The following is a 72,089-nucleotide window of genomic DNA, read 5'->3' as shown; positions in this document are numbered from 1 at the left end:
CGGACTTGGGGTGCATGGGGCGCCGAGGCGCTGAGCTGCTGCTGTTCGATGCAGAGAAAGGAAGCCAGGCGACACGGAGGAGGCCGGGAAGACGGGGAGGCAGCATGGCTCAGCGATGCTGATGACCTCGTGGCCATGCCGGGTGACGGGTGCGGCTTGGGGAGGCGCAGTTGACAACAGCGACAGGGCACCAGCAGGGCGAGGAAGAGGTCGGGCATCAGGGAGGCAGGCACTTCGGCGATGCGGCGATCTCCTGGCAAGGCGGCGGCGTGCCTGCTGGCCCTTGGAGAGGCGGAGCGACGGGGAGGAGAGCTTGGGGTCGAGCGTGGTGCAGGGATCCGGCGGCAGGAGCAGGGAGCTTGGTGCAGCGACGGCAGAGGCGCGGCGCTTCAGTTGAGACTTGGCACGCAGCAGCGTCGGGTGAAGCAGGACACAGCAGTGGGGCGACGAACGGGTGGCGTAAGGCGGTGGCTTGGCGGCCATGGAGGTGGGTCGGCACAAAGGAGGAGGACGAGGGGGAACGAGCGGGACTCCTCCCTGGTGGCGGGTCGAGGAGGGGGGTAGCAGGCCAGGGTGGTGGAGGAAGGCCATGGAGGAGGTGCATGGTGCGCGCTAGGAGACGAGAGGGAGAGGGTCGACGGGAGGAGGAAAGGGATCGGGCACGGGGCTCTCCTGGCGGCGCAGCGAGGGGAAACGGGAGAGAGAGGTAGCGATCGGTTAGGGTTAGAGTAGTGGGCTGCGGGAGATGGGCCTAGGAGGTCGGCCGAGTGGAGAGGCGAAAAGGCCAGGGCCTTAGAGAGGGATTAGGAGGGGGGTCGGCTGGACCTGCAGATGGGCCGGCCAGTTGCAGCTTCGGTTCAAAAAGCCAACCTTTTGCTATTTCCCATTTACAAAGAAGTAGACAGGAGGAAAAAGGAAGGAAAGAAAAAGGTAGGGGTTTTAGAAAATGCTGAAACTTCTCCTACTGAGTCTAAGAATTATACTTAGTCCAAGAAAATAAGTTTCACGCGAAATAGAAGAGTTTAAGACAAACTCAGTTAAATATAATACAAAAGATTTGAACTAGGACGAGGTTTTAGGAGTATCCAAAAATGTTCAGATTTTTGGAGGAACCTCGGAATATGATGAAAGAATAAATAGCAAAGTTAGAGGCCAAGAGTTGTGATAACAAAGGCATCGAGATTTATTTTGCAAGTGTGTTCCGGTGAATTCCAACAAATGGAATATTTAATATAGCTCCCTACTATCAGGAGGGTATGTTATAAAGAGAAGTCACCAGGTGAATTCCCTCAATTTAAATGGATCAAAGATCCATGCCATTTGTTTAGTTGAGTTGCAAAAGACTTATGACATGATGACATGATGACATAATGCAAAGCACATGATACAACGAACCAAAACGAAATACCCGACAACACTCGGAAACATGGAAGGCATCTGAAGCTCCGGTCTTGGGGCGTCACAACACTCCACCACTACAAGAGGATCTCGTCCCGAGATCTAGAATGGCACCGGAGGGAAAACGGACGAGAAAAAAGAAGAGGTAAAACTAAGTTGCTTCCTTGACAAACGAGTGAAACCAAAGAACCTTGAGAGGTTGAACAACTTGAAAGAAAGAATACAACGAAGATGAACAAAGTTGAAAAAACTCCGTTATAAAAGAGAAACAAGGAAGAACAAATTCAGGCAGCACTCTGGTTGAAAAATGATAAGCAACTTGATAAGATGAAAAGAACTAGAAGAGATGACACAACACTCCGATTAAGTGGATAAGCAAAGGAAAGAACATGATCTTTGATAAAACGATATGATGGTTGAAGAAAGCAATATCACAATGCCTCCGGAATGAAAGAATAGAAGTTGGACGTCGGAACAAAAGAACGGAGAAGAAAACAACATCTTCTACCTCCAATGAGCTTGAAAAGCATCTTTAGGAGAAGGGTCGAATAGAATTGTTGGAAAACCAACAACGATAAGAGTAATCTTGTTGTGGGCTTATAGAAAACATCTTAAAATTATGAGGTGAAATTCCGCCACTAACGGAAACAATAGATTGGATTGAAATGAACAAGGAGACGAGGAACTTATTTCATCGAGAGGATAAATGAAGAACTTGGATCATTTATAAACACCATAAATAGCAACAATCCTTACGGAAGGCTTTAGGTGAAACAAGACACAAGATAACTCCAACGAAGAGATTGATGGATTTAAAATGCCACATTCTTGATAACTTGTGAAACATGAAACACGAAGGAAAATTATCAAGAATGACATAACACCACCTTAAAAGATAAAATAGGAAGAACTGCACTTAGAAATGGAAGATGAAGAATGTTTGAGCTCCTCTGAAAAGTATCTCGATGAACACTTTGAGAAGGAGTTGAATCTTTGATGAGCCATCATGTAGATCCTCCATGAAGAACTCCAGTAACAAAAGGATGATCAACGAAAGGAAAGAGAAGTTGAAAACACAAGGTGATGCCTTGCGATAATTTAGATGGAGCTTTGCGATGAGATAAGTGAAAATTTGGAACTCTGGATTAAAGATGAGCAAAAGAAACCAAGAATTTTTCAATGAACCTCTGGAATAAGGAATAGAATTTACTCGATGAAACAAGAATAAGAATTACATTATGTGTATCCTTCACTAGTTAAATTGATGCCAAGCAACAGATTTGGCATACTACTTATTCTCGTAGAAAAGATTAAGATAGATATAGTGCAAACTTGAGAAGGTCTTCAATGAATCACCAGTCGGGATTGGAAAGAACGAATGAATTGATACGATAACAAAGGAAGAGAAAATCTTGAACGAACCACCGGTAAGAATTGAAAATGAATGAAATAAAGGGGTGAATCACCGGTAAGAATTAGAGAACGAATGAAGATACTTGAGGGAATTTGATACAAGAGAACAAAGAGATGACGAGCTGATTAGAGAACAGTTGAACGATGCACCGGTAAGATTTAGAGAAAGAGAGCTGAAAGTTGAGAATAAATACTTCTGAGGTGATGGGCTCTGGAGAACCAAACTGAAAAATACTCCTGAATTGTTCCGGTAGGGTGAAAAGAATTCTCACAATCAAAACAATTATGAGAGTATGGCATCAAACTAGAATCACGAATCTTGAAGAGAATGTAGCAAGAATGAGAGAAGACTCTTCTTCGGTCTTCAAAATCCAAGAATGACGATGAGAAACACCACCATGAATCGTTGAGATACTCCGGAATGAAGAATAGAAAGGTTGAGCCAACGGTGAAAAGAATTTGAAATATCTTGGAGAAACCATCTGACTGATGACAATTCATTCCTACGTCAAACTTGGAAAAGAATTTGAGAGGCTCCGATAAAATTAGAAGAGTCAGGTAAGATCCTGGGAAAAGACCTGTGGGTTAGGCCCACTCAAGAGAAACACTGTTGATGATTTAAAAGATAGATTGCACCGGCTAAATTAAATGGCTTGAATGAGATTACAACCTCGAAATAGGTTGATCGAATGCGTAGTGGAAACATGAATCTTCGAGATATCTTCAGCACTCCGGAACAATTGAATAGCAAGCGGGGAATGATTATGAGGAGCACCGGTCATACAAAAAGCATTGGGCAAAATGAAAAGACTATGCTCAATACAAAGCTTGAATTGAATCCACCGGAGAAGATAAAAGAAATGAAGAATGATGAACTTGAAGCTCCGTTAGCATCTTCTTGAGAATCACTGGATAAGAATATTGACGGAAAAGAATGGAGAGACTTCATATGAACAAAATGGATACTTGATTAAGACATCTGAGTCCTTGAATAAAAAGGGATGGGAGGGTGGGGAAAAACAAAGTCAACTTGGAACGGATGAAGGTAACACCGTTGAGAAGAACTGAAATTGGATCTTGCTGATGTTGAAAATGATCGGATCCACTTGAATAGAGACACACCGGTTGAGAAGAAATTTAGATGACAAGGTCGGTGATCAAGAAGGATTGATATTCCATAGGAGTGTGAGAACATAGCTTAGGAAAGGGATGGAATCCACATTTGACTTCGAAGCAACTCGAATACCACAACTGAAAACAAAACAAATGATTGGCTTGCAGAATAAGCCAGAACAAACATATGATAGAGATTTCGTCCAAAGTTTTCGTGGTGGGGCCTACATGGGCTCAATCGTACAACACCATTGTAACATGCCAAATTTTCAATTTGGAATGTTATACATTAGATCATCAATGCATATCATATTTTATTTTGCTTTTGGTTTGATCCTAGGAATTTCTACGCAACTCAAGGACCCACAGAGAGAGTTGGGAAATTCTTTATTTTCATATTTGAGTTTTCTCAAATTTTGAGAATAGGATCATTTGATTTTTATTATTTTATCATCAATTATTTCTATTACAAAAATATGAGAGAGGGAATAAAATGACTTTCCCAAAATAAATAAATATTGAGGATTTAATAATAAAATCAAATAAGATTTTATTTCGGAGTTTTTCGTTATTTTATTTGAATTTAGGAAAATGTGCGTTTTTCAAAATTGCATTTAGGCCCCAAATAAATGTTCACCTTGTGCGGCTTAATTTTATAAGCCCGGGAAATTTATTTCGGGATTTTTGGAGTCCGTTTAGTATTTCTTTTTTTTTCTTCTGCGCGTAATTATTAAAAAAATCGCACCGACCTACGGGCCGTGTCCGACCGGGACTCCGGCCCGCGTAGGCTTTATAAGCCGGGGGGAGCCCAGCCGAAGCCAGCCCGCCTGCGCCCCTGAAACCCTAGCGCGCCACGCCGCCGCCGCCACCTGCCGTCGCCAGAGCCGCCGACCCGCCACCCGAGGTCGCCTCGAAATCCGTGCCGCCGTTTTTTTTAAAACCGTTCGGTTTTTCGTCGGTTTTTTTGTTTCGGTTTTTTAAAATAGATCGGTTTTTCCGATTTATTTAATTAGCGAGCGTTCGTCCGTTCGTTCGTTCTAGCGAACGTTCGTCGTTTTTCTTTTTCTCGGATTAAATCCGCAATTTTTCTGATCGCGATTTCTTATCCGATTTTCGTTTTAGTATAACTTTTCGCTCGTTTACCGGAATCAGGCGATTCAAGCGCCTGGAGTTTCGTCTCGAAACCCTCTATCCGTTTAACCAACTTAAACAAGTTTTTCCTACTGTACAATTTGACTTAGATCCAGATTAGTAGAACGAAGTTGTTTTCTTTCGCCATTTGACTTTCGTTGCTTCGTTCGATTTGATTCTTTTCGCAAACCGGAGTTCTTAAGTTGAACCTTCTGGTTAGATCTCTGATTCGAGTTTTACCTATGCATTAGATGAGTACTTATTGTGTGTTTGTTTGTCTGTGATAGAATACCCGGAGTGCGTCGCTTGTTACTTCGAATCGCTAGGTTTCGCGGATCATCAGCAAGGCAAGTAACACTTTGATCATACATTTTCTACTACCCGGTTTTAATGCATTAGATCAAATCCTCAAACATTGCATGATTAGGATCTAATTAAATTGTGGGATGGGAAGTAGTTGAGGTAGTACCTATTACCTGTTTATTTTCAAACCTTTGGGAGTTACTTCTACGTTTGCTTATTATGCCATGCTATGCTAGTAGACGTGGATTGGGTGAGTGATATCGATGACAGATGTGAGTTTGTTAATTAATGGTTTATCTAAGGTGGCAACTTAAACACACATCTGGGTGGATTGAGGCACCTGGGTAATCCAGGATTTGCCTGTTTTCTTTTGGACCGCCACCCAGGCTCAAAGGGATCATGAGATTATTCATACTAAAAACTTCCGTGTGCGGCCACAAGCTATTATGGGCTCTAGCATAGTTGACTAAGTCATGCGAACTCTTACAGTGGTAGACTAGCAGATGTAGGGGATGTAGGTGGTACGGTCTACCCGATCGTAAGGTGCTAGCGCTTCTGAAAGACTATGTCTCGGTCATCCATTTCTCAAACACCATGTAGTGCGAGAAACCAAACGGAGGCGATCGAGTCTTGTGGGGAAAAGTGCGCAAACCTCTGCAGAGTGTATAAACTAATCATGGTTAGCCGTGTGCCGGTTAGGGACATCTTGAGTATCTAGTACTTGGATTATCATGTGAATCTCAACATGTTACTTTAAATTAATTTTGTTGGGTTTTTGTTAACGATGATGTTTAATTGGGATTGAGGATGCTGTCAACCATTCTCAATGTTTAACAACTACCATGATAGTTAAATTAATTTTATTCCTTTGTAGTAGGGAAAAAATTGGCTTTACACAAAACTATAACCATAGAGCTTTCCACCAGCCAAATATGCATATAGTATAGCTGTTTCATTCCATTACTCTCTATGTGTTACCTTGCCAGCATATTCCATGTGTTGACCCGTTTCGGGCTGCAACGTTAATGTTGCAAACTTTTCAGACGACAATTAAGGAGTTTTAGGTCGTGGTCCTATACTCAGTGATGCCGTTGGAGTTGATGGACTCACTTATCTTCCAAGCCTTCCGCTGTTATCGTTATTAGATGGCCTTAAGCCATATTTATTGTAATAAATTCTCTATTGAGACACTCGATGTAATAAGTGTGTGATTGCTACTCTGTTATAAATCCTCCGAGTACTGTGTGGTGTCAGCATTACTGATCCAGGGATGACATCGGAGCACAGAGATCAAACCGTTTGAGGTCTGGTCGCTACAGAGATGGTATCAGAGCACGCGCTGACTGTAGGAAATGACCACTAAGCTAAAGACCTAGATCACTATTCATTCTCTTCTTTTCTGACCTCTCATCTTTTCTACTCTTTAGGATGGCGGATGCAAGGAACAAGTTCACGGAACCGGATGATGATACACCCTTTGGACTTCACTTGAAGGAAGTCACTAGATACCTGAACATAGGAGTACCAAGCTTCACCGGAGCCTACAACGCCACTTTACCTGAAGAAGAGCGCTGGACGATTCAAGTTCAAGTTCTAGGAAGGACGTTCATGCCAGTCACTGAGCCCATAGAGTTTTATTTTGATGCACCAACTTGGAGTCTAGGAAAGAGCATGGCAGCTCACATCGCCATGGGACGCATTGGAGAAGTCTACCGCGATGATCTCAAGGATACTATCTACCAGATTTGTGGACGCCGAGATGCGCACTGGGAGATGATCAGCACCGGAAAGGATAGATCCATTGCAGCTTTTATCCAGGAATTAAACCAGCACATTCGACGTCAGGAGAATCAGATGTGCACCGACATGATAGATCTGAAGAAGGCGAGGACAAGATTCAAGGAACCGGAGGAAGAACTCAAGGCTACACGTGAAGATTATGAATAGGAAATTGAAGTATTGGTGGAGAAGAATGACGATCTGATCAAGAAGATCGGGATATTTATGGGAGGCCCTACACCAGTAGATGAAGACGAAGAATCCAAGGAGATTCCCCCGGAAGACTACATCCTCATGGACGACACCGACTCAGACCCAGATGATAGCGAGGATGACTATGTTGATGAAGCCGGACAGATATCATGGAGTCTGCAACCGAAGAATATTTCTAGTAGACCACCTCATCAGTAGTAGTAGTCCACCATGTAAATACAGTAGTCCGAGCACTTTTGCGATAGTTAGATCGATTGTATGCCCTTGTTTGATTGAATGAAGTGAATTGTTTGCTTTTGCCTCATGTGCATATGGGTAGTGTTTTGTCTTTAGACCCCCTCTATTATTAACTCTCATCTTTTCTAAACCCGCAGATGCCTCCGAGACGTGACCCCGGATTTACCTTTCCACCGGAGCTCACCTAGTTGATCCAGCAGCAGAACACATTGATGTAGTTGCTAGTCCGGAATCAAAATAAGGGGAACAACAACAACAACCCACCACCACCACCACCACCTGTTGATCACTTAGCCCGTTTCCTTAGGCTGAATCCGCCGGTGTTTTCCAGTAGCACCGAGCCGATAGTAGCAGATGATTGGCTCTGCAAGACAGCTAGAGAGTTGACCACAGCAGGATGCACAGATGCGGAGAAGGTGAAGTTTGCAGTTATAAACTCCCGAAAACTTTCCCACTTATCCTAGGAGCTACTTGAATTCCCACTTATAAACTCCTGAAAACTTTTCAGTTATGCAATCAGGTGTTGGGGATACAGGGGAAGCATAATATCTCACCCAAAACTACACAAATCCTACATCCAGTTGTATCGATCCTTCAACACATAACCAAGAAACCTTCGGAGATCATTTACCTCAACCTTCAAAAAGCATCCGTTATACGAGTTATGGCAATACTCCCGAACTCCCGCCCTAGTACTGGGTGGCGTCGAGGTTATCTCACCAACAACTGCATAAAAGAGATTTTCGATGTCGGCGAAACTCAGGTATTCCAGAATCTCAACGATAAAATTGTGACGACAACACCTCGGAGCTCAACTCCCCGGGACACTGCCACAACCCCTAAATGTCAGGAGGCACCAAGAACAATGTTCTCGTCACAAAACCATCGAAACGATTCCAAGATACCCGCCTGATCCTAAAAAAATTAGTGAAATTTGAGAAAAGAAGAGTCAAAACTCTACGTCTGGAGGCCTCACCAGAGCGACGAAGGGACTAAGGAGTAAAAAGAATCCTACTCTCTATATATAATCCTAAATGACTCAAAACATTTTTCTAGACTCTACAACGCCAGTGATTCGATCAAGCAGGGGGCTCCTAATGTCGGGGAAGGCTCTGATTACCAACTTGTAACGCCCTCGATGCGGCTATATCTCCCATGTGTCGAAGCACGACTTAGAGGCATAACCGCATTGAAAGCAATGTCGCAAGTGAGGTAATCTTCACACAACCCATGTAATACATAAGGGAAAGAGATACATAGTTGGCTTACAATCGCCACTTCACACAATACATGAATAAAGCATTACATCATCCAGAAACAATCAAGGTCCGATTACGGAACCAAAATAAAAGAAGACTACCCCAAATGCTACACAGATCTCCGATCGACCCCAACTGGGCTCCACTACTGATCAACTGGAAATGAAACAACATAATGAACGAAATCTTCATCGAGCTCATCCTTGAGCTGGGTTGCGTCACCTGCACGGCATCATCGGCACCTGCAAGCTGGTTTTGGAAGTAATCTGTGAGTCATGAGGACTCGGCAATCTCACACCCTCGCGATCAAGACTATTTAAGCTTATAGGAAGGGAAAATGTATGAGGTGGAGCTGCAGCAAGCGACTAGCATATATGGTGGCTAACATATGCAAATGAGAGCGAGAAGAGAAGGAAAAGCACGTTCGAGAAACTATGATCAAGAAGTGATCCTAGAACAACCTACGTCAAGCATAACTCCAACACCGTGTTCACTTCCTGGACTCCGCCGAGAAGAGACCATCACGGCTACACACGCAGTTGATGCATTTTAATTAAGATAAGTTTCAGGTTTTCTACAATCGGACATTAACAAATTCACATCTACTCATAACCGCGGGCACGGCTTTCGGAAGTTCAAATCCCTGCAGGGGTGTCCCAACTTAGCCCATCACAAGCTCTCACGGTCAACGAAGGATATTCCTTCTCCCAGGAAGAACCAATCAGGCTCGGAATCCCGGTTACAAGACATTTCGACAATGGTAATACAAGACCAGCAAAACCACCGAGATGTGCCGACAAATCCCGATAGGAGCTGCACATATCTCGTTCTCAGGGCACACCGGATGAGCAAGACGTCGAGTAGGCCAGCCCAGAGTTGCCCCTGGTAGCCCCGGACATCGCTCAGTTGGACCAACACTTAGAGAAGCACTGGCCCGGGGGGGTGAAATAAAGATGACCCTTGAGCCGGCCGACCCAAGGGAAAGAAAAGGCTAGGTGGCAAATGGTAAAACCAATGTTGGGCCTTGCTGGAGGAGTTTTATTCAAAGCGAACTGTCAAGGGGTTCCCATTATAACCCAACCGTGTATGGAACGCAAAATCCAGGAACATAACACCGCTATGACGGAAACTAGGGCGGCAAGAGTGGAACAAAACACCAGGCATAAGGCCGAGCCTTCCACCCTTTACCAAGTATATAGATGCATTAATTAAATAAGAGATACTGTGATATCCCAACAAATATCCATGTTCCAAACATGGAACAAGCTCTAATCTTCACCTGCAATTAACAACACTGTAAGAGGGGCTGAGCAAAGCGGTAACATAGCCAAGCAAAGGTTTGCTGGGACATGGTGGGTTAGAGGTTTGACATAGCAATATGGGAGGCATGATAAGCAAGTGGTAGGTATCGCAGCATAGGCATAGCAAAAGAGCGAGCAACTAAGCAAGCAAAGATATAAGTGATTTCGAGGGTATGGTCATCTTGCCTGAAATCCCACAAGGAAGAAGAACGAGTCCATGAAGAAGACAAACGGACGTAGTCGAACGAATCCTCACAAACGCAGCGTTATGGGAACTAACCCGAAGAAGCAACACCGGAAAGAAGCAAACAACATAGTAAACAACCATCACATAACCATGGCATGATGCACAATCAAGTATGATGCATGTCCGGTTTAAATATGCAAGGCATGGCAAAGTGCACAAACAACCCTACAAATTAAGTGGAGCTCAATATGCCACGGAGTTGCATATTGAAGAAAACACCACATGACTTATTTAGTTCTCTCTCGTTTAGGTACTCGACAATATTAAATGTTGTTAAACATGGCAAGGGAAGAAGCATAAAGGAATTATCTATCTAAACAATTTAAATGGGGCCGGATATAGCAAACAACAAATCTGGTAAATCCCCATGTGCATTAGTAATTTGGTGCAACAACAATTTTAAACATTTTAATTGTTGTTATCATGATGCGAATGACATGAACAAGTTTATGCAATTTTTATTAAAAGTTGACAAGAGCATTATGAAGCATTTTTCACCGTGGTGGAAAGAAAAGGGGTGCCACGGCAATGATAACGGTAACGGTGCCACGGCAACGTTCCGTTTCCGGTAACTCGATTGAGATACCGAGGCAAAGGAGAAGTGTGCGGATGCGTGTAAAAGATGGTGGGGCGCTCCCGGATTCCGGGTGTCCCACGAGTTAGCGACAAGGAAAAGAGTCACAATTTGAACAGGGTGCAAACACGAGCATCTCAAACATTGCAAGCATTCATTCACGGACGTCGCCTCGAGGTTATACCTTTGAAGCGTGCGTTATCGGAGGGGTTTGAGTTCGATGCGGTGTAGGGGAAGTAGATGTTCTCGGGACACCAAGGGACGTAGTGGTTCATGTCCGTAGATGTTCGGGGTCACGACATGGAACTTGACGTCGACGGGGTCTTCAACGATGGTCGTGGTACATGTTTCGTAGACGTTAGGCCGGCGTAGTGGTACACGTTCACGGAGTAGGTCGTACACGTCATCGGTAGATGTTCACTTGACGCCCTTCAATGGCGGTAGTTGTTCTCGTTTCGTCGTGGAAGTAGTTGCGCATCTCATAGTGGTACTTGACGATCTCGGAGACGGCGGAAGACGAACTTGGCCATCCCGTTACACGGTTCTTCGGAGATGGTAGTTGTACATGACCGTATATGTTCAGGGTCGTCGGGGTACTTGTCGGTCGGGTCTTGACGGTCTCGTTTTTGCAACGGTAGTCGTGCTAGTCGGCGGTTGTGGAACTTGACGAATCTGAGGTCTTCGAGGTCGACGGTAGTTGTACATCTCATAATGGAACTTGACGGATCCGAGGACTTCGGGCGTCGTGGTACTTGTCACGTTCTGGAACCGAAGTGGTACTTGGCAATATTCGGGACGGTCTTGGTGATTCCGGAGACACGGTATAGGTACTTGACACAACACCGCGTAGTCGCCCTAGGTGCATCGGAGCTAGTTGGACTTGCCGGTCTTTGCGATCTGAAGGGCACTTGGAGTCTTCGGTCACAGGTGCTTGGCAGGTCGTCGAGGTTGAGTGTGAGTTCATCGGAGTAGGGACTCCGTCGAAGGGAAAGGGAGGCGGCGAACTGCTGTTGATGGTGCTCCGGCGAGATGGCGACGGACTTGGGGTGCAGGGGCGCCGAGGCGCTGAGCTGCTGCTGTTCGATGCAGAGAAAGGCAGCCAGGGGACGCGGAGGAGGCCGGGAAGACGGGGAGGCAGCATGGCTCGGCGATGCTGATGACCTCGCGGCCATGCCGGGCGACGGGCACGGCTTGGGGAGGCGCAGGTGACAACGGCGGCAGGGCACCAGCAGGGCGAGGAAGAGGTCGGGCGTCGGGGAGGCACGCACTCCGTCGATGCGGCGATCTCCTGGCAAGGCGGCGGCGCGCCTGCTGGCCCCTGGAGAGGCGGAGCGATGGGGAGGAGAGCTTGGTGTCGAGCGTGGTGCAGGGCTCCGGCGGCAGGAGCAGGGAGCTTGGTGCCGCGACGGCAGAGGCGCGGCGCTTCGGTTGAGACTTGGCACGCAGCAGCGTTGGGCCAAGCAGGACGCAGCAGTGGGGTGACGAACGGGCGGCGTAAGGCGGTGGCTCCGCGGCCATGGAGGTGGGTCGGCACAAAGGAGGAGGACGAGGGGGACCGAGCGGGACTCCCTGGTGGCGGGTCGAGGAGGGGGTAGCAGGCCAGGGTGGTGGAGGAAGACCATGGAGGAAGTGCATGGTGCACGCTAGGAGACGAGAGGGAGAGGGTCGACGGGAGGAGGAAAGGGATCGGACACGGGGCTCTCCTGGCGGCGCAGCGAGGGGAAACGGGAGAGAGAGGTAGCGATCGGCTAGGGTTAGAGCAGTGGGCTGCGGGAGATGGGCCTAGGAGGTCGGCCCAGTGGAGAGGCGAAAAGGCCAGGGCCTTAGAGAGGGATTAGGAGGGGGGTCGGCTGGACCTGCAGATGGGCCGGCCAGTTACCGCTTCGGATCAAAAAGCCAACCTTTTGCTATTTCCCATTTACAGAGAAGTAGACAGGAGGAAAAAGGAAGGAAAGAAAAAGCTAGGGGTTTTAGAAAATGCTGAAACTTCTCCTACTGAGTCTAAGAATTATATTTAGTCCAAGAAAAGAAGTATCATGCGAAATAGAAGAGTTTAAAACAAACACATTTAAATTTAATACAAAAGATTTGAACTAGGACGAGGTTTTAGGAGTATCCAAAAATGTTCGGATTTTTGGAGGAACCTTGGAATATGATGAAAGAATAAATAGCAAAGTTAGAGGCCAAGAGTTGTGATAACAAAGGCATTGAGATTTATTTTGCAAGTGTGTTCCAGTGAATTCCAACAAATGGAATATTTAATATAGCTCCCTACTATCGGGAGGGTATGTTATAAAGAGAAGTCACCAGGTGAATTCCCTCAGTTTAAATGGATCAAAGATCCATGCCATTTATTTAGTTGAGTTGCAAAAGACTTATGACATGATGACATGATGACATGATGCAAAGCACATGATACAACGAACCAAAACCAAACACCCGACAACACTCGGAAACATGGAATGCATCTAAAGCTCTGGTCTTGGGGCGTCACAGTTTTGTTCTTGTGTTCCATGATGCCATTCTGCTGCGGCATGTACGGAGCTGAGAACTCATGAGTGATGCCCAAAGTATGAAGATAATTGTCGAGGCCGGTGTTCTTGAATTCAGTGCCATTGTCACTTCAGATGTGCTTGATCTTGACGCCATAGTTGTTCATGGCTCGATTGACGAAGCGTCTGAAGACATCCTGCACTTCAGTCTTGTAGAGGATTATATGCACCCATGTGTATCTTGAATAATCATCAACAATAATGAAGCCATAGAGACAAGCAGTAGTAGTAAGAGTTGAGTAGTGAGTGGGACCGAAGAGGTCCATGTGTAGTAGTTCGAAGGGTTGAGTCGTTGTCATGATTGTCTTCGAGGGATGCTTGGCCCTTGTCATCTTTCCAGCTTCGCAAGCACCGCACAAGTGATCCTTCTTGAACTTGACGCCCTCGATGCCTATGATATGCTTCTTTTTTGCAAGAGTGTGCAAATTCCTCATGCCAGCATGCCCTAGCCTCCGATGCCACAGCCAGCATTCTGAAGCTTTTGCAAGAATACATACGGCAAGCTGTGGTCCTGCTGAGAAATCTACCATGTACAAATCATCTTTCCGATACTCTTCAAAGACTATATACTTGTCAGATTCCATTAGAACAAGGCAACGATATTTTCCAAACATCACAATCATATTCAAATCGCAAAGCATTGAGACGGACATTAAGTTGAAACCAGGGGATTCAACAAGCATCACTTTATCCATGTGTTGATCCCTTGAGATTGCAACTCTACCTAGACCCAATACCTTGCTTTTACCAGTATCAGCAAATGTGATGTGACTCTTGTCAGATGGACGTAAGGTTGAGTCCATGAGAAGACTTCGATTGCCAGTCATGTGATTAGTACATCCACTATCAATAATCCATTCTGAAGCAGCTGGTGTCATACCCTACAGTGCAGTTAGGGGGATAGGCTTCACGAAGAGCATTGTGAAGCATAAACAATTGACGAGCAAGAGGATTATTAAAGCTTAGATCAAGGTTAGGACTGATAGGGCAAGTAGCAAGCGACTCAGGAACAAGGTACATAATAAGACCATTTGGGCATTTGATCTTGCACCCTACAAGATGTTTAAGGTCCCCAACAATAGCTTCAGACGCATTTGATTTTCGGCTGGAGACCTTTCCCTGCAAAAGAGAGTTAAGCTTTCTTAGCCACCCACATCTTCAAGGGTGGCTTCGAAGCAATGAGTCTAAGTGCAGCGTTTGAGAACTTTGGCTTGGGAGCCCTAACAAATAGTCTTGTAGGTGGACAATAGTACTCATAAGAATAAGAAGAGTAGTTCTGGGTCTTATGAACATGGCAGTTTGATGAAACACGCTTATATTCATAGGCCTGAGTATGGTTTCCCTGCAAAACATTTGCGTTAGTGTGACTCAGGTGAGTCCTCTGTCTGTATGAAGCCTTTGGACCATATGAAGCCTGTGGTCAGGGGTTTGTCTTCTTCACTTGTGGTGTCATGACGACATTCACGGGAAGAATTTCCGGACACTTTTTCGGCACCTAGACTTTCTTCATAGGTGGCCCATTCCTGCAGTTAGTACCAATATACCTGGCAAACACTTCATCATTCTGATTCTTAAACAGTTTATAGTTTGCATCAAAGGATTCATCAATGACAATGGGATTAGCGCAAGTGAAGCCAGATAGGGTGGATGGATCCACTGAAGGTTCCTTTGCAGCAACCCATGTGGTTTTGGGGTACTGCTCAGGTTTCCAGTAAGAGCCATCAGCATTCATTTTCCTTTCGAACCCAACACCCTCTTTCCTAGGGTTTTGGTTCAGGATCTGCCTTTTGAGGACATCACATAAAGTCTGATGCCCTTTGAGACTTTTGTAGATCCCTGTTTCAAGCAACATCTTCAACCTAGCATTTTCATCAACAATAGCAGTGGCATCCTCAGTAGAGGGGTTAGTTACCACATCAACAGTTGAAGATATTGCAATAGTAGCAGCAGTGGAACATCCAGCGACAGAAGTAGCATTATCACGCTCAATGCATTTAAGACATGGTGGTTCAAATCCTTCCTGAGCGGGACTGATCTGTTTGGCACGAAGTGACTTGTTCTCCTTTTGAAGATCTTCATGAGCCGCTCTCAATTTCTCAAGTTCTTGCTTCCTTTGAAGATAATCATAGGAAAGCTTTTCATGAGTTGTTGAGAGCGTTTCATGACGAGTTTCAAGCTACTCATACTTAACATGAAGATTTTTTATATCTTCAATTAAGGACTGAGATCGAGTCATTTCAGCGTCTAACAGGTCATCGCTTTTGTCTAACCATTTTTAATATATTCCATAGCTTTCTGTTGCTCAGTTGCAATTTTAGCAAGTGTTTTGTAGCTGGGTTTGGAACCACAATCAAAGTCATCTTCACTTGATGTTTGATAGTGAGTGGTGCGTGAGTTTACCTTAGCACCGCGTGCCATGAAGCAGTAGGTGGGAGCGGAGTTGTCCTTGACATTAGCATCAGCGTCAGTGACGAAGTCATTGTCTTCAGTGTTAAAGATGGACTTGGCAACGTCGGCTGTAGCCAGACTTGCAACGCCAGAATCGGACTCCTCCTCAGACTCCACCTCTGCCTCCTCAGAAGCAGACTCCTCCTCTGAATCCATTTCCTTGCCGACAAATGCACGAACCTTGCCAAATGAGCTCTTCTTATGTCATGAAGACTTTGAGGGAGACTTGGAAGAAGACTTTGAGTATTTCTTCTTTTTCTTGTCGTCAGAATCATATTCCTTGCTCTTCTTCTTCTTCTTGTTCTCATTGTCCCACTGCGGACACTCAGAGATGTAGTGACCAGGTTTCATGCACTTGTGGCATGTTCTCTTCTTGTAGTCATGAGCAGAAGCTTCATCATTCCTTGAGCTGGATCGTGAGGACTTTCTGAAGCCTTTCTTCTTGGTGAATTTCTGGAATTTCTTCACAAGCATAGCAAGCTCCTTTCCAATGTCTTTAGGATCATCAGAACTGCAGTCAGATTCTTCTTCAGATGAGGAAAAAGCTTTTGCCTTCAAAGCACGAGTTCTCCCATAGTTGGGACCGTAGATGTCTCTTTTCTCAGAAAGCTGAAACTCATGTGTGTTGAGCCTTTCAAGTATGTCAGACGGATCGAGTGTCTTGAAGTCAGGGCGTTCTTGAATCACCAGGGCTAGGGTGTCAAACGAGCTGTCAAGTGATCTCAGGAGTGTCTTGACGATTTCATGCTTGGAGATCTCAGTAGCGCTGAGAGCTTGAAGCTCATTTGTGATGTCAGTGAGTCGATCAAACGTGACCTGAACATTCTCATTGTCGTTTCTCTTGAAGCGGTTGAAGAGGTTGTAAAGGACACTGATTCTTTGATCTCTCTGGGTTCAGACACCTTCATTGACCTTGGAGAGCCAGTCCCAAACTAGCTTGGATGTTTCCAGAGCACTCACACGGCCATACTGTCCTTTGGTCAGATGACCACAGATGATATTCTTGGCAGTGGAATCTAGTTGAACGAACTTCTTGACATCAGCAGCGGTGATACCTTCACCAGCCTTGGGGACGCCATTCTTGACGACATACTAGACGTTGACGTCAATGGCTTCAAGATGCATGCACATCTTATTCTTCCAGTAGGGATATTCAGTTCCATCGAAGACTGGGCACGTAGCGGAGACTTTGATTATCCCTACAGTCGACATAGCTAAAACTCCAGGTGGTTAAACCAAATCACACAGAACAAGGGAGTACCTTGCTCTGATACCAATTGAAAGTGCTAGTGATCGACTAGAGGGGGTGAATAGGCGATTTTTATGAAACTCTTCAAAACATGGAAGTTTCGAAGACAGACGATAGAAATGGACCTATTAAGATGCAGCGGAAGGTAGACTAGACTAGCCAAGCCATAGTCATGTATTCAATGAAGTGAAAGCACAAAGACTAATAGCAGCTAGGCAGTATGGATCTGGATGGAAGATAGTATGAAGCCAACCAGAACAAGCAGTCACACAGTGAAGACAAATAGATAATGCAAACAGGCAATGACTTCACAAGGACAAATCTACAAATAAAGAGATGGGAAGGATAGAACCAGTGGCTCGTTGAGGACAATGATTTGTTGGACCAGTTCCAGTTGTTGTGACAACTGTACGTCTGGTTAGGGAGGCTGAGGTTCAACTCAGAATACCGTGTCTTCACCTTATTCCCCTTGAGCTAAGGACACCCAGTCCTCTCCCAATCACTCTGGTAAGTCTTCAAGGTAGACTTTCAAACCTTCACAGACTTCGTTCACCGGCGATCCACAATGACTCTTGGATGCTCAGAACGCGACGCCTAACCGGGTGGAGGATTCACAGTCCTCAAGTGTAATAAGTCTTCAGATCACACAGACAAGAAGACTTAAGTGATGCCTAACACTCTTTGGCTCTGGGTGCTTAGGGCTTTGTCCTCGCAAGGATTTCTCTCTCAAAGGTTTCGAGGTGGGTTGCTCTCAAACGACAAAAGCCGTGCACTAACTCTGAGCAGCCAACCAATTTATGGTGTAGGGGGTGGGCTATTTATAGTCACTAGGCAACCCGACCTGATTTGTCTGAAATGACCCTGGGTCACTAAGGAACTGACACGTGTTCCAACGGTCAGATTTCAAACACACACGGCAACTTTACTTGAGCTACAAGCAAACCTGACTTATCCAGCTCTGGATAAGATTTGCTCTCATTGTATTCGCTCGAAGACATAGGATTTTGGTTAAGCATCACTTCAGTCATTCTGACTGGTTCACTTGGACCCCACTTAACAGTACGGTGGTTCCTATGACTCAACAAAGAAGAAAACGAAACAATGAAACAACTAAGTCTTCGTGCTCGATAGTCTTCACACAGTGTCTTCTCTTGTCATAGACTTCAATGTGAATACCTTCACATACCACCTTTGTCTTCAATATCTTCATACATTTTTAGGGGTCATCTCCGGTAGGTAAACCGAATCAGTGAGGGACTGCTACCTGTGTTATCCTGCAATTCTCACAAACACATTAGTCCCTCAACCAGGTTTGTCGTCAATACTCCAAAACCAACTAGGGGTGGCACTAGATGCACTTACACCAATCCTTTTTGTAGCAAAGGACAAGCCTGGACAAACTCTTATATAGAGAAAAGCGCTCCCGAGGACACATGGGAATATCGTCAAGCTAGTTTTCATCATGCTCATATGATTCGCGTTCAGCACTTTGATAATCTGGTATGTGGGTGGGCCGGTGCTTGGGTACTGCCCTTACTTGGACAAGCATCCCACTTATGATTAACCTCTATTGCAAGCATCCGCAACTACAACAAAAGTATTAAGGTAAACCTAACCATAGCATGAAACATATGGATCCAAATCAGCCCCTTACGAAGCAACACATAAACTAGGGTTTAAGCTTTTGTCACTCTAGCAACCCATCATCTACTTATTACTCCCCAATGCCTTCCTCTAGGCCCAAACAATGGTGAAGTGTCATGTAGTTGACGTTCACATAACACCACTAGAGGAGAGGCAAAATACATCTCATCAAAATATCGAACGAATACCAAATTCACATGACTACTAATAGCAAGACTTCTCCCATGTCCTCGGGAACAAAAGTAACTACTCACAAAGCATAAACATGTTCATAATCAAAGGGGTATTAATATGCATATAGGATCTAAACATATGATCTTCCACCAATTAAACCAACTAGCATCAACTACAAGGAGTAATTAACACTACTAGTGAGGGAGTCCTGGATTAGGGGGTGTTCGGATAGCCGGACTATACCTTCAGCCGGACTCCTGGACTATGAAGATACAAGATTGAATACTCTGTCCCGTGTCCGGAAGGGACTTTCCTTGGCGTGGAAGGCAAGCTTGGCGATACGGATATGAAGATCTCCTACCATTGTAACCGACTTTGTGTAACCGTAACCCTCTCCGGTGTCTATATAAACCGGAGGGTTTTAGTCCGTAGGACAACATACACATCAACAATCATACCATAGGCTAGCTTCTAGGGTTTAGCCTCCTCAATCTCGTGGTAGATCTACTCTTGTACTACCCATATCATCAATATTAATCAAGCAGGACATAGGGTTTTACCTCCATCAAGAGGGCCCGAACCTGGGTAAAACTTCGTGTCCCTTGCCTCCTGTAACCATCCGGCCTAGACGCACAGTTTGGGACCCCCTACCCGAGATCCGCCGGTTTTGACACCGACATTGGTGCTTTCATTGAGAGTTCCTCTGTGTCGTCGCCGTCAGGCTCGATGGCTCCTACGATCATCAATAGCGATGCAGTCCAGGGTGAGACCTTCCTCCCCGGACAGATCTTCGTCTTTGGCGGCTTCGCACTACGGGCCAATTTGCTTGGCCGTCTGGAGCAGATCGAAAGCTATGCCCCTGGCCGTCAGGTCAGATTCGGAAGTTTAAACTACACGGCTGACATCCGTGGGGACTTGATCTTCGACGGATTCGAGCCACTGCCGAGCGCGCCGCACTGTCACAACGAGCATGATTTAGCTCTCCGCCGAACAGCGCCCTGGAGGCCGCACCCGCTTCAGCTCCGACCCTTAATTCGGAGCCAACTGCGCCAATCGAGGATGGGCGGTTGGACGCCACCTCGGGGGCTGCGACCCCAACGGCGATTGAGCCGAACACCAGCCCCGTACTCTGCGAGACTCGTGACTCCAAGGAGCCGGACTCCTCTCCGGACTCCGAACCCTCCGCGCCCCTGCCGATCGAGTCCGATTGGGCGCCGGTCATGGAGTTCACTGCCACGGACATCTTTCAGCACTCGCCTCTCGGCGATATCCTGAAGTCACTGAAGTCTCTCTCTCTTTATCAGGAGAGCCCTGGCCGGCTATGGTGAGCAAGGTTGGGATACGGACGATGAAGAAATTCAAAGCCCACCCACCACCCACTTTGTAGCCACTATCGACGACTTAACCGACATGCTCGACTTCGACTCCGAAGACATCGACGGTATGGACGCCGATGAAGGAGATGATGAAGAACCAGCGCCTACTAGGCCCTGGAAAGCCACCTCGTCATATGACATATACATGGTGGACACTCCAAAAGAGGGAGATGGCGATGGAACAGCGGAGGATGACCCCTCCAAGAAACAGCCTAAGCGTCGGCATCAGCGGCGCCGCTCAAAATCCCGCCAAAACAAACACGGTGATTCCAGCACGGGAGATAATAATACTCCGGAAAGCGCCGAAGAAAAGCCCCTCCAGCAAGATTTAGCACATGAGGATGGAGAAACCAGCCCTCATGAGAAAGCGGCAGACAAAGAGGTCGAGGACGATAATTATATGCCTCCCTCCGAAGACGAGGCAAGCCTCGACGACGACGAATTCGTCGTGCCAGAGGATCCCGTCAAGCAAGAGCGTTTTCAACGCAGGCTTATGGCCACGGCAAGAAGCCTCAAGAAAAAACAGCAATAGCTTAGAGCTGATCAAGATTTGCTGGTCGACAGATGGACTGAAGTCCTTGCGGCCGAAGAGCATAAACTCGAACGCCCCTCTAAGAGCTACCCAAAGCGCAGGTTGCTACCCCGATTACAGGAGGAAGCACTTGATGCGGCCGACCGGCCACCTCATGGTCGCGACAGAGAGGCCTCTCGGCCCTCCACTCAAGCGCACCCCGTACCAAGGCACGGGAATATGCGCCGGACTTATGAGACATGTTGGAGGACAAGGCAAGGCAAACAAGATCGATCTACGGATCACATGGGCGCCCCACGGCTCGAGACGGTAACCGTCACGCCGGCCACAAATTCGGCGGGGCCGAACACAGTAGACAAGGCTCATTGGAGCTACGTCATGATATAGCCCAGTATAGAGGCGCCGCACACCCACTCTGCTTTACAGACGAAATAATGGATCATCAAATCCCCGAGGGTTTCAAACCCGTAAACATCGAATCATATGATGGCACAACAGATCCTGCGGTATGGATCGAGGATTATCTCCTTCATATCCACATGGCCCGCAGCGACGATTTCCACGCCATCAAATACCTCCCACTCAAGCTTAAAGGACCAGCTCGGCATTGGCTTAACAGCTTGCCAACAGGATCAATCAGTTGTTGGGAGGACCTGGAAGCCGCATTCCTTGACAATTTCCAGGGCACTTATGTGCCACCCCCAGACACCGATGACCTAAGTCACGTAATTCAGCAGCCAGAGGAATCGGCCAGGCAATTCTGGACACGGTTTCTAACAAAGAAAAATCAAATAGTCGACTGTCCGGACGCTGAGGCCCTAGCAGCCTTCAAGCACAATATCCGTGACGAGTGGCTGGCCCGGCACCTTGGACAGGAAAAGCCGAAATCTATGGCAGCACTCACGACACTCATGACCCGCTTTTGCGCGGGAGAAGACAGCTGGCTTGCTCGTAGCAACAATATGACCAAGAACCCTGGTAATTCGGACACCAAGGACAGTAGTGGCAGGTCGCGTCGCAACAAGCAAAAGCGCCGCATTAACAGCGACAATGCTGAGGATACGGCAGTTAATGCCGGATTCAGAGGCTCTAAATCCGGTCAGCGGAAAAAGCCATTCAAAAGGAATCCTAGGGGCCCGTCCAGTTTGGACCGAATACTCGATCGCTCGCACCAGATACATGGCACCCCCAAAAAGCCGGCCAATCACACCAACAGGGGTTGTTGGCTGTTCAAGCAGGCAGGCAAGTTAAACGCCAAAAATGAAGACAAGGGGCTACATAGCGATGACGACGAGGAGCCCCGACCGCCGAACAACAGTGGACAGAAGGGTTTTCCCCCACAAGTGCGGATGGTGAACATGATATACGCAACCCACGTCCCCAAAAGGGAGCAGAAGTGCGCGTTAAGGGACATATACGCGGTAGAACCAGTCGCCCCAAAGTTCAACCCATGGTCCTCCTGCCCGATCACCTTTGATTGAAGGGACCATCCACTAGCATCCGTCATGGCGGATTCGCCGCATTGGTTCTAGACCCAATTATTGACGGATTTCATCTCACTAGAGTCCTTATGGACGGCGGCAGCAGCCTGAACCTGCTTTACCAGGATACAGTGCGGAAAATGGGCATAGATCCCTCGAGGATTAAGCCCACCAAAACGACCTTTAAAGGCGTAATACCAGGTGTAGAGGCCAACTGTACAGGCTCAGTCACACTTGAAGTGGTCTTCAGATCCCCGGATAATTTCCGAAGCGAGGAGTTAATCTTCGACATAGTCCCGTTTCGCAGTGGTTATCACGCACTGCTCGGGTGAACCGCATTCGCTAAGTTCAATGCGGTACCGCATTACGCATACCTTAAGCTCAAGATGCCAGGCCCTCGAGGAGTAATTACGGTCAATGGAAACACCGAACACTCCCTCCGAACGGAGGAGCACACGGCGGCCCTTGTAGAGGAAGTACAAAGCAGCCTCTCCAGGCAGTTCTCCAGTCCGGCCACTAAACGACCGGACACCGTCAAGCGCACCCGGAGTAACCTACAACAAGACCGCCTGGCACGATCCGAGCAGGCGTAGCAATGCGGCCCCAACCCCAACCCTCGCAAAAAGGCGACGCTAGTACTTCGCGTACATAACTACGCTCTAGAGATAATGGGTACAGGGGGAGGGCAACCATCACGGCACGCCCAAAAATACGGCTTAAACCGTACCAGGGGCTGCCGATTTTTTTTTTAAATTTTCTCTTACTTTCAGGACTCCATCCTTCGGAAGGCCTGTTCGGTAGTTCAATTGCCGCACAAACGATGCAAGAACTAGGGAAGCAGACAAGCCATGCCGCAGTACGGAACTCCCAGGTGGTCTCTATCACGAGCAGTACACCTGTTCCGCATACTATTCCGCAGCTTGCCCCTGGAACGGACATGTTAACTAGTCCAACCTTCCACTTATCGCATTATTTATATCGTTCTGCTTTGATTGCAGCCCTTTTTAATAAACAATGCATAGCTTTCGTATATTTTTGCATTACCTTTTTTCTTCATATATGTTCCTTAACGACATGTTGCACCCATACACGTTGGTACAGCCAAAATACGCCAGGAGCTTTAGTACCCCTCAATATGGTGTGAGAAGTACGAACACTTTAACAAGTGCGGCACCCCGAACTTATAGCATTATATGCATCGGCTCCGAATCATGTCTTGGGTCAATAGTTGGGTTTTCCCGGCTCCTATGTTTTGGTGCCTTAGGTTCCGCTATATCGGCTAAGGTAGCACTAGGAGAACCACTGCGATTGTGCCCCAGTTGAGCTGGGTCGAGCACCTCAGTGGAGAAAGCTAAAACTGACTGTCATGATGAAGCGAGAGCTGGTCGCTGTTCGAGAGGTTTTTCGAGTCCCTAAAGACTTAGGCCGCTTAGGGCGAGGAGCCGGCTCTGTCCGGCCAAGGCGTGGATAGCGCCCCGAACTCGGTCTTCCGAATACTAGGGGCTTCGCCGAAATTTAAAATTATAGAATTCTATGGCTAAGTGAGAGTGTTCACGCATTATAGTCTGATTGCCTTGTTCATTGGGCTGAGCGCCTCCCTCAAAGGACCCAAACATGGGAAAAAGAGCGCTCAGCTTTATCCCCGAACACCCCAGCACTAGCGGCACGGGGGCAGAAGCCGACGACTCGCCATCTCTCAGAATTGATAAACAGCCGCACAGAAGGTAATATTTTAAATTCCAACAGCATTGCTTAGCGCATATAAACAAGTTTTCAGCGCACAGGACAAAACGAGCAAGTTTCACTCAAAAATTACATCCCTAGAACATTCATCCGCCACAAGGCAGGCACCCTTCAGAACATCCTTCTAGTAATTCTCGGGCTTGCGATGCACTTTCCCCGGCAGTGGCCCGTCCTTCACCAGTTTCTTCGCATCCAGCTTGCCCTAGTGCACCTTAGCACGGGCAAGGGCCCTACGGGCACCTTCAATGCAGACAGAGCGCTTGATGACTTCGAGCCTTGGATAGGCCTCCACCAACCGCCGCACCAGCCCGAAATAGCTCCCAGGCAGAGCCCCTCCAGGCCATAGCCGAACAATGAGGCCCTTCATGGCCTGTTCGGCCGCCTTGTGGAGCTCGACCAGTTGCTTCAGCTGGTCGCTCAGGGGCACGGGGTGTCCGGCCTCAGCATACTGAGACCAGAACACCTTCTCTGTCGAGCTGCCCTCCTCGGCTCGATAGAATGCGGCGGCATCGGACACACTCCGGGGAAGATCGGTGAACGCTCCTGGAGAGCTCCAGATTCGGGTAAGTAACAAGTAACTCACGTTTATGTGTTTGCTTTGCATAAAGAATGCCTTACCCGCCGCTATCTTCTTCACCTCATCCAACTCCCGGAGGGTCTTTTGGGATTCGGCCTTGGCAGACTGTCACGACCGGTTTTCCAATAAAAATGTTTATTGAGAAACCAATCTTTTGAGTCCAGTATGAGAAAAATCCTCCTTACTGGTAGACAAATTCTTGATACAATAAGCCAGTAGCATAAAATATATTACAGGGTCGAGCCAAGGTTGCTCAACCAAATTATTACAAGCACGCCAATAATTATACATAATGGCGGATATGACACAGTGGTGTGGAGGCATACTACTGACTCGAGGATAGGGTGGTGGTGGAAAATCACAGCGGGGAGTGAGATACATGACTCTAAAACTGGCATCTCATCGAGCGTCGAGGTGAGGCTCGATGAATTTATTTGGTAGCGGAAGCGGATATAATACAGTGACCAAATCCAGGGTCGCACGAGACTGACTGGGATTCCTCTAGGCGTCGGACTCGCTATCAAATTCTTCATCCATGAGATCGCCTTCGTCAGCATCTGGCCAAATCAACAAGCCAGGTGAGTACTTTGAAAGTACTCGCAAGACAGTTCGGACGTAAGATATAACAAATGCATGCATGGATGCGTCATGATTAATTTAACAATGCACATTCAAAATTTAGCAAGCAAGGTAAGTAAAAACGGAATCGGCGGTAGTCCGCCTGAAAACCCAACAAAAAGAAATAATAGGAAACCGATCGGGTGTCTGAAGCGACGCCTCGAAGGGTGGACAAATAAATAAAGATCATGCCGCAGTCGGGCGTCTAAGCGACACCACATAAAGGGCTTAAACTAAAAATAAAAGACATGCGTGCCACAGTCGGACGTCGGGGCGACATCACAGAAAGGGCTTTTATTGAAAGTAAATAATAACAATGCCGCAGTCGGACGTCTGAGCGACATCGCAGAAAGGGCTTTTATTGAAAGTAAATAATAACAATGCCACAGTCGGACGTCTGAGCGACATCGCAGAAAGGGCTTTTATTCACAAGTAAATAATACTCATAATAAATATTCAATTCATGATAATAAACGGGTTAGTCCATCCACAGGAATAAACATTTAACCGGACTTAGCACTCATGTGATTCACTGGAGTCTCTGTCATCAAAACTGACATTTGTTAGGATAAGATAATATCGAACTTGGACATGGAATAGATGATTCAAAAGAATATATGACTCTGCAGAGTTTGTACGAAAAATTTTCCCATAGCCAACGGATTTCCGTAGTCACGAAGGACTAGTTCCGTTTATGGTATTTCAGAAGAAAACACAGCTAACCAGTACACACCCATCCTACCTCTCGATGCCAGGAATCACCCTAGACGTCATCCAAGAAAAATGGAAGGAACTGGACCGATACGGGTTGACACTGAAGTCATATAGTCTGGCATAAGACTGGCATGCTACAACACTGCCATCTTACCCATCCTCATGCCAACACATGGTCATGCATACTCACATCCATCCACTTATGGATTTTCGAAACTCACTTGCCTCATCGTTGCATGTAACATGACATTCGTCGGTATGCTCATCAACATGCCATGAAACTACTTAATGCAAACATGCCAAAACAATCATCATATCAAAAGTTCAAACATGCTTGCCTGGTTCAGAGTAGTCGGAGCCTAGCTCGGTGAAGTTCGCGGTCCCGTCACCTCCTTCGGTATCTACAGTATAAAGAAACATACGCGCTAACGTAAATACCGTGAGGTGCAAAAAATTATTCCAAATATTTTTCAAATAAATCTGACAAAAAAACTAGACAAAATTCTAAGGAGGACAGAAAAAGAATCAATCAAAAATACTTTTTTGTTTAAAAGTTATAAGGGTTTTAGTCCAGGGACTCATCTGTAATGAAACAGAAACTTCCCAGGGGCTAACTTATAAAAACAGAAAACGCTTCGATTAAGAATACACCGGCCCAGAGGGGAGACGCATTTTGGCAGAAGACGTTTTCAGAAAATGGTTCGTTTAAAAGATCAGAGAGGCTGACAGGCGGGTCCCGCCCGTCAGGTTTGAAATTTCAAAAGAGGCGGCAGAGCTCGACGGTGCCTGAGAGCCGCGGTGGTCGCCGGCGGCGATCCACGGCGAGGCAGGGGGATTGGAGGTTACCAACGTGTTCACCGTGTCCTTCCGCATCGGTGGGTGGTGGTGGTGGTCGCCGGCGAGCACCACGTCGACGGCGGCCCTTGCTCCGGCGGACGGTGGTTCGGGCGTTGATGGAGCTCGCCGAGGAGGGCTGCAAGGATCGAATCGAAGTGGGGGTTAGCTCTCTGGTTGCTCGAGGAGGTTACTGGCGAAGTTTGGGCGCCGGGGATGGTCTCACCGGAGTGAATCAAGACGGAGGCCGAGGCGGAACGAGGCGGCCGGAGTCGAGGAAGAAGGGCCCCTCGAGGCTCTTCCAGTTGCTGGGCAGGGTCCAGTGTGGTGGTGGAGGTGTGCGGGGGCGAGAGTGAGCTTGGGGCGCTATATATAGCCGGCCCGAGGCGGTTGCCGTGAACGGGATAAGTCCGGCGAGTGATTACGGCGGCGTTGTGGTTGGGCAGTTGGATTAGGGGCTTGGGCATCGACTAGATGAAGTAACGAGCCCATCCCGGTGCGTAACTCAGCAAGGGGGGAGGAGGTTACGGCCTGTCCCAACAGAACGGCCGTGCGGCACGTCGGCGGCAGGGAGCGCACCCTGCGCGTGCCAGGCCACGGCGACGATGCTGCATGCGTGCGTTGGCAAGGGAGACGGCCACGCGGAGCTCCCAGGTGGCTTGGGCGGTGCAGAACGGCGTTGTGCCGTAGGGTGCCTTCTGTCGGCCGCCACGGGAGGTCCCGACGCCGCAGAAGACGCCGACGAGGGCGGGCCAGCGTGCCACCGACGCCAGGAACCGGCCAAGCGTGCGTGCGGTGCTCCGGACAGGGAGGATAGGCTGTGCGCAACGCGCCAGGCGCACTGTCGACGCGTGACTGAACTCTGACGAAGGAAAAACGACACTGAACTCTGAAACTCTGAACTTTTCTGAAAATGCAAGGAAACAGTGCCGGCCAGGTGTTCGACAGAATGATTTTGGTATGTAGGGGTTTCTCCTTGAGCTGAAACTTGGTGGGGTGGCCTCTCATTGCACCAGGAGGCTGCCTGAATTTTGGTAGAATTTTTGGAGAAGAGGAGATATGAATTTCACCAAATTTGGCAAATCTGGTCCAAACTTGCAGAGACTGAAATTTGAAAAATTTGAAAAGAGGGAGAGTGGATCAAGATGGTTCTGGGTTGTGGATGCTAAGGACAATCCAGAGGAGTTGGTTTGAGATAAAAACTCAAAGGCAATGAGGTACTTGCTTTGAAAATTACTTAGGCTCATAATGAAAGACATAATTGTTTTGGGAGATAAAATAAATGAAATAAAATTCAAAAATGGTTTGGACTTGATGGGACAGAGAATTTAGATTGTTCCAGACTGGAGGGAGGGGTTTTGGGAGGTCTTTCCACATGAGGCAAAATAAAATCATGGGTGGTTCCAAATTGAGAGAAGCCCCAAAAACTCCTAGGGTTTTCCTTTTAAATGAAAATAATCAAATTCGAAAAAAAAATTGAGAGGGGAAGAATTCAGAAGAAAAGTTTCCATAATTCAAACACCCAATTTGAAAAGGATGTAAATGAAAATCCTTGCCAAAGGTGAAAGTTTTTAAGAGAGAGGTTTTCTGAAGAAAAAAAAATTTAATGGCCTCTCTTCAAAAACCAACAAAGTTTTTGCTAAAAACCAAAAGAAAATTTTGGAGTGTCACACAGACTTGGCATTTTCAATAGCCACCGCGAGCTCGGACGCTCGCGTCTTTGAGTCAAGCTCCAAACTCTCATGTTTTTCCATGAGAGCCTGGAGCTCTTGCCGCACCTTGCCAACCTCGGCCTCATACTTCTCCCGCTCGGTGCGCTCCGAGGCCGCCCTCTTCTCGGCCTCGACCAGCGCCTGCTTAAGGGTCGCCACTTCAGACGTGGCCCCTAAAATAGCCATGATAATCCTGTCATTCTTTGCAATTGCACCTTTTTACATATATTTAAAAACAAGGTATTTCTTACCTTCATTGTCCTCCAGCTGCTTCTTGGCACGCCGAGCTCTTGCTCGGACCGCTCGAGGTTCTGCTTTAGCGTGTCCACTTTCGCAGTCAGTGCGGCGGACGCAAGCAGGGAAGCCTGCATATGCATATTGACTCATTTTTGTTAGACTCCTGTGAATTATATTTGATCCTCTATTCGGCTTTTCTTCCCGAACGCCAAATAGAGCATCAGGGGCTACTGTCTATGTGGTACTATTATTTACACATTCTTTACTTACCTCAAAGCCTGTCAAATGGCTAGTACAAGCTTCAGTCAGTCCGCTCTTGGCGGACTGAACCTTCTAGACCACCGCACTCATAATAGCGTGGTGCTCCTCGTCGATGGAGGCACCTTGGAGCACCTCCAACACATTGTCCGGCGCCTCCGGTTGGGTGGGGGCCGCCGGCACGGCGGACTTGCTCCTCTTAGAAGGAGGTCCCCCGCCATACTCTGGAACCTCTGAAGGTTCTGGAGCGGTGTCCGGCCTAGAGCCAGACTTGGAGCCCTGAGGGGTTTCATCCCCTTTACTCCTGGAGTCCGGGAGGTCGCCTTGCGGCGCCCCCAAGACCACCTCCTCCCATTTTGGAACCTGTTGGGACAACACTTCGGTGTCGTCCGTAGGGTGGGGGGAGGAAGCCGTCGGAAGCAAGTTCACATCCGACGAGTCCAGTGAGCCGCTTGACGACGCGTCGAGCCGGTCTTTGGGTGGGCTGCATAAACACATTCGACGTAAGGGAAAGCTGTGCAATAAACGAATACTATGAATTACTCTGGTATCCGGATACTCACGATTTTGCCAGGGGCTTGGCCCTGGGCTGCCACTCCTCTCCGCTGCCGTCGGCGTCGGTGGAGCAGTCTGGAGGAAGGGTTTTCCCGTTCTTGGACCCTCCGGTCTCCCCAGAGAGGGCGGCCTTCCTTTTCTTCTCTCCCCCTGCTGGAGGGGGAGAGGTCTCTTCTTCTTCCTCCTCGTCTTCACGGGAGGAATGCGCCTCGGAACCGTCGGATGAGGGATCCCACACCTCCTAGCGCCGGGCACTCTTTCGAGTCCCCGCGGCCTTTTTTGCAGCCTTCTTCTCCGGCACCACATAGGGTGCCGGAACCAGCAGCTTCGCCAAGCGAGCGTCCGCTGGGCCTTCGGGCAAAGGAGCCGGACAGTTGATCTGTCCGGACGTCACCTGCCAATCCTGTCAAAGGTAAGGGAGCTTAGATCCCGCATGGAGTCAAACTATGAAGAACTGATACCCTGTAAAAGAAAAAAATAGCTTACCGCGAGAGCGTGACGCTGCGCACTGAATCCGCGATCCTCGGTAGCGGATGCGGGAGCCTCGGCGCCTTTGAAAAGCACCTTCCAAGCATCTTCGTACGTCGTGTCGAAGAGCCTGCTCAGAGTTTGGTGCCGCGCCGGGTCGAACTCCCACAGGTTGAAAGCCCGTTGTTGACACGGGAGGATCAGGCGGATGAGCATAACCTGGACTACGTTGACAAGTTTGAGCTTCTTGTCCGCCAGGGTTTGGATGCATGTTTGGAGTCCGGTCAGCTCTCCTTTTTTACCCCAAGACAGGCCCGTCTCCTTCCAGGAGGTGAGCCGCGTAGGGGGTCCGGATCAGAACTCGGGGGGTGCGACCCATTCGGCGTCGCGCGGTTCGGTGATGTAAAACCACCCCGATTGCCACCCCTTCAGGGTCTCCACAAAGGAGCCCTCGAGCCATAGGACGTTGGCCATCTTGCCCACCATGGCGCCTCCGCACTCTGCCTGGTTGCCGCGCACCACCTTCGGCTTGATTTTGAAAGTCTTGAGCCATAGGCTGAAATGGGGGCGGATGCGGAGGAAGGCATCGCACACGACGATAAACGCCGAGATGTTGAGGACGAAGTTCGGGGCCAGATTGTGGAAATCCAGGCCGTAGTAGAACATGAGCCCCCGGACAAATGGGTGGAGAGGAAAGCCCAGTCCGCGGAGGAAATGGGGGAGAAACACCACCCTCTCATGGGGCCTAGGGGTGGGGATGAGCTTCCCCTTTTCGGGAAGCCGGTACGCGATGTCGTTAGACAGGTATCCGGCTTTCCTCAGCTTTTTGATGTGTCCCTCCATGACGGAGGAGACCATCCACTTGCCTCCCGCTCCGGACATGGCTGGAGAAGGTTGAGGTGGGGAGTGCGGACTTGGGCGATGGAGCTCGAGTGCACAAGAATGGATAGGCGAAGGAGGAAGAAGGCGTAGGTGAAAAGGTGGATCCCTATCCCCTTATATGGGTGGACGCGACTACATGTCCCCACCAGCCTGGTAAAACTCGCTCATCTCCAAGCGCCGTAATCAATGGCGCGGTTGGGTTACCCATGCCCATATTGATGAGAATCCCGGGATAAGGGGACATGATCTCTGCTTTAACAAGACGTGCCAAGGAAACCGCCTCGCAAGACGCGCTGAGGTGGGATAATGAAACGACTTGGATAAAGGCTTGGCCGTGGTGTGACACGCTACGGAATACGTCAGCAGATTAGATTGGTGTAAATATTATTCTCTCTATGGCAATATGTGGAAACTTATTTTGAAGAGCCGGACACTATCTTCGTGTTCAAAATCTTCTATGAAGTACTTGGAGGAGGAACCCGCCTTGCAATGCCGAAGACAATCTGCGCGCCAGACTCGTCGTCATTGAAGCCTGGTTCAGGGGCTACTGAGGGAGTCCTGGATTAGGGGGTGTTCGGATAGCCGGACTATACCTTCAGCCGGACTCCTGGACTATGAAGATACAAGATTGAAGACTCCGTCCCGTGTCCGGAAAGGACTTTCCTTGGCGTGGAAGGCAAGCTTGGCGATACGGATATGAAGATCTCCTACCATTGTAACCAACTTTATGTAACCCTAACCCTCTCCAGTGTCTATATAAACCGGAGGGTTTTAGTCCGTAGGACAACATACACATCAACAATCATACCATAGGCTAGATTCTAGGGTTTAGCCTCCTCGATCTCGTGGTAGATCTACTCTTGTACTACCCATATCATCAATATTAATCAAGCAGGACGTAGGGTTTTACCTCCATCGAGAGGACCCAAACCTGGGTAAAACTTCGTGTCCCTTGCCTCCTGTAACCATCCGTCCTAGACGCACAGTTCGGGACCCCCTACCCGAGATCCGCCGGTTTTGACACCGACAACTAGCAACCTACTAGCACCAATCCCGGACTTGGAGACAAGAATTGGATACAAGAGATGAACTAGGGTTTTGAGAGGAGATGGTGCTGATGAAGATGTTAATGGAGATTGCCCTCTCCCGATGAGAGGAGCATTGGTGATGACGATGGCGATGATTTCCCCCTCCGGGAGGGAAGTTTCCCCGGTAGAACAGCTCCGCCAGAGCTCTAGATTGGTTCTGCCAAGGTTCCGCCTCGTGGCGGCGGAGTTTCGTCCGAGAAGATGGCTTCTTATTTTTTCCCATCGAAAGACTTAATATAGCAGAAGATGGTCACCGGAGGGCCACCAGGGGGCCCATGAGATAGGGGACGTGCCCAGGGGGTAAGGTGCGCCCCCCACCCTCGTGGGCAGGGTGTTGCCCCCTGATGAAGTTCTTGCTCTCAGTATTTTTTATATATTTGGAAAACGTCTTCTGTGGAGTTTCAGGACTTTTGGAGCTTTGCAGAATAGGTCTCTAATATTTGCTCCTTTTCCAGCCCAGAATCCCAGCTGCCGGCATTCTCCCTCTTTATGTAAACCTTGTAAAATAAGAGAGAATAGGCATAAGTATTGTGACATAATGTGTAATAACAGCCCATAATGCAATAAATATCGATATAAAAGCATGATGCAAAATGGACGTATCAGGCTACAGAGACGCCTCTATTTTCGGGATGTTTATTAAGATAAGGATCAGTTAAGATGTTCTAGGCTTCGTGCGAAATTAATGCGAAATAACGTCATGGTGGTTTAAGAAGATTTGGTGAGCTAACATCATGGCGTGTTACAGCAAGGTTTATCAAACAAGCAATGCAAGGTTTTGACAAGTCGGGTATTGAAGATTGATATGAACAAGCTCAAATCAACCTGGGGCCTAATGTTGGGGATATAACTACTGGGTATGAACCGCCTAGGAGGGGTCGGGTTATACCACTGGCGACTTATCAACGAAGATGGCCGGTCATAGCCCATTGACGGCCCAAGACCCAGAGGCGGCTTGAGGCCAAAAGGGATGAACCGCCACATGTATAACTTGTATTGTAAGGCAAGAATAGTTAGTTATCGTGCCGGACACGTTGTATATGAGCCGACCGGAACTCTGCAAGCCGCCGGGTGTCAACCTATGTATATAAAGGGATGACCCAGCGGTGAGTTAGGGACAAGAAACAACAACCAAGAGCTAGGTTACGCGTATTCGCTCCCTGGTAATTAGAACCCTAGCAATACAATCCCAAACTGGAGTAGGCCTTTACCTTCACCGCAAGGGGCCGAACCAGTATAAACTCATGTGTCCTTTGTCCCGATTAACCCCTTTAAGCTAACCTAGTTGCGATGGCTCAACGACTAAGTCCTTCCGCTAGGAGATCTGACGTGTCAACTCCACGACACAATTGTGATGTCAATAAATGAGAGGAAGCATGCAGTGAACTTGTCGGGAGCGAGAGCGTCGGCAAGATAGAAGACCTAGGTACGTTGAAAGATTCATGTGGTATGTTTTGAGATTTTTGGTTCTCTATGATGAAAAAGTTAGTCAGTACCATCTGTAAAAAGAGAAAATTACTACCTCCATTTGGGTTTACTAGTCCCCGTCGTATTTTGGGCCAAACTTGGACAACAAAGATCCTTAATCACTTTTTGTCACGCTACCGATCAATAAGAAAGAGCCAGATTCATTCCCACGATCCTTGCCCCACGTCTTTCCTTGAGTGTTGGCTTCCACATCTCCTTGGACCTTTAGGAGATTGTTTGCACTCAGACTATCCCTAATGGGACGCTTTCAAACCCATTACCATCTCACACAGACAACAAAGAACCCACCAGGATTCACTGAACACTGAACTCTGATCTCTGAAGGGTGTTGTGGAACTGAAGAAACAACACCTATCATTGAAACTCTTGCAATGATAACACGGTCGATACGTGTACTGCTGCCAACAATAAACTTTAAGTTCAAGGGATGTTCAATGCACATGCAATTTTCGTTGTGATTCACTATAGTTCAGGAGGAAAAACTAGAAAACAACATGAGAAGAAAGAAACAAATCAAAGGAAGGAAGGATGAATCATGTGAGAGAAGGGACTATTTACACAAAAATTGATGCCCAAAATTACCAGATGGTTGTGCATGATGTCACTTACATTGAGGTAGTGCACACACATAGCCCCCAAGGCACGAATCCAGCATGCCCTCATTCATTCTGCCAGTTTGGCTAAGGAAAAAGGATCATGCTGATGATCCTTTTTTCCACAATATTCATGTCCATCATCGGAAAAAAAAACTGTTGTGGCGATCAGGCAAAAGAACACGAAAATAGAGATACAGAGCAGGTAAGTAAAATAATCGTTGAATACATGCTTTATCAGCATTTTCTTGCCTGACCTGAGAGATCTGGGAAATAATAAAACATAGTGCAAAACTGAAGAAGAGTACTAAAGAATTAAGAAGAAAAGACACTTAGGACTGAACGACCATACTACCAGGAAGACTAATGAACTGTCGTGGTTGTACAAGGTATGAATGAGAATGAGAATGATAAATATGACTAATAGACTGAAAAAGAGAAAGTCAGGCAGAGAGAATGAAGGTGTGACTGAGGACTTAAGAAAGGCACAACACTCAAAGAAGAATTGACTTCAGAAAAATAAGTGGCCCAATAAGAAAGTAAAGACTAAGATCATAGAAGTGGTTCATGAAAGAAAAGACTAAGACCATAGAAGTAAGAAAGAAAAGTAATGAAAAAATGGAATAACTTAAGAACTAATGAATGTTGATAAAATAGTTTAGGCTTGAGAATCTGAATAGGAACAATGGCAAGGCACAAAAGCATTGTAAATATTGTATGGTGAAGACTTGGGGATGAGGAAAGACATTGAATGAGTGAGAGACTAGACACGCAATGAATATAAAAAAGGTTTTTTACATCTATGCCCCTGGTTCCTTAGCTCTACTCATTCATCACCGCGCTCTTAACTTTTGCTCAATTCTCCCCACTCCCATGCCAGAAACCCTCAGAACTGGTCACAACAGACGTTGCCGTTGGGACAAAGGCTTGACCATTAACTCTGACGAGTGGGGCCGTGCTGGATTGTGTCGTCCGTTGGACCTGACAAGTGGGGCCGCGTTGGGTGGTGTCGCTATTGGACCGTTGGGTCGTCCCTTGCATTAAACGCATGCGCGCGCCGCCAGGACAGAAGCCTGCTATGCATGCACCCAACAAAGCCTGCCTGCATGCATCAATCGAGCCTGCATGCGCCGATGCCACGATGCGCCGACCGAGCCTGCATGCGCCGATGCGTCCGCCATGATGCACTGACCAAGCAGCTTTCTTGCACGCCAGCCGCCATGGATGCAGCGACGGTCACTGCCGCTAGTTCCTCTCTTCTAGCTAGGTGCCTACATATTTGTGGCTTGTGTAAAAAAAGGGAAGTGCTCGTTGTGGCTGCATGCACTAGGTGGTTACTAAGAAGGGAACCCTACTAACAAAGCGAGCTCTCTAAGAAAACAATCAACAAATATGTAGTCTCAATATGTAGATAGGACCAACAAGCCCATAGCACGATCACATAGTTCAAACTAGGAAGAACTTAATAATAGAATAGATAGAAAACTTAACAATAGAACTTAAGAAAAGGGCCAACAAGCCCATAGCAACTCCAATATAGTTCAATTAACTTAACATAACATAGACTAATAAAAAGGATAGAGGGTTTAGAACCCTAGCCTCCGCCTTCTCCACCTCTCTCCTCCTCCGGGCGCCCTCTTCACTGCTCCTCTGGGGCATCGCGGTGGGGAAGATGTTGGTGTACTCCATGAACCTGTTGTGGGTGGTGAAAGCGATGAACTCAGAGCCACACCAAAACACCCGGCCGAGGAGGTGGTGGTAGCTGGACGCGAGGAAGAACTCAAGTTCCATGTGGTCCTCAACCTTGATATCGCCCACACACATAGTGTGCGATTAGCGTACACGCCGGTAGGGTAGAGCCTCGCCTGCACGGTGGGTGGGAAGCGGTAGGTTGGTCCGGTGTACTGCATTGTTGAGGTGTGTGCAGAAGAAGGAGAAGGGGTCGAAGAGCAAGAAGGCCAGATGGCAGAGGATGGGAGATGGATGGGGGATGGCAGAGGCAGAGGGTGGCTTAAATAGCCATAGTGCTATGTGTTATTTGGTCGTGGCAATAACGGGGTCAAATGTGAAGTAGCCCGTTTTCAAACCCACCGCAGCATCGGGAGTGTTCACGCGTGGGAAACCATGGTTTGAAAAGAAGAAGAAAAAGAAGCTAATTGCACGCGTGCGAATCCGTGGTCATATATATCATATGAACAAAAAGAGACAATTTTTGAATAGTTTGTGGCCATTTTGCATGATAAAAATGAATTTGGTCCTTATAAATTTGGTCATTTTGCATTTGTATAGAACAAAAAGAACTAAATTTTCAACGCAATGTCAATTGTTGCGGAATTTCAAATGATGCAAAAAAACAAAGCCAACACGTTCACAAAAATAGAGCAAACGATGCCAAAAAAACGACGCAATTCGACGGCCCAACCAGAGCTTGGTTTCCTTTTGGGCCCAATAAAAATGTTTTTTTCGCGGAGTCAGTGGTGGGCGAGAAGCCCAGCACAACCAACAGGATCGCCTCTCGTGGATCGCCCCACGATCCAATGATGCGGAGCTGTCCTTATGATCCAACAGCGTGGAGCCTACACGCAACCTACCCACCGAATTCCTTCTAGAAGACCACATCTGAGGGCTGTCACTTAGTGGTACGTCTCCAATGTATCTACAATTTTTTGTTGTTCCATGCTATTATATTATCCATCTTGGATGTTTTATATGCATTTATATGCTATTTTATATGATTTTTGGGACTAACCTATTAACCTAGAGCCTAGTGCCAGTTTCTGTTTTTTCCTTGTTTTTGAGTTTACAAAAAAGGAATACCAAACGGAGTCCAATTGATGTGCCAATTTTTTATGATTTTTTATGGACCAAAAGAAGCCCCCGAAGTAAAAGAGTTGGGCCAGAAGAGTCTCGAGCCATCCATGAGGGTGGAGGGCGCGCCCTACCCCCGGGCTCGTCCCCCCTATCTCGTGGATGACTCGGAGACCCCCTTGGTGTGAGATCAACGCCAAAAATTCCTATAAATACATAAACCCCCGAAAAGAAAACTAGATCGGGAGTTCCGGCGCCGCAAGCCTCTGTAGCCACCAAAAAACAATCGAGACCCTATTCCGGCACCCTGCCAGAGGGGGATCCATCACCGATGGCCATCTTCATCATCCCGGCGCTCTGCATGACGAGGAGGGGGTAGTTCACCCTCGGGGCTTAGGGTATGTACCAGTAGATATGTGTTTGATCTCTCTCTCTCTCATGTTCTTGATTCAGCACGATCTTGATGTATCGCGAGCTTTGCTATTATAGTTGGATCTTATGATGTTTCTCCCCCTCTACTCTCTTGTAATGGATTGAGTTTTCCGTTTGAAGTTATCTTATCGGATTGAGTCTTTAAGGATTTGAGAACACTTGATGTATGTCTTGCATGTGCTTATCTGTGGTGACAATGGGATATTCACGTGATCCACTTGATGTATGTTTTGGTGTTCAACTTGCGAGTTTCGTGACCTTGTGAACTTATGCATAGGGGTTGGCACACGTTTTCGTCCTGACTCTCCGATAGAAACTTTGGGGCACTCTTTGATGTTCTTTGTGTTGGCTGAATAGATGAATCTGAGATTGTGTGATGCATATCGTATAATCATACCCACGGATACTTGAGGTGACACTGGAGTATCTCGATGACATTAGGGTTTTGGTTGATTTGTGTCTGAAGGTGTTATTATAGTACGAACTCTAGGATATATTGAACGGAAAGAATAGCTTCTTGTTATTTTACTACAGACTCTTGAATAGATCGATCAGAAAGGATAACTTTGAGGTGGTTTCGTACCCTACAATAATCTCTTCGTTTGTTCTCCGCTATTAGTGACTTTGGAGTGACTCTTTGTTGCATGTTGAGGGATTGTAATATGATCTAATTATGTTATTATTGTTGAGAGAACTTGCACTAGTGAAAGTATGAACCCTAGGCCTTGTTTCCTAGCATTGCAATACCGTTTGTGCTCACTTTTATCATTAGTTACCTTGATGTTTTTATATTTTTAGATTACAAAAACCTATATCTACCATCCATATTGAACTTGTATCATCATCTCTTCGCCGAACTAGTGCACCTATACAATTTACTATTGTATTGGGTCTGTTGGGGACACAATAGACTCTTTGTTATTTGGTTGCAGGGTTGTTTGAGAGAGACCATCTTCATCCTACGCCTCCCACGGATTGATAAACCTTAGGTCATCCACTTGAGGGAAATTTGCTACTGTCCTACAGACCTCTGCATTTTGAGGCCCAACAACGTCTATGAGAAGAAGGTTGTGTAGTAGACATCAAGCTCTTTTTTAGCGCCGTTGCCGGGGAGGTTAGCGCTTGAAGGTATATCTTTAGATCTTGCAATCGAATATTTTAGTTTCTTGTTTTATCACTAGTTTAGCCTATAAAAGAAAACTATAAAAAATGGAATTAAGGTTTCCTCATATGCTTCATCTTTTTAATGTCTTTCGTGAAAATAAGGATTCCGATAATTGTGCCAAAGTGTTAGAAGAAGAATGTATTAAAATGTTTGGCACTAAAACTTTGGATGATGAGCATGATTGCAATGTTGTTAGTATGAATTATTTGAATACCCATGATGCTAATGATATGCAAAGCCACAAGCTTGGGGATGCTATGTTTGATGAAGATAATATTTTTTGTCCCCCAAGTTTTGATGAGCAAATTTATTATGATGAAAGCATCCCTCCTATCTATGATGATTATTGTGATGACACGTATGCTATAAATAATAATGATATCCATGAAACTTGTCATCATGATTTTAACTTTCAATTGGATTATGCCTCACATGATAATTATTTGTTGAATTTGCTCCCACTATTATTCATGATAAGAAATTCTCTTATGTGGAGAGTAATAAAATTTCTATGCTTGTAGATCATGAAAAGAATGCTTTATGTGATAGTTATATTGTTGAATTCATTCATGATGCTACTGAAAATTATTATGAGGGAGGAATATATGCTTGTAGGAATTGCAATAATATCAAGTTTCCTCTCTATGTGGTTAAAATCTTGAAGCTATGCTTGTTTTGCTTTCCTATGCTAGTTGATTCTTGTTCCCATAAGTTGTTTGCTCACAAAATCCCTATGCATAGGAAGTGGGTTAGACTTAAATGTGCTAGTCATATTCTTCATGATGCTCTCTTTATGTTTCAATTCCTGTCTTTTATATGAGCATCATTGAAATCATCATGCCTAGCTAGGGGCGTTAACGATAGCGCTTATTGGGAGACAACCCAATTTTATTTTTGTTCTTTGCCTTTTGCTACTGTTTAGTAATAAATAATCTATCTAGCCTCTGGTTAGATGTGGTTTTATGTTTTAATTAGTGTTTGTGCCAAGTAGAGCCTTTAGGATCTTCTTGGGTGATTGTTGTTTGATCTTGCTGATAAAAACAGAAAGTGTGCGCTCATGAAAATAATTAACATTTTTTACCAGAGAGCGATAAAATACCAATTCCCACTTCAGTAGATCAATATACTTTTTATCCTGGTCTTCCAAATTTTTCAGAATTTTTTGAGTTACAGAAGTATTTGATAGTTACAGATTACTACAGACTGTTCTGTTTTTGACAGATTCTGTTTTCTATGTGTTGTTTGCTTATTTTGGTAAATCTATGAGTAGTATCGGAGGGTATGAACCATAGAGAAGTTGGAATACAGTAGATCTTACACCAATATAAATAAAGAATGAGTTCACAAAAGTACCAAAAGTGGTGATTTTACTTCCTTATACTAACTGAGCTTACGAGTTTTCTGTTGAGTTTTGTGTTGTGAAGTTTTCAAGTTTTGGGTAAAGATTCGATGGACTATGGAATAAGGAGTGGCAAGAGCCTAAGCTTGGGGATGCCCAAGGCACCCCAAGGTAATATTCAAGGACAACCAAGATCCTAAGCTTGGGGATGCCCCGGAAGGCATCCCCTCTTTCGTCTTTGTTCATCGGTAACCTTACTTGGAGCTATATTTTTATTCACCACATGATATGTGTTTTTCTTGGAGCATCAATTTATTTTATTCTGTTTTTCTTGCTGTTTGAATAATATCCCAAGATCTTAAATTCTTAAATGTTAGAGAGTCTTCATATAGTTACATAATTATTCAACTACTCATTGAGCTTCACTTATATCTTTTGAGCTAGATAATTTTGCTCTAGTGCTTCACTTATATCTTTTTAGAGCACGGCGGTGGTTTTATTTTGAAGAAATAGATGAACTCTCATGCTTCACTTATATTATTTTGAGAGTCTTTAGAACAGCATGGTAATTTGCTTTGGTTATGAATTTAGTCCTAATATGATAGGCATCCAAGAGGGATATAATAAAAACTTTCATATAAAGTGCATTGAGTACTATGAGAAGTTTGATTCCTTATGATTGTTTTGAGATATGAAGATGGTGATATTAGAGTCATGCTAGTTGAGTAGTTGTGAATTTGAGAAATACTTGTGTTGAAGTTTGCAAGTCCTGCAACATGCACGTATGGTAACCGTTGTGTAACAAATTTGAAGCATGAGTTGTTTCTTTGATTGTCTTCCTTATGAGTGGCGGTCGGGGACGAGCGATGGTCTTTTCCTACCAATCTATCCCCCTAGGAGCATGCACGTAGTGCTTGCTTTTGATGACTTGTAGATTTTTGCAATAAGTATGTGAGTTCTTTATGACTACTGTTGAGTCCATGGATTATACGCACTCTCACCCTTCCACCATTGCTAGCCTCTCTAGTATCGCGCAACTTTTGCCGGTACCATAAACCCACATTTTACCTTCCTCAAAATAGCCACCATACCTACCTATTATGCCATTTCCATAGCCATTCCGAGATATATTGCCATGCAACTTTCCACCATTCTATTTATTATGACATGCTCCATCATTATCATATTTCTTTGCATGATCATGTAGTTGACATCGTATTTGTGGCAAAGCCACCATTCATAATATTTTCATACATGTCACTCTTGATTCATTGCACATCCCGGTACACCGCCGGAGGCATTCATATAGAGTCATATTTTGTTATAAGTATTGAGTTGTAAGTAAATGAAAGTGTGATGATCTTCATTAGAGCATTGTCCCATGTGAGGAAATAAAAAAATAAAAAAAGAGAGAAAGGCCCAAAAAACAAAAAAATGAGAGAAAAAGAGAGAAGGGGCAATGCTACTATCCTTTTGCCACACTTGTGCTTCAAAGTAGCACCCTGATCTTCATGATAGAGAGTCTCCTATGTTGTCACTTTCATATACTAGTGGGAATTTTTCATTATAGAACTTGGCTTGTATATTCCAATGATGGGCTTCCTCAAAGTGCCCTAGGTCTTCATGAGCAAGCAAGTTGGATGTACACCCACTTAGTTTCCTTTTGAGCTTTCATACACTTATAGCTCTAGTGCATCTGTTGCATGGCAATCCCTACTCACTCACGTTGATATCTATTGATGGGCATCTCCATAGCCCGTTAATACGCCTAATTGATGTGAGACCATCTTCCTCCTTTTTGTCTTCTCCACAGTCACCACTCTGTTCCACCTATAGTGCTATGTCCATGGCTCACGCTCATGTATTGTGTGAAAGTTGAAAAGTTTGAGAATACTAAAGTATGAAACAATTGCTTGGCTTGTCATCGGGGTTGTCCATGATCTGAATATTTTGTGTGACGAAGATGGAGCATAGCCAAACTATATGATTTTTTAGGGATGAACTTTCTTTGGCCATGTTATTTTGAGAAGACATGATTACTTTGTTAGTATGCTTGAAGTATTATTATTTTTATGTCAATATTAAACGTTTGTCTTGAATCTTTCGGATCTGAATATTCTTGCCACAATAGAGAAGATTACATGGATAAATATGTTAGGTAGCATTCCACATCAAAAAAATCTGTTTTTATCATTTACCTACTCGAGGACTAGCAGGAATTAAGCTTGGGGATGCTTGATATGTCTCCAACGTATCTATAATTTTTTATTGTTACATGCTATCATATTATCCATCTTGGATGTTTTATATGCATTTATATGCTATTTTATATGATTTTTGGGACTAACCTATTAACCTAGAGCTCAGTGCCAGTTTCTGCTTTTTCCTTGTTTTTGAGTTTTACAGAAAAGGAATACCAAACGGAGTCCAATTAACGTGCCAATTTTCGATGTGTTTTTATGGACCAAAAGAAGCCCCCGAAGTAAAAGAGTTGGGCCAGAAGTGTCCCGACGCATCCACGAGGGTGGAGGGCGCGCCCTACCCCCTGGGCTCGCCCCCTATCTCGTGGATGGTTCGGAGACCCCCTGATTTGAGACCGACGCCAAAAATTCCTATAAATACAGAAACCCCCGAAAAGAAAACTAGATCGGGAGTTCCACCACCGCAAGCCTCTGTAGCCACCAAAAACCAATCGGGACCCTATTCCGGCACCCTGTCGGAGGGGGGATCCATCACCGGTGGCCATCTTCATCATCCTGGCGCTCTCCATGACGAGGAGGGAGTAGTTCTCCCTCGGGGCTGAGGGTATGTACCAGTAGCTATGTGTTTCATCTCTCTCTCTCTCCCTCTCGTGTTCTTGATTCGACACGATCTTGATGTATCGAGAGCTTTGCGATTATAGTTGGATCTTATGATGTTTCTCCCCCTCTACTCTCTTGTAATGGATTGAGTTTTCCCTTTGAAATTATCTTATCGGATTGAGTCTTTAAGGATTTGAGAACACTTGATGTATGTCTTGCATGTGCTTATCTGTGGTGACAATGGGATATTCACGTGATCCACTTGAAGTATGTTTTGGTGATCAACTTGCGAGTTCCGTGACCTTGTGAACTTATGCATAGGGGTTGGCACACCTTTTCGTCTTGACTCTCCGGTAGAAACTTTGGGGCACTCTTTGAAGTTCTTTGTGTTGGTTGAATAGATGAATCTGAGATTGTGTGGTGCATATCATATAATCATACCCCACGGATACTTGAGGTGACATTGGAGTATCTAGATGACATTAAGGTTTTTGTTAATTTGTTTCTTAAGGTGTTATTCTAGTACGAACTCTAGGATAGATCGAACGGAAAGAATAGCTTCGCGTTATTTTACTACGGACTCTTGAATAGATCGATCAGAAAGGATAACTTTGAGGTGGTTTCGTACCCTACAATAATCTCTTCGTTTGTTCTCCTCTATTAGTGACTTTGGAGTGACTCTTTGTTGCATGTTGTGGTATTGTTATATGATCTAATTATGTTATTATTGTTGAGAGAACTTGCACTAGTGAAATTATGAACCCTAGGCCTTGTTACCTAGCATTGCAATACCGTTTGTGCTCACTTTTATCATTAGTTACCTTGCTGTTTTATATTTTTTTAGATTACAAAAACCTATATCTACCATCCATATTGCACTCGTATCACCATCTCTTCGCCGAACTAGTGCACCTATACAATTTACCATTGTATTGGGTGTGTTGGGGACACAAGAGACTCATTGTTATTTGGTTGCAGGGTTGTTTGAGAGAGACCATCTTCATCCTACGCCTCCCACAGATTAATAAACCTTAGGTCATCCACTTGAGGGAAATTTGCTAGTGTCCTACAAACCTCTGCACTTGGAGTCCCAACAACGTCTACAAGAAGAAGGTTGTGTAGTAGACATCACTTGGTGCCAGGGTATGATCGGACAGCTGACGTTCGGAGCTAGGGTTAGGCGAAACTCCGTGGGGTTTTGAGGGGTTTTGAGCTGGTCAACGGGGTTTCGAAGGCTTTGACTGTGCATAACTAATTGAAAAAATCAAAAAAAAATATGAAACCTTCGCCGTTCGTCGTTTTATAAGACACAATAACGAGGAAAAATACTAAACTTGGTCTATGGTCATTTTCATGAAAAAACCCTAGCTGGCACGGTCGAGGTCAAATGAGCACCATTAATTTTAAAAAATCAAAAAATATATAAACATGCGCACAATGTTGTCTTATGTGACATGTTACCAACCAAAAATCATAAACTTGGTCTATGGTCATTTTCATGAGAAAACCTTCACACATATGATCTATCACGTACAAGATTTCATAGAGTTCAAGGAGAGGAGGTAGGGTTACCTTCTGTTTTTGAAAATTAAAAAAAATCACCAAAGCTTTATTTCAAACTGAATAAGAAGGATCAGAACTTAGTTTTCCATTTTCATATTTTAAATGTGTTTTCAATAGTTTTTGTATTGAATCATATTTTTTCAAAATAAAATGTAAAAATATGAAGATTAATTCAAAAAATAGTGAGACTTCGAATCTACACTATATAGATTGAATAGGTGTTAATAAAAAACATTTCGCTCATTTAGAGTAGGTTCGAAAAAACTTGATTACAAATGGGCTGTTTACCCTAGCCTGGGAGCTCATTTGGAGCACATTTCTCAAATTCAAATTTATTTGACCTCCTTTAAATCAGCTCAAATTTTGCACACTGATCTCCTACACAAACATAGATAGTTTGCCAAGGTTTTTTTTTGCATTTTCTTGAATTTATACTGCCGTGTCGAATGTCTGTTCAAAACATCAGATAATTGCAGCACCTAACATAGATAGTTTGCCAAGTTGTGATTATTGTATCACCTAAACTGGTGAGAAAAAGCAGCATCTCGATCATTGCGGCACCTAAACTTATAGTTCACAACATCTAAACATAACTAACCACACACCACAGGCAAATTTAAGGACGGACAAATATAGATAGCATAATACATTACTAGCATCACCATAGATTCAGTTCAACACACCATAAACAGCTAGATTCAGTTTACCAAAAGTAACCCAAAAGATAAAGATAAAGATTTAGTTCATCACAGCATCACATCATCACATCACGCCGGAGTCAGGGCCTTCGTGAGGGCAGCATGTTGCCCCTGATCATGTAGTCCTCGGCGCGAATCTCTACATCTTCGACATGAGACAGAAGGTGATCGAAGCGACCATCCTTTGGCTTTGGCTTGGTGGTGCAGTAGGGGCAGTGCCACATCTTGATCTTGCAGTTGCAGAAAGAAGCAACTCCCTTAGCCTTGATCTTCTCCACCTCCTTCGATGTGAAGGACACGGTGTTACCCTTGTACACATCATCTCCAGAATCATACTGCACACATGAATGAATTACATTAATACATTATAGATTCATGTACACCATGTCAAATGAACTAAATGAACAATCTAAATTTCAAGTAGGCTTACCTCATATTCTGAGTCGTCACTAAACTCTGGATCGTATGGGTCGTACTAGGCAAGCTTCCACTTTTTTCCCCAACCGTCATCCTCCTGAATATACAATTACATCCATCACTAGTAAATACAGAAGCCAATTGAAAATTTAGATATGCACACATTGTCGGCGTTCCAGGAACGGGGGTCCCCAGACTTGCCTGCCTGTGGCGTGGCTCAAGGAGGGGCCCAGCGCGACCCATCTTCATCAGCCCAAGCTCAAGACCCTCGCGAGGGGCCAAGCCTCGCGGGGCGGACGACGGGAAGCTTCCTCACAGCAGCCTCATCAGGTAGGCTCGCGAGGAGGCGGAGAGATCAATGCAAGGGTACCTCGCGAGGATCCCATGACGCAAGCCATGACGATCAAGGCCAGGCGGGCGCCGGCCTGCGCAGGGTCCTTGTTTCCCCTTTCGTGCAAAGGGAGCAAGCACAGGCCAAGGTATCAGGCAAAGGTTGCCATTCCGGTGCAATGAGACCAAGACCAGCCGGACGGCCGGACGGAGGTCACCGTGGAGCCCAAGACGGTGTCATCACCAGTGCTTTTGGCAGCCGAAGACCACCTTTTGTCAGGATAACTTGTACTAGATGTTCCCCTTCAAAATGGCCAATTGTTGGCGCCCTTCCCGCTCAATCATTCGGGGAGAGGCCCAGGGCCTCTATAAATAGAGCTAGCCTCCACAAAGTAGAGGGGCGGGAAGGAGAGAAGGGGGAGAGACCTGGGAGAACCCTAGGAGAGAGAGAGAGAAAGAGGCGACGGAACTCACCCTAGCAGTTCATCGCACTAGCTGAAGAACACCTCTCGCGAGGCTGTTCTTCCCTTATACTGTTCATCATCAGCCCCAGAGGCAATCCACCACACCACACACTGGAGTAGGGTATTACATTACAACGGTGGCCCGAACCAGTATAAACCTCGTGTCTCTTGTGTTGTTCATCATTTTCATCTTAGTTCGCACGAGAGGATCAGACGTAGATCGGTAGGGGAAAGATCTCCACGTGCACCCAAGTGTTCAAACCTCAAGGGTCTGGCAGAACCCGAAATCCGACATTTGGCGCGCCAGGTAGGGGTGCGCCGGAGTCCTCCCTCCTAACGACCCGCTCTCCCCCGACATCACATCCCGCCCTCATGGCGGACAACACGCCGCCCGCTCCAGCAACGGATGCTAACACTGGGGCAAGGGGGCTCCGGGCCTTGGCCCCCGCCTTGCGACAAGTGCAATGGCCGTGCAGGTTCAGGCCCGAGATGCCGCCGTGCTACGACGGCACGACGGACCTGATGATTTTCCTGCTGGCGTACGAGGAGGCCGTCCTCGGAGCTGGGGGCGACGATCGGGTGATGGCCAACTGGTTACCCATGGCCCTCACCGGCATCCCACGCGCGTGGCTCCTCCACCTGTCGACGGCCTCTGTCACCTCCTGGGAGGAGCTGCGCGACCTCTTCCTCACCCGTTTCACTGCGCCAGCGCCGCCCGTCGTCGCAGCTCTCCTGGGTGGCTCCCAGGCACCACCCTCGAGTCATCATGTCAAGCCATTCGCCCGCCGGATCAGCACCGCCTCCAAGCGCCAAGAAGCCCCCCCGGGCTGGGTGGCGCCCGAGGCCAATCTAACCTTCGACTCAGAGGACCACCCCTTCAACCCCATTGGTTCGGGCGCGCTCCCGATGCTCTGCACGCCCACCATCTGCCAGGTGGCCGTCACCAGGACCCTCATCGACGGTGGTGCCGGCCTCAACGTGCTCTCGGTGGAGGCCTTCAGCCTACTCCATGTGCCGCTGGAGCGGCTCCAACCCAGCAGGCCTTTCTCGGGCGTCGGAGCTGGTTCCACCGCCTCCTTGGGACAGATCCGCCTCCCAGTGACCTTTGGCACCTGCGACAACTTCCGCACGGAGCTGATCGACTTCAACATCGCCCCCATCGGCCTCCCCTACAACGCCATCCTCGGCTATCCGGCCTTGGCTCGGTTTATGGCAGCAACTCACCCGGTGTACAACCTCATGAAGATGCCCGGGAGCAGCGGCGTCCTCACCATGTCAGGAAACACAAGGGAGGCGCTGTAGGTGCTCCGGCTTGTTTTCAGGGCGGCCGCAGTGGCGCAGCCCACTGGCACAAACGCCCTTGAGCCCAAGGGGGCTGCGCCGGCTAAAAAAAGCAGTTGTTCACCCAATACAAGGCGGAAACCAAGCAGGTACCAGTTGACGAGGACGGGTCCACTGGCACCACCTTCACCATAGGGGCCAACCTTGAGCCCGAGCAGGAGAAGGCCCTGATCAGGTTCCTGTGTGCGAACAAGAAGGTGTTCGCATGGGAACCAGATCAGTTAGCGGGGGTCCCAAGGGAAGTGATAGAGCATCACCTCAACGTGTGCCCCAATGTACGCCCCGTGAAGCAGAAGGCAAGGCGGCAGTCTACTGAGAAACAGGCTTTCATCGTTCAAGAGACCCAGAAGCTAGAGGCGGCAGGGGTTATCCGCGAGGTCTGCTACCCCGATTGGCTGGCTAATCCTATTGTCGTGCCAAAGAAGGGGGAAAGAGCGCATGTGCGTCGACTTCACCAACCTCAACAAGGCCTGCCCGCAGGATCCATTTCCGCTCCCCTGCATCGACCAGATAGTCGACTCTACCGCAAAGTGTGACCTATTGTGCTTCCTGGATGCCTTCTCGGGCTATCACCAGATCAAGATGGCGGTAGAAGACGTGGAGAAGACGGCTTTCCTGACCCCGTGTGGAGTGTACTGCTATACGTGCATGCCGTTTGGGCTGCGCAACGCGGGCGCGACCTTTCAGCAGCTGATGCACATCGCCTTAGGCCGGCAGCTCGGGAGGAACGCTGAATCTTACGTCGATGACATTGTGGTGAAGTCTCGTGAGGCAAGAACCCTGATACAGGACCTGGGAGAAACCTTTGCCAGCCTCAATGAAGTGGACCTACGGCTCAACCCGGAGAAGTGCATATTTGGAGTCCCCTCGGGCAAGCTCCTGGGTTTCCTCGTATCCCACAGGGGCATCGAGGCGAACCCGGAGAAGGTCAAGGCAGTCGAACATATGAGCCCGCCGAGGACCCTCAAAGAAATGCAGAAGCTCACCGGGCGTGTGACTGCATTGGGGCGCTTCATCTCCAAGCTGGGGGAACGAGCCCTACCCTTCTTCAAGCTAATGAAGAAAAAGGGCCCCTTCGAATGGACTAAAGAGGCCGACAAGGCATTCCAAGACCTCAAGAGGTACCTTACCAGTCCGCCAGTGATGGTAGCTCCGTGTCCTCGGGAGCCCCTGGTGCTCTACCTTGCGGCCACCCCCTACTCCGCCAGCGCAGCCCTGGTGGCGGTCAGGGAGGAGCGTTGTGCCAAGGCCGCATCGACCATCCGAACTGAAGCAAAGCAGAGCCAGGAGGGCCTCGCGAAGGCCGCAACCGCAGCCGGGAAGGAAGAGCCGCAGCAGGAGAACACACCCGGAGAAGGAGAGGCCCCTTCAGGCGACCAAGCACTGGAAGCTCCGTCGTCTCAAGAGACGCCTCGACCTCTGGAGGACGCAAGCAGTGCCAGCACCCTCAACCTTGTCGAGCACCCCGTATATTTCGTCAGCACAGTGCTACGGGACGCGAGGGCGCGGTACCCCATGCCTCAAAAGCTCCTCCTGCACTACTAGTGGCCTCGCGCAAGCTACACCACTACTTCCAAGGACATCTCATCAAGGTCGTCTCAGCATACCCCTTGGAAAGAGTGCTCAGGAGCCCCAACTCAGCTGGAAGGGTCGCCGAATGGAACATTAAGCTATAGGCATTTCAGCTAGAATTCAGCACGACCAGAGTTATCAAGGGAGCCACACTTGCAGATTTCGTGGCAGAATGGGCAGAAGCGTCGGGTCTCGAGGCAGGCGAAGACCGATCACTTTCCCCGGGAAGTGAAGCACCGGACGGCTGGGTCATGTACTTTGATGGGGCGTTCTCCCGACACAGTGCAGGAGCTGGCGCAGTGCTTGTGTCTCCTACCCAGGACAAACTCTATTACGCCATGCAACTATGCTTCCAGCATGGAGAGAAAGTCTCTAACAACATAGCATAGTACGAAGGCCTGATAGCAGGCTTGAAAGCCGCGATTGCCTTAGAGGTAAAGCGCCTCACCATCAAGGGTGATTCACAGCTCCTCGTCAACTTCTCCAACAAGACATACGAGCTGAAGGACGAGCACATGGAAGCTTACCTCGCTGAAGTCCGCAGGATGGAGAAACAGTTCTGGGGGCTGGAGCTGTAGCATGTGCCTCGCGGCACAAATCAGGAGGCTGACGACATTGCCAAGAGGGCGTCTAGGTGGCTGCCGCAGGAACCTGGCGTCTTCGAGGGGCGACTCTTCAAGCCCTCCGCGGCGCCATCGCTGTCGGGCACGGCGCAACCAAGGGAGGAGCCTCCTCAACCGCCTGCCTCGGGAGCTCTGGTCTGCGGCCCGGCCTCAGGGGCACGCCTGCTCCTGGCGTTGGAGCCTCAGGAGGGATGTTGGATCCCAGAGCTCAAGGACTACCTGATGCAAGGGATTCTGCCGGAGAACGAGGAGGAGGCGGAGCGTGTGGCACGGCAGGCCACGGCTTATTGCATCCAGGATGGCGAGCTCTACAGGAAGCGGCCAAATGAGGTGTCCCTATGTTGCATTTCCAGGGAGCAAGGAAAGGAACTGCTGGCGGACATACACAGCGGAGACTGCGGGCACCACTCGTCGTCACGAACCCTCATTGGCAAGGCGTTCCGCAGCGGGTTCTACTGGCCCACTGCACTCAACGACGCCGTTGAGCTGGTGAAGGCTTGCGAGGCCTGCCAGTTTCACGCTAAACAGATCCATCAGCCTGCGGGGGGTCTGCAGACCATACCCCTCTCATGGCTGTTCGCAGTTTGGGGGTTGGACATTCTGGGCCCGTTCCCTCGGGCGCCAGGGGGCTATCGCTACCTCTACGTCACTGTGGACAAGTTCACCAAGTGGGCCGAGGTGGAAGCTTTCCACACAATCCCGGCAGGCTCGGCGGTCAAGTTCATCAAGGGCCTCGTGAGCCGGTTTGGGGTGCCTAACCGCGTCATCACTGACAACGGTTCGCAATTCACTAGTAATCTCTTCAAAACATACTGTGCTAACCTTGGAACGCAGATATGCTATGCTTCGGTAGCACACCCCCGGAGCAATGGCCAGGCTGAACGAGCCAACGCGGAGGTCCTGAGGGGCCTCAAGGACAGGACCTTCAAGAAGAAGCTGGAGGCCTGTGGCAGGGGCTGGCACGATGAGCTCCAGTCCGTGCTATGGTCAATCCGCACGACGGCGACCAAGCCGACCGGCGAAACCCCGTTCTTCCTCGTCTACGGAGCGGAGGCTGTCCTCCCTCACGAGGTCAGACGTCGCTCCGCGTGGGTCCTGGCATTCGACGAGGCTCAGCAGGACGCCATGCGGGGGACGGACCTCGTGCTGGGGGAGGAATGCCGTCGGGAAGCCGCACTGCGAGCGGCAAGGTATCAACAGGCGCTACGATGATACCACAGCTGCAACATCCGCCCCAGGACCCTTGAGGTAGGGGATCTTTTGCTTAGAAGGGTTCTCTCCAGGGCGGGGCTGCACAAGCTCTCTCCCATGTGGGAGGGCCCGTTCAAGGTTGTTCATGTTTCCAGGCCTGGCTCCGCGCGCTTGGAGACTCTGGAGGGAGTACCCATCCAGAACGCATGGAACATTCTACCCCTGAGCGAGGCCTAGCGCCTGGGAAAGGCCCGGTGCCTGTGAAGAAGGCGAATGCATGTGAAGCCGTTGCGTTTTGGAGAAGGCCCGGTGCCTATGAAGAAGGCGAATGCCTGTGAAGCCGCTGTGTTTTGGAAAAGGCCCGGTGCCTATGAAGAAGGCGAATGCCTATGAAGCCGCTGCGTTTTGGAAAAGGCCCGGTGCCTGTGAAGAAGGCGAATGCCTGTGAAGCCGTTGCGTTTTGGAAAAGGCCCGGTGCCTGTGAAGAAGGCCAATGCCTGTGAAGCTATCGCGTTTTGGGAAAGGCCCGGTGCCTGTGAAGAAGGCCAATGCCTGTGAAGCTATCACGTTTTGGAAAAGGCCCGGTGCCTGTGAAGAAGGCAAACGCCTGTGAAGATCGCCGCCCGTGACATTCTCACGTAATAATGAGTGGAGCTGTACACGCCCCGGAGTCTCCGGAGCGCCGCCCTCGGGCCTCGGGGGCTCCCGCCCATGCCCAGTGGCAGCACTTAGCTCCGCGCTGGTGAGAAGATGTCGAAGACTAGAATAGGTGCCGGACACGGCTGTCCCATTTGCTTTTTGCAGTTGGCTTGTTTATTCCCATTTGAAATTTTATTGGAGTTGCTGACGTTCCTGGCTTGTGACTCTTTGTCTTTCCCACTCGCTTGCCTCGTTTTCTCTCGCACAAGTCTCGCGAGGGAGTCGCGGGCGCCCTCGCGAGTGTTTCCTGCCCCGATCGTTTGGAGCTTTCCTGTCCGAGTCCTCTGCGGGAGCACCCCTCCCAGTCTGTGCCCCACGGGCATCACGACACGAGCGCAGGACCTAGGCTGATCGCCCCCACAACCAAGACCGTAAGCTACCCCTCTAACTAATCCTTGCAGGGCATGAAGCGCACAGCGATGCCTCAGCCTCCGGAGGCGAGGGCCGCGTCAAGCTCCACCAAGCTCAAATGACTCCCGCACATGGACACGCAGCACGGAAACATAGCGCAGAAATGGCAAAAGCAACGCGACACTTGACAGCTACAGTTCTAACACGCCCCCACGGGGCCCTGTACTACCTTCTTCTTACGCAGGAAAGGAAGGAAACAAAATGGACACGACCTGTCCAACACCAACCAATGGCAAAAGCTCGAGCTGCTCCTGGGGTTCAGGCGGACGCCTCCTCCCGCTTCACCAGGGTGCGGCGGCTGGTGGACCCGCTGCCTTCACCCAGGTGGGCGCGACGGCACGGGAGCTGGTCGCGGCCACCGCTGGAGGAGCTGCTGCCTGAGGGAGAGTCGCCGAAACTTGGCGAACCCCGAGCACCGCCGCCTGTACGCCAGTCGCCATCTCCATCCTGGTCAGTGCCGGGGCTGGGCAGGCGGCCGCGGTCATCGTCTTCAGGGTAGCACCCGGCACGGCGACCATCTTCCCCAAACACCCTCACGTGGAGGGTGGCGTCGCCATCGAACTTGAAGTACAGGGTACACCACCGGCCCAGGCCGCGCGCGCGGGCAAACGTTTGCCAGCCGCGCGTCAGGGCCCCGTTCCTAGAGACGGAGACCTCCAGCGAAGCCCAGGAGGCCCTGCTGCAGCAGCCGTCTGCCTGGAGCCAGAAGCCACACCAAGCGCTGGCCGGCAGTTCATCTACGAAGAAGCGTGGGAGCTGGAGCCGGGTGCTGGATGGGTCCGCCGACCATACAACGAACTCCGGCAGCACCTCCGCAGATCGGAAGCGTGGTCTAGGGGGCGCACACCCACGGTGTGCCCCCCGTCGGCAACCGGGCGCTCACCACTGCGCCGGGAACCACCTCCATGGCCGCGGGAGGCCACCACGGGGACCGTGGTATACTTGCGAGGGCGGCCTCGGCCGCGCTTGGCCCGGGGGGAGTCAGGCCCAGCCTGAGGGGCCTTTCCTTTCTCCGTGGCCGAGAATCTCTTTGGAGCCATGGGAGCGGCGAGTAATCGAGAAGAAGGAAAGGAGCATCAAGAAGGGACGGGCCGAAGGGGGTCACCCAGCCCCGTACTTATAGCCGGAGAAGGCCAACCGCCGAGCACCACGATCGCAGGTAATCATGACCGGTTTCTCTGCATGCAGGGACTTATCAAGTTGTGAGGTCGCCGAGACGTCGTGGGGAAGCGCAGTCGCCCACGTCCAATCAATCGCCACGCGGCGCCCAAGGCCGCAGGCTGTTAGGGCCCGCGGCGCTTCACGCTTACCCTTTCGCTTTCCTGCTAGGCCAAGCCCGGGCGCGCCTTGGGCCCGGGGGCTACTGTCGGCGTTCCAGGAACGAGGGTCCCCAGACTTGCCTGCCTGCGGCGTGGCTCAAGCAGGGGCCCAGCGCGGCCCATCTTCATCAGCCCAAGCTCAAGACCCTCGCGAGGGGCCAAGCCTCGCGGGGCGGATGACGGGAAGCTTCCTCACAGCGGCCTCATCAGGCAGGCTCGCGAGGAGGCAGAGAGATCAATGCAAGGGTACCTCGCGAGGATCCCATGACGCAAGCCATGACGATCAAGGCCAGGCGGGCGCCAGGCGGGCGCCGGCCTGCGCAGGGTCCTTGTTTCCCCTTTGGTGCAAAGGGAGCAAGCACAAGCCAAGGTATCAGGCAAAGGTTGCCATTCCGGTGCAATGAGACCAAGACCAGCCGGACGGCCGGACGGAGGTCACCGTGGATCCCAAGACGGCGTCATCACCAGTGCTTTTGGCAGCCGAAGACCACCTTTGGTCAGGATAACTTGTACTAGATGTTCCCCTTCAAAATGGCCAATTGTTGGCGCCCTTCCCGCTCAATCATTCGGGGAGAGGCCCAGGGCCTCTATAAATAGAGCTAGCCTCCACAAAGTAGAGGGGCGGGAAGGAGAGAAGGGGGAGAGACCTGGGAGAACCCTAGGAGAGAGAGAGAGAGAGAGGCGACGGAACTCACCCTAGCAGTTCATCGCACCAGCTCAAGAATACCTCTCGCGAGGCTGTTCTTCCCTTGTACTGTTCATCATCAGCCCAGAGGCAATCCACCACACCACACACTGGAGTAGGGTATTACACCACAACGGTGGCCCGAACCAGTATAAACCTCATGTCTCTTGTGTTGTTCATCATTTTCATCTTAGTTCGCACGAGAGGATCAGACGTAGATCGGTAGGGGAAAGATCTCCGCGCGCACCCCAGTGTTCGAACCTCAAGGGTCTGCCGGAACCCAAAATCCGACACACATGACACATTGATCATAGGGCTAATATACACCCAATATACTGTGATCCTATTTGCATTTCCATTGTCATGCACACACATGGAACAACAGAGCTAATATAACTACATATTGTGGAAAAATTTATATACTAATGAATCAAGGAACCCATGAATCAAATAACTTCTTAATCAATGGATTCCATTTGGGCATATGACATTCAAAACCCCAATCCGAGTAGCATTCAAAAAATATCTAATAGGGACCCAATCTAATAAGCATACATGTCTGTAGGATTAAAAAACCCAATATGTGAGCATTAAAAACAAATCTAATACACATACATCTGTGTAGCATCGAAGAATAGAGATCCCTATCTCTCATACATATCTATTTAGCATTTTCCAACGAATTTATCCAACAAACCCTAGTACAAAAACCCCCATCCCCCCAATACAGAAAACCCCAGCCCATCCATCAAACCAACTACTCTAACCATCTATACTACCATATGAATCACAATCTAACCAATGCAACCAACTCTACAAGCAAATCATATATCTTAAATATTGCAACTAACAAGCAAGTGACCCAGTGCAAATACCTCCTGCTCCTCGCCGACTGAGCCGCTCGACGCCATCACCTTCTGCTCCGGCGGCGTTGAGGCGGATCCCGCCACCTCCTTCTCCACATCTGCAGCCGTTGCGACTTTCCACGCACCACCGTGGACGCCGCCAACATCCGCGGTCACCGCACCCTGCAGCTTCACAACATCTCCGGCCACTGCGCCGGTGTCGCCACGAGCTTTAGTCATCGGTCAGATGGAGGCGATGAAGGTGAGGAAGAGGATGCGGTGGGGGAGAGCGAGACGATGCAGTGGAGGCAGTGGAGGAGAGCGACACGACGTCAGTGGGGGAGAGAAAGACGATGCAGCAGGGAGTGGATTTGGGAGAAAACCCTGGGGGAAATGGTAGGGGCGATGCGCCGCGAGGTGGTTCCCCCTCTTTATATGATGGGACGTATCGGGCATGTCCCATGGACACGTCCTACCCCACGACCGCGGTCAGTTGCATGCGCCCACGTACATGAATACCATTGTACGGTATACGTGTAAACGGACAAAGGTGGACTCGGCCCTACACGGCCCCACTGTTCAGAGTTAATGGTCAAAGGGATTGACCCGACAACAACATCCGTTGTAACCTGTTCTAAGGGTTTCGGGCAAGGGAGTGGGGAAAAGTGAGAAAAAGTTAACAGAGTGGGGATGAATGAGTACAACTAACGAACCAGGGACACAGAAATAAAAATCCCATAAAAAACCACAATGAAACTACAGAATAACTAATGAAAAAGATGCATAACACTCATCAAAGTACTAACAAAAACTAAATAAAATGAAACCTACAGTGAAACTAGCTGAAAAATTAAAGCTCACTCACCATCTCATCCATCTCTACATTTCATCTTCTCATTGAGCGCTATACTGTCGTGGTTAATAAATCAAACCCATTCCGACCGTTTTGCAGGTGAGGTGAGCCCTTTGATTGAAGTTGTTTTCAATAGATGATTACCTTGGGACCAAATCAGTTTTTCCTTATTATGTGGTGAAGTTGTTTTATAGATTAGAAAGTGCAAAACGAAACAATAGTCACATCGATATATGTGGACCATCTCTTCCATGTGGGAAGGAGTTGTTAGCCTACCTGTTCATTACTAGCAGAAAGCTAGCTTATTTTTTCTCCATTTATGTGCTCTACCATATTGAGGTATGGACCCCCACGATGCTAATCGTAATATTTTGATTACTAAATTAAGGTCCACTTTCTAATTGTGGATTATCCAGAGTAAAATTAAGGTTGGTGTTGCAGTTGGGGAGAGGAGGTTGTTGTCAAGCGTTGAGGGGCCATGACGACAGGAATTGGTGGAGGGAAAAGTCCATCCTATTTCAATTCCTCGAGACATAAAAAACATTTTGTTCCATTCTCAGGCTGCAACATTTATTTGCAAATCAACTCCACCATTTTCACATTTTTATGGTTCTAAGATTATCGTGAAAATAAATACTACTCAAAGAGTTCATTCTACAAATATTAAGGAACAAGAGACAACACAGTTCGCTTACAAAACACAACGGGTACCAAATATCCGAATGATATAGATAACACAACTTCTTCATCAGTCTTAACATATGTGTCATAATTTACATTGTATTCACGAAATATAAAGTACAAACTATACTTTAGATACACATACAAATTCTACGTATTTAAAGTAGACACATGATATGTTGCATATGACGCTCATTCTATGCAGTGGGGTAAGAAGGCTCCATCGCAAGGCCACACATGCCTTTCTTGTCGGGAATGTCCTTCTCCATTCTTAAATATCCGTTCTCACCCCATGTTGTTCCCCATGAATTCTTCAGCAACCAATACTTTGTGCCATCGCTGGTCTTGCCATAACCAATAGCCGCAATACCATGGTCCAGGTCTGTGCCACATGAGCCTGTCATCACTCCACCTTTGTAAAATTGGAAAGTCATATCTCCCCCATCTACAGCCACCGAGACGGGTTGACTTGCGACAGCTTGCATGAGAGCTCCCTCGTTGTTGGCTGGAACATCCTCATAGCTTTTGATAGTTGCGGCACCGTTGGTTCCACTCTTGCACTTGTCATCTGCCGCGGTATATGGGTAGTTGGACTCGGTTGTGAGACCGCCATTCTTGATTATGAACTTGAAGGCATCATCCATAAGCCCACCTTCGCAACCTTGGTCTTCACCATGGACATCACAATCCACTAGTTCTTGCTCAGACAACGAGATAAGCTTGCCGGTTTTGAGCTTAACGACGCCCTCTGTAGCAGTGACAGTAGAAAAAGCCCAACAACAACCTGCAAATGTTTACATTTATGCAGATACTATAAGAGGACATTCTCATTAAAAATTCAAACATATATGCAATATATTATTATCCTAAAAATACTTACCACATTGGCCCTGATCCTTGATGGGGGTGACTGCTCCTTTCGTTCTCCAGTCTACGTTTGCCGGAAGTGCATCGAAACTTACATTCTCATACCTGAATCTGGTAGGAATCCTCTCCATGCTCGGTTTGTACCCCTTGATAGCCTTCGTTGCCTTGAACTCCTCGTTCATTAGGTCGGCGAAATGATTGACGCCCAAATAGAACTTGAGGTTCTTGGCATTAAACGACTCGATGAACCCGACATTGGCCTTGAACACCCCGAATCGTTGCGCCTTCTTAGCATCGTCCTTGTACACACGGCCGTACTGCACCATCTAGCTCTCGTGCCTTGCCACCATCGACAAGTCATCGTTGAGCTCACGAGCTGCTAGGACCGAACTGCAGAAGCAAACGCATCCGAGCATGCCAAGGATCAAAGCTTTTGGGATGGCCATGTTATGTTTGATGAATTGCTTGCTACTACTAGTGTGCAGTGTGTGCTCTGGTTTGGTTTTGTGAATGGTACTGGGTGTCTTATATAGTTGCATGGATGTATATATTTGAATATGGGGGATTGAGATGGTCTCCAACATAGCGGTGAAGTACATCTGGTAGGCGGATAGTATAAAATAAATGTGTGTGTATGGTGTATGCTTTCCTTAGCATATGAAAATAATAAACATGTTGTGCCGGAACTTTGGATGTTAGTACAAGAAAAATCAAGTAACCATGATTACGACATATTTTGATACTTCATACGGACTTAGTTCAATGTGATTGCATGGTGATGCTGACAGGCTTTTCTATCGATCATATTCCTATGGAGCTCTCCAAACGTGTTGGCATGAGTACCCAGGAACCAAAAATACATATAATTTTTTTACACCCTAAATTTTAAGCGTAACACTAAGTCTTAGCTTCTGTTGATTTACAAAACTATGAGTGCGTACAAAAAACATCGATAAAAATTCTTGTAGCCTTCCGGTGAAAAGTGATTAAATGTAACCGCTTGCAAAGACGAGTGTACCACGGAAACGGCAAGTTGATTAAGAAAACTTAACCTGTCAGATCATCAAATGTTAAGAGAACTATGATTAGTTAATTAACTAATGATAAGTAATTTAATCTTGAGTTAAAAAATGCTTTGGTTCCCCTAGTATGTCAAGTCCAGGAATAAATATTAATACCGCCGGATATACTTCCAAGCCACGTAGATGGTTTTTTTACTCTCACAACTTCGTAGATCATGTCTCACTACCCATCACATATGTCTAGTGGACATGTTTTGCACGAGGTCCCCTGCTTAATGTGGGTTGTAGGTGGCCGGGTAGTCCAGCGTTGCAACTCAAGGCTGAGTGATGGTATATAACACTTCACATAGCACACATATTGTGCAAAGCGCCAAGTGTTACATGCAACCAACGTGACCAACACTTATCCCCTCATCCCTTCAGACTTGTAGGCCTAGAAACATTTGGTATGCAAGAAACATATAAAGGACGCACACGGACAGGTGGGACAGGCCAAGATAAACGGCAACGGGCAGCCTGAGAGCCAAAGCGAACACACAGACACACACATATGCAGATGAGACCGGCGTTGGAGAGACGAGCAATGGCCAACTGCCAAGAAGGGACAATCACACAAAACAATTCGGGGAGCTCACAACGCCCCATTTCTAGCAAATATAGTAATTGAAGATATAATTACAAAAGCAAAAAAATAAAACTTGTTTGTTAAATAATGAAATACGACAGTTGCATCAAAGATTGAATTGGTTTATAATTTGAAATTAGGTTTTAATAAATATGCTTTAAATCATAAGCAATGTGTGATGTCAATAAAGGGGAGGAAGCACGAAGTGAACTCATCGACAGCGAAAGTGTCGGCAAGATAGAAGACCTTGGTACGTTGAAAGATTCACGTGGTATGTTGTGAGATTTTTGGTTCTCTTTGATGAAAAGTTAGTCATTACCATCTGCAAAAGGATAAAATTACTACCTCCATCCGGGTTTACTAGTCCCCATCGTATTTTTGGCAAACTTTGACAACTTATTTGACTAGCAAAATATGAATGCATGTCACCAAATTTTTATTTTTGAATTTGTATTTGAATGTAGTTCCTAATGATGTTATTTTTGCTACATATAGCTTATATTTTATTAGTTAAAGTTATGGTCAAATATGACCTGAAATACGAAGGGGATTAGTAAACCCAGACGGAGGTAGCATAACAGTACTCCATCCATTCCCTTATACAAGGCCACTATCAAAAATACATTCTGCATCAATACAAGGCCATCAACAGTAATCGAGGCAAAAATTAATGATGTTTCCTCGTACTAGCAACTTTTTAATATTTACATGCATGTAGTCATAATGACACTCAGTCACTTCCTTTCCATTCATTCGTTGCATGCTTGTGGTGTATTAATGATCCCGGTTAACAAAAAGAAAAGTTGACTTGCAAATGAGTCATTAAATTTTATCTTGGTACCTGTAATATGAGTTTGTGGCCTTGTATAAGGGAATGGAGGGAGTATTTCCCAGTAATAATTGGAGTATGATCGCCTAAGAGTGGAGTGCCTTCAGTTTTGAAGTTGGTGTATTTCCTCTTTTGTGTCACTTTACGCATGAATCCCACATAATGCATACGTGGACCACCTCACATCCTACTCTAGATGAGCATATTGTGCGTGCAAGATTACCAGTGATCACAAAAAAGTGATTTCCAATATGAAGCCAATGATTACAGTTATTGGAGAAAACATGAATTTATGCAGTCAAAATACACATGGGTCGTAGTTTGAAACCGGAGAGTGCTACTTTGGCATCCGACTAAGATTTCATAAGTTAGAATGCAAGGTGAGAAAAATAAGACAACATTGAACATTGCTGACTATTCCCTCCTTATTTTGCTATATTTTTTCTGTAGTCCTCTTTTTCTAAGCCTTTAGATCAACATCGAACCACCCTCAACTCCATCTCAATCTACACCTGGGAGCTTAAGAGTAACATTTCCTGAGGTTGTACACTTCAAATTCTATAAATTTTAACTTGTTAAAGTGTAATTTATTGCAGTTGAGTTTTACAAAATATCAAAGAAATCGAGATTTAGCATAAAAGAGAAGTAGCTATGGAAGTAGTATCTGAGATTCAGAGAGTAAGACAGATTTCCTTCTCATGCCTTGCATAAAACACATGACACCAAGATTAACTTCACCACTCTTACCATATCATAATCTAAATCAACTCGCAAGTCACAACTAACAAATTCAAATATAACTACTACCTCCATCTCGGTGAATAAGTCATTCGCGTAGTTCTAGGTCGACGATTTAACTATCTAAATATGTATTTTATGTGACAAAAAATATATATTTAGAAACTACATCCATGCAGAAATCTTGTGATATACTTTTCATGACATATAACACATATTTAATTTCTCAAATCGATGACATAAAACTACGCGAATGACTAATTCACCTAGACGGAGGTAGTAGATAGTAATAATCCACAACACACAACACGAGGCAGTCAGTTTGATGGACGATATCAATAGATCGGAAGGCCCTCTCGCCTTACACGAGGTGCAAAATAAAAACAATATGGAAGATGGAAGTAACTCCGGGCTTGATACATTGCCTGTGGCACTTGCTCTTGAAAATTTGATGAGATGAGACATGTTTAAGGTCATTCACTGGAATAGGTGATATATATATTGATAAACTTGGAGCCTGATAATTTTCTGTAGCTTACTGATATGATATGGATGTGATGGTTTTTACTAGACATGTGTACAGTTACGAGCATGTATCCATGTCCAGATGGTCACATTAGAGTATTGAGTAAGATATACATTTCAGTAATTAATGGGTGGTGATATTATGGGTTTATTTTATGTGCAAGGAATGTGTCAATGTGTATGAAATTTTATTTGGAACCACTTAAATTTTGAGCCACTATTTGAAAAGAACTGACAAAACTTGATTAGTCTTTTCCTTGTGCATGATTGATGTGTGCCGCTGAATTATTGTGTCTTTCTATGTGGTTCACTTTGTTTCGATAGAAAATTGTGAAACGAAACAATGGTCACATCCATATGCGTGGATAACGCTTCCCTTACTAGCAGAAAGCTAGTGTGATTGTTGTTGCGTTGAAATGCTCTACCATTCTGCTTAAGGATCCTAATCGAAATACTTTAACTAGTAATAAAAAAATCATAATTAAGACCCACTTCCTAAATGTAGATTAGTCAAAGTAAATAATTAATCCATCATGCACGTGATCATTAATCACAGTTAACGCCCACTTCCTAATTGTATATCAGCAAAATTAAGTAAAATCATAATGCACATGAACATCTTAATTAACAAGAGAATGTTGATTAATCATGTACCCATGCATGCATGATTAGTTGTGTATTTTTTTTTAGCAGTGAGAACTATGACAGAAAAGAGACATTCTACCTGAACACCTTTTGAGCATCCCAAAAAAAGAAGCAATAGGTTAAATATATTGTTAATCTAAATTTTACTATCCGTTAGGGCGGGCAACTAGCGTTGTGGTTGGGATTAGAGGAGTTAAGGGTCAGTCCTAATTCACTATCTAAAAATCATTTTGTTCCAACCTTGATCTTTGACATTTATTTACGAATCAACTATACCCTTTTCACTTATTGTCTATATGGCTCCAAGGTTGCTGAGAAAATAAAAGGTACTCAAAGAGTTCAATATACAAACTTGAAGGCAGAAGAGACAGCACAATTCACTTACAAAACACTACATGTGACAAATATCCGAAGGATATAGCTAATACAAATTCTTCATCAATCTTTATGTATCTTGCATAATTTAAATCGTATTCATGGAATATAAAGTACGATACAATACATATGCTTGTACACAATTTATATACATATACAAAGTATAAATAATTAAAGTAGACGCATGCAATTAATTGATCGTGTGCATGCGAACATATGTGCCAGAGGACGCTCTTCTGTGCAGTGGGGTAAGAAGGCTCCATCGCAAGCCACACATGCCTCTCTTGTCGGGAATATCCTTCTCTGTTCTTAAATATCTGTTCTCGCCCCATGTTGTTCCTCATGAATTCTTCAACAAGCAATATTTTGTGTAATCGTTGGTCTTTCCATAACCAATAGCGGCAATACCATGATCCAGGTCTGTGCCACATGAGCCTGTCATCACTCTGCCTTTGTAAAATTGGAAAGTCATATCTCCTCCCTCTACGGCTACTGAGACAGGTTGGCTTGCGACAGCTTGAATGAGGGCACCTTCGTTGTTGGCCGGAACATCCTCATAACTTTTCATGGTTGCAACACCATTCGTTCCATTCTTGCACTTATCATATGTTGCGGTATATGGATAGTTGGACTCGGTGGTGAGACCACCATTCTTGATTATGAACTTAAATGCATCATCCATGAGCTCGCCTTCGCAACCCTGGTCTTCACCATGGACATCACAATCTACCTACTCTTGCTCCGAGAGTGAGATAAGCTTGCCAGTTTTGAGCTTAACGATACCCTTTGTAGCAGCACGGCAGAAAACGCCCAACAACAACCTACATATGGTTAAGTTTTTGGTAGCTACTATAAGGATACATTCAATAAATGATATATGCAATACATCATCATCATAAATATATTTACCACATTGGCCCTGATCCTTGATGGGAGTGACTGCACCTTTGGTCTCCAGTCTACTATTGTCGGAAGTGCATAAGCTTGCCAGTTTTGAGCTTAACGATACCCTTTGTAGCAGCACGGCAGAAAACGCCCAACAACAACCTACATATGGTTAAGTTTTTGGTAGCTACTATAAGGATACATTCAATAAATGATATATGCAATACATCATCATCATAAATATATTTACCACATTGGCCCTGATCCTTGATGGGAGTGACTGCACCTTTGGTCTCCAGTCTACTATTGTCGGAAGTGCATAAGCTTGCCAGTTTTGAGCTTAACGATACCCTTTGTAGCAGCACGGCAGAAAACGCCCAACAACAACCTACATATGGTTAAGTTTTTGGTAGCTACTATAAGGATACATTCAATAAATGATATATGCAATACATCATCATCATAAATATATTTACCACATTGGCCCTGATCCTTGATGGGAGTGACTGCACCTTTGGTCTCCAGTCTACTATTGTCGGAAGTGCATAAGCTTGCCAGTTTTGAGCTTAACGATACCCTTTGTAGCAGCACGGCAGAAAACGCCCAACAACAACCTACATATGGTTAAGTTTTTGGTAGCTACTATAAGGATACATTCAATAAATGATATATGCAATACATCATCATCATAAATATATTTACCACATTGGCCCTGATCCTTGATGGGAGTGACTGCACCTTTGGTCTCCAGTCTACTATTGTCGGAAGTGCATCGAAACTTACGTTCTCATACATGAATCCGGTAGGAACCCTCTCCAAGCTTGTTTTGTACCCCTTGTTAGCCATTGTTGACTTGAACTCCTTGTTGGTGAGGTCGGTAAAAAGATTGATGCCCAAATAAAACTTGTGGTTCTCGGCGTTAAATGACTCGATGAACCCAATACTAGCCTTGAACACTTTGAATCGGTGTGCCTTCTCAGTGGTGTCCTTGTACACACGGCCGTACTGCACCATCCAGCTCTCGTGGAGTGCCCCCATTGAAAAGTCACCACTGAGCTCACGTGCTGCTAGGACCGAACTGCAGAAGGAGAGGCATCCAAGGATACCAAGGATGAGAGATTTTGAAATGCCCATGGTATGGTTGATGAATTGCTATCTACTACTAGTGTGCAGTGCGGCCTTGGTTCTAAGCATGGAATTGTGTGTGTTCTATAGTTAGATGCATGTACTTAAGTATAGGTTATGTTGATGATCTCCGGCGTGGCGGTGAAGTAGGGCTGGTGGGCAGATAGTATGAAAATTATCTGTTTGTACATGTTGTATGCTTTCCTTCACATATGAGAATAGCCCTTGTTGTGCTGAGGCTTTGGATTTTAGCACAAGGAAAATCAAGAAACCCTGATTACAACATATTTTAACAATTCAAAGGGATTTAGGTGTCAATCCGATTGCATGAGGTTGATAGATTTATCTATCGATCTTAAACTTATGGATCTCTTTAAAAAATTGGAGTGGGTATGTGGGAACCAAATATATTAGTTGGTTCTTGATATATACATGTGTAAATTTTCTATGGCCTGATTTTATTTGGATTGTAACACTAAGTTTTAACTTCTGTTGCTTTACAAAATTGTGGGTGCGTACATAAAATATTGCTAAGAATCAATTTATCCTATCTATACCTAATAATAAAGGATGGAATATTTCATAGTTCTTCATCCATCATCCTTTTGTATCTGGTGATTTTTTGTGTTAACATAAAGATTGACGGCTGCGATTTAATATTTAGAAGAAAAAAACTGTGCCGCAAGGATCCAAACACAGAAGCGGCCTAATAAACTCTCAGGCCCAAACCAGCTGGCCTCGCGTACGTCATTGCCAAACAAGGAAACATACTTTTAATATCTCATAGTTTTTTCGCATGGTATTTCTGGTAATATGTTCGTCCGTAACAGAAAAAAAAATCAAGGAATTGTTCTTCCCCTATAAGCCGTGGAACTGTTGGAACTCACCACGGGTCTATATGTGGCTCGAGAATCAGTCATCGAATAGGATAAGTTCAACGTGCGTGACCTACGCGTTCTAATCACCGTCAGATCAAAAGAAAACAACAGACCAGCCTCCGCATGAGCACGCCATGCTAAAAAAAAGTCAGCTACATAAACCAGGACAAAATCAGTAGGGCCGACATGTCTCCTTTCCTCTCTCAGATTCAAGTTTCCCCTATCCCAAGCGCTCCTTCCCTGCACGATCTCGAGCAGATGCTACCAAAGCTGGATTGTCATCTCACGAGCCCCATCACTCCCTGTGGAATTCACGATTGTAGAGTCGCATGAGATACATCCGTCACCCATGCGTCCTCACCTCCAAGACTTGCGTCGTCACGGACAGCTCTGCCCATGCAACACGATCTGAGTTCACGAATTGTCCCATCGGTTACCATGATTGTAGCCAATGATTGTGTCTCCATTAATCCCCGTCTATGTGGTTGATTGTAAAGATTGTTAACGCATAGCAAGAAGTGCCCATCACAAGATGTTGACCTCTTCTTTGTCGCCTCGCCGTCGTACACAACTTCCTGATCGGTTTCAGTTTCAGTTCTTCTCCCGTCCACCAACGAGGTAAGAACCCTCCGCCCCCTCCTCCTCAATCACTACACTTATTGTATGCGCATTTCATGTCCCTCATCTCGAGCCCCACTTACCCCTCAATGACAAATTGACAAGTCGGGGCTTCGATGCATGATCAGATGCGCCAGAGCCGTTGATAAGGGTGCAAGGGGTGTTGTACGTACAAAATACAGCATTGGGAGTGTCCAGACTATCACCGTGGGCAAGCAAACATGCAGTTGGATGGATAAATGGCTAAGCGCCTTCCGTCGGGAAGGAATCAATCGATCCAAAGGTAGCTTGTGATGGGGCAGAATCAATCAAAAACTATGCACCGAGGCGCAGCCTACCCCAACACAACCAATGAGCAAAATGACACAGGATCAAGCTCGATAGCACTAGTTGTCGGCAGAGGCCTCAGCGATGTTTGACTCCTTCAATCTCTGGAAGGTTGAGGCTGTGGTGGCAACCTTAATTAGAACTTAAATTGCAAGTATCATGTCTTGAACCTGGATGTGTGGGAAGGCATCAGCCCTTTTTCACCACTAGGCTATGCCTTAGTCTGCAGACTTTTTTTATGTTGATGATAGTTGTAGCAAAAAATATTATAAAGTGCATGGTATCTTCTATTACGGCTATATTGACCTTCTAGCAAAAATTATAGAATTTGACAGTCCATTTTGCGTGAATGCTCACAGGGTGAGATGTATTGCTCCCTGACTGACAGGGTACGCAACCACACAAGCTGATCGGATGCCGACGTGCACGACTATTGGGATCCCTATGTGGCCTCAGGAGTCACATAGATGGATTGCCGGCCCAATGTGAAGATGGTATTATTGGTCCCGAGCAATGTTTATTAAGCTAGCCAGCTAAAGATATGAGAATTTTTTTTTTCCGTTGCAACGCACAGATATGTTTGCTAGTCAATATAAAGCATTTCGATGTAACCGGCCGCTTGGAGAGACTAGGAGTGTAACACATACATAATAAGTTGATTACAACAACTTCACTCAGGATCATCATCTATTAAAAAAGAGTAGTTAGCATATCTTAAATAATTTAATCACAAGTCCAAAACATGCATTGGTGCTCAGTCACCTTTTATATTCTATTCTATATAGATTATAGAGTGAGAACCAAACCGTACGTCAAGTGCAAGAATTTTATATCATTGGACGTCCTTCCCAGCCACTCAGATGCTCCTTTCCACGCACAGTATCATAGAAGTACCGTATCTCCCTACAGTGGCAGGGAACATAAAAATAAAGGTGGGGGGAAATACACGCACAGTGACATGCAACACAACCAACACACATTTCTAGACGCCGTGCCACTTTCAGGGGGTACTTTTTTTTAGCAAACTTTCGCGGGGGGAGGGGGTACTTGGATTAGAGGTACCACCATTATAAAATACTCCAGATATCTTATCAAACCAATAGTTTACACAATTAAAGTGCCACTAAAATCACAACATAAATTGCCAAGATATTCTCTTAAAATGCTATTAAATTAGAACATTATGCTCTTCCTTTTGTCTTTGCTATCCCCTTTCCTTCATGTCCTTCTTCTATATTTTTCCTTCAACCGCAACACCGCACCATGCTCCATCAGCGCTTCCTATTCGGCGCGTAGGGTGCCGCCGAGCAACCGTGCGCGTACCCCCACCCCCCGCCTCGGGTGCTGGATGTCGTATGGGCTGGCCCATTTTACGTTTTATTCCTTTCATTTTTTTTCTACTTTTCTTTTTCTGTTTTTTATTTTCCCATTTTTAAATTTTATTTTCCATTTTCTGCTTTACTTTTTTTTACATTTTTCCCCTTCTTTAAGTTTCCACTTTTTTGCAAATTTTATTTTCAAATTAGCGAACACTTTTTTGTTCATCCTATTCAAAAAAATGTTCGTCAATGTAAAAAAAATGTTCATCAATTCCAAAAAAATCAACAAATTCATTTCTGTTCATCGGGATTTAAAAAATGTTCATAAAATTCAACTTGTTAATCGAAATAGAAATGTTCATCAAATTCGAAATTTGTTCATTATTTTTAAAAAGTCATCAAATTCGAAATTTGTTCATCATTTAAAAAAATCATCAAATTCGAAATTTGTTCATCGATTCCAACAAATGTTCATCAAACTCAAAATTTGTTTATCCATTTTTTCGAACAAAATGTTAATCTAACACAAAAAATGTTCATCGTATTCAAAACTTGTTTACCATAATTTTTTATAAGGTAAATCAAATTCAAAAAATGTTCATTAATTTTGAAAAAGTTCATCGATTTTGACAAAATGTTCTTGAATTGATAATTTGTTCATTTGATAAAAAATTGTCAGCAATATCCAGATTCGCGGACATTTTGTAAAATCATCGACATTTTTCAAATTCGTGAACATTATTCGAATTCAGGGATATTTTTGGCTCCATGACCTTTTTCAAATTCCCATTTTTTGAATTTTGGAACTATTTTCAAATCTTGAATTATTTAAATAAGAAAAAAATAAAAGGAAGAAAAAACAAAAAAGAAGAAACAAGGAAATAGGAAATAGGGGGCGCCCCGACGCCGCTCATGGGCCGTCCCAAATGGGCGCGCGAGGGGTGCGCACTGCCCCTCTCTCTATCTCCCCCCCCCCCCCCCCCCCCCCCCCCCCCCCCCCCCGCATTGACGTGTTGGATAGGAGCTCCCGGAAGCATCCTAGCGAAGCAAGCAAACTAGCCCATACAACCTGTTTGGTTTGTGGGAATTAGAGATGATGAACATAGTTGAGGAGTGAGGATGTTAAAAGTGCACTTATTAGTTAGAGGGATTGGGAGTTGAAGGGGAAGAGAAATAGGAATTAAGGGAGTCAACTTTCATCGATTTCGTTTCGTGGGGGGCTGTTAATCCGTAAGACGATTTTCATCCCGAATTAATTCCCAACATGTATCAACGAAGAGGGAAAAGTTAAACTCTATTTTCCATGCTTAATCCCTTTGGAAACTTTCTGGTCTAAATTCCCATTCCCTGCCCAAAAGTTACCAAACTGATTGGTAGTATGGTGTGCTATTGTGCGTGAGTGTAGCTTACCCACAGCCAAAATAGCGTTGGCTGGATGGACTATGTCCTCAAATGACCCGCTCTTTTATCCTTTTTAGGTTTTTTTCACCAAACATTACCCAGCTAGCCGTGGACTGATGTATGCACACATGCATATTTTTTTTGTATGAAATCAAGGTAGGGTGGCCACCCTACCTTGCCCTACGGGCAGCTCCACCCAAGGCTCACTATCCTTTCACATACTTGAGGCGGTCGTGGTCTGTGGGCGGTCCCCTATGCAACATGAGCTTCAGGCAGTCGGGTCGTGCGACGTTGCAACTCAAGGCTAACTAGTGGTATGTAACACCGTGGAGAGTAGAAACACAACACAAGCACCAAGCGACACACTTAACTAGCGTGGACAACACTTTTTCCCATCCTCCCCTTGATCTACGGGGCTACGTAAACAATACACAAGAAACGAGCACACTGACACACACACTCACACACACACAGATGGCACTAGGAAGGAGAAAGGGGCGATGACTGACTAACAAGAGGGGACACCCACACAAAATAGTCTAAAGAACTTACCATACCCCATTTCTAGCGAGTATAGTAAGCAACGAGACATAGTCATGAAAGCCGAAAAACAAATTGGTTAAATAATGAAATATGAGTATGTAAAAGTTGGTGGACCAAATGGATTAATTAGGATCATACACCTTGATGCCTCACACAACTTTCCTCATGGTTTGAATTGGTTGATGATTTGAAACATGATTTTAAAGAAATGGGATTATTTTAGAGAAATTGGATTTACATCATAAGCATTGTGTAATGTTAATAAAGGGGAGGAAGACTCGAAGATCATCAGCAGAAAGGGTGTTGGCAATATAGACAGCCTGAGCACGTTGAAAGATGCACGGTGGTGTGCTTTGCACCTCCTTTTCTCCTTTACCGAAGAAAGTTAGTTATTACCATATGTAAAAGGAGAAAAATTATGAAACTTAGTACTCCTAATCATACATAATTGGTAACTGATCGCGCGATGGTTGAACGTCTTCACTTTAGGACATGGTGTTTTTCCTCTTTGGTGCCGCTACGAGCACGAATCCCACATACTGCATATGTGTGGAGCACCTCCCATCTACTCCAAATGAGTATCGTGCATGCAAGATTACAAGTAATCACAAGAAAGAGATTTCCAATATGAATTCAACGATTTCAATTGTGGGACAAAGCATGAATTTGGGCAGTCGAAATGCACATCGATCATATTTAGAAACGGGAGATTATTACTTTTGCATGATACTACTAAGATTTCGTATCTCGAAATGCACCATAACAATAGCAAAACAACATTAAACTTGTCACTTTGGAGTTTATTGTGACTGATTTACAAAAATTCAAAGTGGCCGAGAATTAGCAAATGTAAGAGATCTCCAAATGTAAAGTATAGCTTATGGTATAGTTTTTAGGTTGGAAGAGTATGACAGTTTACCAAATGTCATGCACAAAACCCATGACGCAAAGCATAACCTCTTTACTCTCACCATAACATGATCCAAATCAATGCGCACGTCGTAACTAAAATATAACTGGGTAATAAACAGCAAAACATGGCAAGGTGGCTCTACCAGAAACACACGCGGCACGAGACGGCCGGCTTGACGGGCGAGATCGACGGGATCAGAAGGGCCTCTCGCCAAAGACGTTGCCCAGCGGCGAGTAGTGGCAGGTCATGAGCGTGGTGCCGTCGGCGCACTTCACGGAGGCGCACCCGACGTCCGTGTTGCCCTTGGACATCACCTGCTTGAACTGCGCGCACAGCTTCCCGGCGGCGCAGGCGCCGGACGCCAAGTCGAAGTAGTTGGACTGCTCCGCCCACGCCGCCACCGCGTCGCTGGGCTGCCACGCCTTCCCGGCCTCGCCGAAGCCTCGGAACACGTTGACGCCGCCGGGCATCGCCGCCGACGCGGCCGCGCAGTTGCCCTTGAACCGCGCCGCCCAGCGCTCCGCCTGGTCCGCCAGCCCGCTGCTCCACTTGAGCGGGCGCTGCTCCTGGATCGCGCGCATGTGGTTCTGCGGCACCACGAACTGCTGCGCCAGGCTGATCTGGATCTGCAGCAGCTTCCGGCCGGCGGCTGCCGCCGGGGCCGGGGCGCACGAGAGCAGGACGATGGCGGCGAGCGCGCCCAGCCAGCGCCTTGTGGTGTACTCCATTGCCATGACTAGTGTCGTCGACCTAGCTTAGCTATACTGTCTGTCTAGTCTGCAAACTCGGCCACTGGTTAATTAACTGGAAGCTGCGAGCCTGGCCTCTATATATACACATCGACCGGGGCTAATTAACTGGAACCTACAGCTACAGGTCAATTACACGACGCAGTTGTCAGAGTGTAACAATTTTTTTTACATGCAGCTAGTAACAGCTCGACGACTTGGGAGATCTACTTACTGATCGCGCGGTGCCGTGGAGATCGATCGACCCATGGATGGAATCATTTCATGTGATGGGGCACGTACATTGAGGGGGCCATGCGGCTTCGGGGCGGGGCTTCTTGTTTGACTTGGGAATAGTTTAGCTTGGCAGCAGTGTACGTACTCACATTCGGGATTTATTTTGAGTTTTCAACAGGTCAGTACGTACATCTGAGGAATGAAATCGACCGACGGTGTCTGCAGGTCAAAGGATCATTCATTCACTCGGGAGGGAGATGGAGCTTGCCTGCCCCGGAAGTAAACGGCCGGCCACATCTAGGATCGAGGGATGCCACGAACTTTCTCAGTGGCACACATCACATGCCTTCATGTGGGTGCGCGTGCGAGGCCACTGTCTAGGATCGAGGAACTTGCTAGTAGATCCGTGCGCTCCAGCCGTTCACCCAAGGGTTCGTTTGCTCTACTTCGGTATTATTAGAGCATATTGCTGGGCAGCAGCCCTAGTTTATGTTCATGTTGTCTTCGTAGAAATGATGTTATGTAGCAGGTTTAAAACACTGTGACTGTGGGATGCTTGATGGTTTCTATAATGGAAATTGGAGGGGAAACCCTCTTTTGCTCCATTTTTTTTATTAGAGCATCTACGGTGGGGCTTAGCAAATCCAACCCTTCAAACATCCGCGAACGTGACCGGGCATGTCGGTGGACAGTGACCGGTCATATCTCAAATAATTGATTTCACAACTGGATAGCTTAAATTAGAAACGTCAAATTCATACTATTACATGCAGCATAAACCTGATCTTAAGCAGAGCTGGTTCGGCTCTGACGTGCCCATGTCCAGCGCCCGACTGCGCCCCTCAGAGTGTTGGTCTGGTCGCCCGCGAGGTAGAGTAGGACATAGGACACAGCCTGGCTCACAGGACTCAAGGCGCCGCCGTCTCCCATGCCCTACTCTTCCTCGTTGGAGCCCAGAACCCTAGCGGTGCCGGTGGATGTGAGATCGATGATGGATCCGTCCTGGTAGGAGCCGACGACAACCACCACGACACGGTTGCGGCGCCCGAGGTTGCAGGCCA

The 72,089-nt window shown here is 46.7% G+C and overlaps 1 protein-coding gene and 2 pseudogenes across 1 annotated transcript; all 3 read right to left on the bottom strand.

Annotated features, from left to right (window-relative positions):
* Positions 1–56,625: 56,625 nt before the first annotated feature.
* On the bottom strand, positions 56,626–57,785 carry LOC125512730 (annotated as a pseudogene).
* Positions 57,786–62,056: 4,271 nt separating this feature from the next.
* LOC125516931 lies at positions 62,057–64,108 on the bottom strand (annotated as a pseudogene).
* Positions 64,109–70,007: 5,899 nt separating this feature from the next.
* LOC125512728 (pathogenesis-related protein PRMS-like) lies at positions 70,008–70,871 on the bottom strand. The gene has a single exon (XM_048677820.1). It carries the CDS (start codon positions 70,795–70,797, stop codon positions 70,258–70,260), a length of 540 nt encoding a protein of 179 aa, XP_048533777.1. The 5' UTR covers positions 70,798–70,871; the 3' UTR covers positions 70,008–70,257.
* Positions 70,872–72,089: the final 1,218 nt, after the last annotated feature.

The sequence above is a fragment of the Triticum urartu genome, chromosome 6, assembly GCF_003073215.2.
Source record: "Triticum urartu cultivar G1812 chromosome 6, Tu2.1, whole genome shotgun sequence".
NCBI classification, from domain to species: domain Eukaryota; kingdom Viridiplantae; phylum Streptophyta; class Magnoliopsida; order Poales; family Poaceae; genus Triticum; species Triticum urartu.
This window is presented reverse-complemented; position numbering and strand designations above follow the sequence as displayed.

Coding starts and splice junctions, on each gene's coding strand:
- LOC125512728 (XM_048677820.1), bottom strand. CDS start 70,797: ATGGCAATGGAGTACACCACAAGGCGCTGGCTGGGCGCGCTCGCCGCC.